Source organism: Poecile atricapillus, chromosome 37 (genome assembly GCF_030490865.1).
Source record: "Poecile atricapillus isolate bPoeAtr1 chromosome 37, bPoeAtr1.hap1, whole genome shotgun sequence".
NCBI lineage: Eukaryota > Metazoa > Chordata > Aves > Passeriformes > Paridae > Poecile > Poecile atricapillus.
This window is the reverse complement of record NC_081285.1, coordinates 2,242,324-2,305,420: the sequence shown is the minus strand read 5'-3', so window position 1 is coordinate 2,305,420 and position 63,097 is coordinate 2,242,324. Positions and strand designations below refer to the sequence as shown.

The 63,097-nt window shown below is 62.9% G+C and overlaps 1 protein-coding gene across 1 annotated transcript; it reads left to right on the top strand.

Annotated features, from left to right (window-relative positions):
• Window positions 1-2,820: 2,820 nt before the first annotated feature.
• On the top strand, window positions 2,821-40,403 carry AHNAK (AHNAK nucleoprotein). Its single transcript, XM_058861539.1, has 5 exons — window positions 2,821-2,912; window positions 11,208-11,317; window positions 12,618-12,777; window positions 19,466-19,833; window positions 22,625-40,403. Exons 3-5 carry the CDS (start codon window positions 12,618-12,620, stop codon window positions 38,831-38,833), a joined length of 16,737 nt encoding a protein of 5,578 aa, XP_058717522.1. The 5' UTR covers window positions 2,821-2,912; window positions 11,208-11,317; the 3' UTR covers window positions 38,834-40,403.
• Window positions 40,404-63,097: the final 22,694 nt, after the last annotated feature.

Sequence of the window (63,097 nt, the reverse complement as noted above, 5' to 3'; positions counted from 1 at the left end):
TAAAGTCCCGGATTTTGGGGGGATTGGGGCTCCCAGTACGGGACTGGGCCAAACTGGGAGCAGCGCCTGAGGGTCCCGACCCCCCGCGGTGCCCCCCCAGTGCCCCCCAAGCCCCCCCAGTGCCCCCCCAAGCCCCCAGTGTCCCCCCAGTGCCCTCCAGTGCCCCCCCACTGTTCCCCCAGTGCCCCCCAACTCCCCCCAGTGCCCCCAAACCCCCCAGTGCCCTCCAGTGCCCTCCCAGTGCCCCCCCAGTTCACACCCAGTGCCCCCCAACCCCCCCCAAGTGCCCCCCAGTACCCACCAGTGCTCCCAGTGTTCCCCCCAGTTCCCTCCCCAGTGCCCCCAACCCCTCCCAGTGCCCCCCCACTGTCTCTCCAGTGCCCCCCCAGCACCCCCAGTGCCCCCCAAACCCCCAAACCTTCCCCAGTGCCCCCCCAGTGCCCCCCAGTGCCCCCCAAACCTCCAAACCTTCCCCAGTGCCCCCCCAGTGCCCCCCAGTGCCCCCCCAAACCTTCCCCAGTGCCCCCCAAACCCCCAAACCTTCCCCAGTGCCCCCCCAGTTCCCCCAGTACCCCCCCAGTTCCCCCCCCAGTGCCCCCCAAACCTTCCCCAGTGCCTCCCAGTGCCCCCAGTTCCCCCAGTGCCCCCCCACTGTCTCTCCAGTTTCCCCCCAGTTCCTCCCAGTACCCCCCCAGTTCCCCCCCAGTGCCCCCCAACTCCTCCAGTTCCCCCCCAGTTCCCCCCCAGTGCCCCCCAAACTTCCCCCAGTGCCCCCAGTGCCCCCCCAGTGCCCCCAGTGCCCCCAACCCCCCCCAGTTCCCCCAGTCCCCCCCAGTTCCCGGTTCTGGGGTTTTTGGGGGGTCTGGGGTCATTTTTGGGGTTTTTTTGGGGGGTCTGGGGGTCCCCGGGGGGATTTGGGGTCACCTGGGGGGGGGCGGGGCTCGGGACTCACCTGGGGGGGGAGGGGGAGGGGGAGGGGGGGGGGAGGGCTGCCCTCGGTTTGGGGGGGGCAAAGAACCGGGGGGGGGAGGGGAGGGGAGGGGGGGGCCCGTTCTGGGATCGTTCAATGGAACCGAACCGGGACCGGGATTGGATCAGAACCGGGACCGGGATTGGAACCGGGCCAGGATTGGATCGGAACCGGGACCGGATTGATCAGAACCGGGACCGGGATTGGAACCGGGACCAGGATTGGATCGGAACCGGGACCAGGATTGGATCAGAACCGGGACCGGGATTGGAACCGGGGCTGGATCAGAACCGGGACCGGGATTGGATCGGAACCGGGATCGGGATTGGAATCGGAACCGGGACGGGATTGGAACCGGGACCAGGATTGGATCGGAACCGGGACCGGGATTGAACCGGACCGGGACCGGGATTGGAACCGGACCAGGATTGGATCGAACCGGGACCGGGATTGGAACCGGAACCGGGACCGGGATTGGAACCGGGACCAGGATTGGATCGGAACCGGGACCGGGATTGGAACCGGGACCGGGACCGGGATTGGAACCGGGACCAGGATTGGATCGGAACCGGGACCGGGATTGGAACGGACCGGGACCGGGATTGGAACCGGGCCCAGGATTGGATCGGGATTGGATCGGAACCGGGACCGGGGCTGGAACCGGGACCAGGATTGGATCGGGATTGGATCGGAACCGGACCGGGATTGGATCGGAACCGGGACCGGGGCTGGAACCCGGACCAGGATTGGATCGGGATTGGATCGGACCGGGACCGGGATTGGAACCGGGGCTGGATCGAGATTGGATCGGGACCGGGATTGGATCGGAACCGGATCGGGATTGGATCGGACCGGGACCGGGACCAGCTCGGGAACAGGAGCAGAACCGGGACTGAAACTGGACCGGGACTGGGATCGGAACTGGACCTGGAACTGGATCGAGATCAGAACCAGGACCAGGATCAGAACCGGGACTGGATCAGAACCGCACCGCATCAGATTTAGGAGCGGGGACCGGATCGGGACCAGGACCGGAATTGGACCAGGAGCGGGATCAGAACCGACCCGGGATCAGAACCGGGACGGGATTAGAACCGACCCGGGATCAGAACCGGGATCGGATCAGAACCGACCCGGATCAGAACCGGGGCCGGGATCAGAACCGGGATCGGGTCAGAACCGGGACCGGGAGTGAAACCGGGACTGAGCGGGATCAGAACCGCCCCGGCTCGGAGCCGGGACCAGGATCGGGATCAGAACCGAGCGGGATCAGAACCGGGACCGGGATCAGAACCGGGATCGGGATCAGAACCGAGCCGGGATCAGAACCGGGACCGGGATCAGAACCGGGATCGGGATCAGAACCGAGCCGGGATCAGAACCCGGGATCGGGATCAGAACCGGGATCGGGATCAGAACCGGGACCGGGATCGGGATCAGGATCAGAAGCGGTACCGGGATCAGAAGCGGTACCGGATCAGAACCGGTACCGGGGTCAGAACCGGTACCGGGGTCAGAAGCGGTACCGGGATCAGAACCGGGACCGGGATCAGAACGGACCCGGGATCAGAACGGACCCGGGATCAGAACCGGTACCGGGGTCAGAAACCGGTACCGGGGTCAGAACCGGTACCGGGGTCAGAACCGTTGCCGTTTCCCGGCTCCGTGTTCGGAGCTGGTCCGGGCGCGGTCCCGGCGCTGGGACCGGGCCCCGAACCGGGCCGGCTCCTGGCGGGGCCGCTCCCGCTGCCGCTCCGGGGCTGTCCCGGGCCGCTCCCTGTCCCGGGGCCGGGCCGGGCCGGGCCCTCCCGCGGGGCGGGGGAGGCTCCGCCGCCCTACAAGAGCCGGGAGCCGCCCGGGCGCGGCCACTCCGCACGGACCCGCTCCGGGACCGCCAGGAACCGGCACCGGGCATGGCCCGGCCCGGCAGCTGAGCCCGCAGGTACCGCCGGGGACACAACCGGGACGGAACCGGGACGGAACCGGGACGGGCGGAGGCTCCGGGAGGGGTCCCGGGGCTGTTTTGGGGGGTTCTGGGGGGGTTCTGGTGCTCCCGGGAGTCGCCTGGGGGGGTTCGGGAAGTGTCCGAAGGCGTCCCGGGGGGCTCCGGTAACTCCGGGAGTGCAGGGGGCGTCCCGGTGGTCCCGGGAGTGGCCCGGGGGGGTCCCGGGGGGTTCCGGTGGTCCCGGGACCGCCGTGGGGGTGCAGGGGGGGGTCCCGTGACTGTCTGGGGGGGCTCCGGTGCCGCCGGGGGTTCGGGGGGGGTTTCGTTCGTCTCGGGGGTCTCCGGTGCCGCCGAGGGGGTCCCGGGGGGGCTCCGGGAGCGCCGTGAACTCCCCGGGGGGGTGGGGGGGGGTGGGGGGGGGGCCACGCGTGTCCCGCGCTGGTCCCGGGAGGGGCTCCGGGATCTCCGGGGGGGGGGTCCCGAACCGTTCGGGGCAACCCTCGGGGGGTCCCGGGGGGGTCCCGGGGGTCTCGGGGGGGTCCCGGGGGGGTTCTCGGGGTGTCCCGGCCGCGCTCAGGGCGTGGCCCCCCCCCTTCCCCCCCCCCCCCCCCTCCGGCCGCGCCCGGGGGAGTCCCCGGTGGGGGGGCGGGGGCCGCGGTTCCCCCCCCCCCCCCTCCCCCCCCCCCGGGCCCCCTCCCCGCCGCTCCCGCCCCGCCCGGAACCGGGGGGGACCCCGGGGGGGGGGGGTCCCGGTGCCGCTTTTGGGGCGGGGGGGGGGGGATCCCCGGGATCCCGCGAGGGCGCGGCCCGCGCGTGGGCGCTCGGGGTTAATGAAGGTTCGGGTAATTAACGCTCATCAGCGCCGGTTTCAGCGCGGGGGGTGGCGAGAGCGCCGAGCTTTTATTTTTTTTTTTTTTTGGGGGGGGGGGGGTCGCGTTAATTTTGGGGTTCCCAAACCCCACCCGAGGGGTTCGGGGGCGATTTTGGATTTTTGGGTCCGGGTTTCTCCCCCCCCCCCTTCCCCCCCCTCTGCGGTTTTTGGGGCGCGGCCGCTCCCGGGCGCCACTTCCCCCCCCCTTGGGGACCCCCCCCACCCAAATCAGGGGGCCCAACCCCCCCCTTGGGGACCCCCCCCCACCCCAATCCGGTCACCGAACCCCTTCTTGGGGACCCCCCCACCCAAATCCGGGGGCCGAACCCCCCCCTTGGGGACCCCCCCCACCCATTTCGGGGGTCCGAACCCCCCTGGGGGACCCCCCCCCACCCCTTCTTGGGGTTCGAACCACCCCTCTCGAGGGTCCGAACCCCCTCTTGGGGACCCCCCCCACCCATTTCGGGGGGCCCAACCCCCCTTGGGGACCCCCCCCACCCCAATCCGGGGGCCCGAACCCCCCCCTGGGGACCCCCCCACCCCTCTCAGGGGTCCGAGCCCCCCCTTGGGGACCCCCCCACCCCAATCCGGGGGACCCAAACCCCCCCTTGGGGACCCCCCCCCACCCCCAATCTGGGGACCCAACCCCCCCCCCCGGGGACCCCCCCCACCCCAATCCGGGGACCCAAACCCCCTCTTGGGACCCCCCCCCACCCCAATCCGGGGTTCCAACCCCCCCTTGGGGACCCCCCCACCCCAATCCGGGGGCCGAACCCCCCCTTGGGGACCCCCCCCACCCATTTCGGGGGGCCCAACCCCCCCCCTTGGGGACCCCCCCACCCCAATCCGGTCACCGAACCCCCCCTGGGGACCCCCCCACCCCTCTCAGGGGTCCGAACCCCCCCCCTTGGGGCCCCCCCCCACCCATTTCGGGGGGCCCAACCCCCCCTGGGGACCCCCCCACCCATTTCGGGGGCCCCAACCCCCCTGGGGACCCCCCCCACCCCTTCTTGGGGTTCGAACCCCCCCCTTGGGGACCCCCCCCACCCCAATCTGGGGGACCCAAACCCCCCTTGGGGCCCCCCCCCCCCACCCCTCTCCGGTCACCGAACCCCCCCTTGGGGACCCCCCGAATTTATTTGGGGTGGGGTCCATTCCCCCCCCCGCCCCCCCCGGAACATTTCGGGGGTTCCCAAGGGGGGCTCTCGGTTTTGGGGGGGGGAGGGGAGGGGGTGATTTTTTTGGGGAGGGGGCGGGGCTGGGGACACCCCCGGAGTGTCCCGGCGCCACCGCGTGTGGCCGCGGGCAGAGTCCGGGCAGGACCCGGTGGAACCGGTCCGGGACCCTCCCGGATCCCCGCGGTCCCCGCCGCCCGCGGGACTCTCGCTCCAGCCGGTCCGACCGGTACCGGCCGCGGGGCCCCGCCCGCCGCTCCTCCTCCTCCTCCTCCTCCTCCTCCTCCTCCTCCTCCTGGGGTTCTTTCCCCCCATTTTTCCATTTTTTCCCATTTTTTCCCATTTTTTTCCCATTTTTTTCCCATTTTTCCCCCATTTTTTTCCCCATTTTTTCCCCATTTTTTCCCCATTTTTCCCCATTTTTTCCCCATTTTCCCCCCATTTTTCCCCCATTTTTTCCCCCATTTTTTCCCCATTTTTTCCCCATTTTTTCCCCATTTTTTCCCCATTTTTTCCCCCTTTTTTTTCCCATTTTTTTCCCATTTTTTCCCCACTTTCCCCCATTTTCCCCTTTTTTCCCCATTTTCCCCCATTTTTTCCCCATTTTCCCCCCATTTCCCCCCATTTTCCCCCCATTTTCCCCCCATTTTCCCCCCATTTTCCCCCACTTTTCCCCCACTTTTCCCCACTTTTCCCCACTTTTCCCCACTTTTCCCCACTTTTCCCCACTTTTCTCCCACTTTTCCCCACTTTTCCCCACTTTTCCCCACTTTTCCCCACTTTTCCCCACTTTTCTCCACTTTTCCCCACCTTTTCCCACTTTTCCCCACTTTTCCCCACTTTTCCCCACTTTTCCCCCATTTTTTCCCCATTTTCCCCCATTTTTCCCCCATTTTTCCCCCCATTTTTTCCCCCATTTTCCCCCCATTTTCCCCCCATTTTCCCCCATTTTCCCCCATTTTTCCCCCTTTTCCCCACTTTTCCCCACTTTTCCCCACTTTTCCCCCACTTTTCCCCCATTTTCCCCCATTTTTCCCCCATTTTTCCCCATTTTCCCCCCATTTCCCCCATTTTTCCCCCATTTTCCCCCATTTTCCCCCATTTTTCCCCATTTTTCCCCATTTTTCCCCATTTTTCCCATTTTTCCCCGTTTTTTTTGGATGTTTTTCCGGGATTTGGCGTTTCCTGGGAGGATCCCGGGCCGAGCGTCACCGGCCCCGCCCGGACCCGCGGCCCTGGGGGGGTCACAACTCCCGGGGACCCCCGAATTTGGGGTCAAAGCCCCCCCAAATCCGGCTCTGGAGGGGGGTGGGGGGTCCTGGAGCGGTGACAAAGGGGGGGGCGACACCGGGGGGACCTCGGGGACCTCGGGGGTGGCACCGGGGGGACCTCGGGGGTGACACCGGGGGGTCCCGGGGGGTGGCACCGGGGGGGTCCCGGGGGCTCCCAAGGGACAACGTGGGGTCCCAAAAGAGCGCCCAGGGACCCCAAAACAGGGTCAGGGGACCCCAAACAGCGTCTGGGGACCCCAAAATAGCACCTGGGGACCCCAAAACAGCGCTCGGGGGTCCCAAAAGAGCCCCCGGGGGTCCCAAAACAGGGTCAGGGGACCCCCAAAATAGCACCTGGGGACCCCAAAACAGGGTCAGGGGACCCCAAAACAGGGTCAGGGGGTCCTGAAACAGCGCTCGGGGGTCCCAAAACAGCGCTCGGGGGTCCCAAAACAGGGTCTGGGGACCCCAAAACAGCTCTTGGGGGTCCCAAAACAGCGCCAGGGGACCCCAAAACGGCTCCAGGGGACCCCAAAACAGGGTCAGGGGGTCCTGAAACAGCGCTCGGGGTCCCAAAAGAGCGCCCAGGGACCCCAAAACAGCGCCAGGGGACCCCAAAACAGCACCCGGGGTTCCCAAAAGAGCTCCAGGGGACCCCAAAACAGGGTCAGGGACCCCAAACAACACCCAGGGGACCCCCAAACAACACCCGGGGGTCCCGAAAGAGCCCCCGGGGACCCCAAAACAGCGCCAGGGGACCCCAAAACGGCTCCAGGGGACCCCGAAATAGTGCCTGGGACCCTAAAACAGCGTCTGGGGACCCCAAAACAGCGCCTGGGGGTCCCAAAACAGCGCTCGGGGACCCCAAGACAGGGTCAGGGGACCCCCAAAACAGCGCCTGGGGGTCCCAAAACAGCGCCCAGGGACCCCAAGACAGGGTCAGGGGACCCCCAAACAGCGCCTGGGGGTCCCAAAAGAGCCCCCGGGGGTCCCCAAACAGGGTCAGGGGACCCCAAAACAGCGTCTGGGGACCCCAAAACAGCGCCTGGGGGTCCCAAAAGAGCCCCCGGGGGTCCAAAACAGGGTCAGGGGACCCCAAAACAGCTCTCGGGGGTCCCAAAACAGGGTCAGGGGACCCCCAAACAACACCCAGGGGTCCCAAAACAGCACCTGGGGACCCCAAGACAGCAACCGGGGACCCCAAAACAGCGCCAGGGGACCCCAAAACAGCGCCTGGGGGTCCCAAACAGCGCCCGGGGGCCCCAAAACAGCGCCCAGGGACCCCAAGACAGGGTCAGGGGACCCCAAAACAGCGCCTGGGGACCCCAAACAACACCCCGCGCGTCCCCCGCTGTCCCCGTGTCCCCCCCAGCCGTCACCCAGGGGTGGTGGCCGGGTCCCTTTGGGGACCCCGGTGCCACCGGCCAGGGTGACACGGGTGACATCTCATCCCTGTGTCCCTCTGCGGCTTTTTGGGGGCGGGGGGGGGGGGGGACACTAAAAATACCGGGCGGGGGCCACACGTGGCTTTCACCCCAAAAATAGCGCGGTGGGGCCGGCGGGGGGGTGACACCGCCACCTTTGGGGGGGGGGACACTCGGAGGTGTCCCCTGGGCTCGAGTCACCTCGGGAATGGGAGGAAAAACGCTGGAAAATCCTGGAAAAGGGCTGGAAAATCCTGGAAAAAAGGGGCTGGAAAATCCTGGAAAAGGCGGATTTTTGGCTCATTTCTGAGCGCGGGGAAGCGGCCGCGGGGCCCCGGCCCCTCCCAGCGCTCGGGGCCGCTCTGAGTCACCCCCGGTCCCCCCCCCCCGGGTCCCCCCGCCCCGCTCTGAGTCACCAACCAGTTTGGCCGCCACCGAGCGGAGCCTTCCAGAGCCTTCCGAGCCCGGATTGTCCCTCCTGGGGACACCCCCGGAGCCGGGGGGGACACCCCCAGACCCCCCCCCGAAGGTGTCACCGCCCGCCGGGGACGCTCCGCGGGTCCCCCCGGTGTGTGTCGCCCCCTCCCGGTTTTGCAGGGGGGGTTTGGAGGGAGAGGAGGATAAAAAAAAAAATCGGCACGGAATTGTGTGGAAAGGGAGAAAATCACTCAAAATTCAGGGGCGGAGCTGGGGGAGCGGGACGGGGGCGGGGAGGGGAGCGGGACGGGGACAGGGGGACAGGGGGACAGAGGGACAGGGGGACAGAGGGACAGGGGGACACGGACAGAGGGACAGGGGGACACGGACAGGGGGATGGGGACAGAGGGACACGGACAGGGGGACACGGACAGGGGGACATGGGGGACACGGACAGGGGGACACGGACAGGGGGACACGGACAGGGGGACAGGGGACAGGGACAGGGGGACAGGGGACACGGACAGGGGGACAGAGGGACACGGACAGGGGGACAGGGGACAGGGATGGTGACAGGGGATGGGGACAGGGGGACACGGACAGGGGGACAGGGGACACGGACAGGGGGACAGAGAGACAGGGACGGGGGACAGGGGATGGGGACAGGGGGACAGAGGGACAGGGGGACACGGACAGGGGGACAGGGGACACGGACAGGGGGACAGGAGACAGGGACAGGGGACAGGGGGACAGGGGGACAGGGGACAGGGACAGAAGGACAGGGGACAGGGGGACACGGACAGGGGGACAGGGGACACGGACAGGGGGGACAGGGGACAGGGATGGTGACAGGGGATGGGGACAGGGGGACACGGACAGGGGGACAGAGGGACAGGGGGACACGGACAGAGGGACAGGGGGACAGAGGGACAGGGGGACACGGACAGAGGGACAGGGGGACAGAGGGACAGGGGGACAGAGGGACAGGGGGACACGGACAGGGGGACAAAGGGACACGGACAGGGGGACAGGGGGACACGGACAGGGGACAGGGACAGGGATGGCGACAGGGGATGGGACAGAGGGACACGGACAGGGACAGAAGGACAGGGGACAGAGGGACAGGGGGACACGGACAGGGGGACACGGACAGGGGGCCAGGGGGATAGGGACAGAGGGACACGGACCGGGGGACACGGACAGGGGGGACAGAGGGCCAGGGGGACACGGACAGGGGGACAGGGGACACGGACAGGGGGACAGAGAGACAGGGACAGGGGACAGGGGGACAGGGGATGGGGACAGGGGGACAGAGGGACAGGGGGACACGGACAGGGGACAGGGACAGGGATGGTGACAGGGGATGGGGACAGAGGGACAGGGGGACACGGACAGGGACAGAAGGACAGGGGACAGGGGGACACGACACGGGGTCAGGGGACAGGGGGACACGGACCAGGGGGATAGGGGGACAGGGGGACAGAGGGACAGGGGCACACGGACAGGGGGACAGAGGGACAGGGGGACACGGACAGGGGGAGGTGACGGACAGGGACAGGGGGACAGGGGACAGGATGGTGACAGGGGATGGGGACAGAGCGACACGGACAGGGGACAGAGGGACAGGGACAGGGGATGGGGACAGAGCGACACGGACAGGGCGACAGAGGGACACGGACAGGGGACGGGGACAGAGGGACCAGGGGGAGGTGACGGGACAGGGGGACACGGACAGGGGGACAGGGGGATGGGGACAGGGGACGTGGACAGAGGGACAGGGACAGGGGATGGGACAGCGGGACACGGACAGGGATGGTGACAGGGAACAGAGGGACAGGTGACAGGGGGAAGAGGGACAGGGGATGGGGACAGAGGGACAGGGGGACAGGGACAGGGGGACACGGCCAGGGGGACAGGGGATGGGGACAGGGGGACAGGGACAGGGGACAGGGACAGAGAGACAGGGGCAGGGATGGGGACAGGGGACAGAGGGACACGGACAGGGACAGAGGGACAGGGATGGTGACAGGGACAGGTGACAGCGACAGGGGACAGGGACAGGGATGGGGACAGAGGGACAGGGACAGAGAGACAGGGGCAGGGACGGTGACAGGGATGGGGACAGAGGAACAGGGGACAGAGGGACACGGACAGGGACAGAGGGACACGGACAGGGCCAGGGATGGTGACAGGGACAGGTGACAGGGACAGGGGGACAGGGACAGGGATGGGGACAGGTGACAGGGACAGGGCCAGGGATGGGTACAGGTGACAGGAACAGGGACAAGGGGACAGAGGGGACAGGGGATGGTGACAGGAGCAGGTGACAGGTGACATTCCCCACTCTGCCCCGCCCTTCCCGACCCTCCCCCAATTCCGCGGGCTCGGAGCCCTTCGGGGCCACCCGGCCCTGGGGACATCGCGGGTGTCCCCAAAGTGTCCCCGAGCCGGGGCCGGGGCCCGGTGGGGGGAGGGAGGGAGGGACGGAGCTCCCCGGTGTCCCCCGATGTCCCGGGGGTGTCCCCGATGTCCCGGGGGTGTCCCCGTGTCCCACCGTGTCCCCGGTGTCCCCGATGTCGCGGGGGTGTCCCCGGTGTCGCGGGGGTGTCCCCGATGTCGCGGGGGTGTCCCCGTGTCCCACCGTGTCTCCGGTGTCCCAGGGGTGTCCCCGGTGTCCCCGATGTCGCGGGGGTGTCCCCGATGTCCCGGGGGTGTCCCCGTGTCCCGGGGGTGTCCCGATGTCCCAGGGGTGTCCCCGGTGTCCCCGATGTCCCGGGGGTGTCCCCGGTGTCCCCGGGGGTGTCCCCGATGTCGCGGGGGTGTCCCCGGTGTCCCGGGGGTGTCCCCGGTGTCCCCGGGTGTCCCGGGGGTGTCCCCGATGTCCCGGGGGTGTCCCCGATGTCGCGGGGGTGTCCCCGGTGTCGCGGGGGTGTCCCCGTGTCCCCGATGTCCCGGGGATGTTCCCGATGTCCCGGGGGTGTCCCGGTGTCCCGGGGGTGTCCCCGATGTCCCGGGGGTGTCCCCGATGTCCCGGGGGTGTCCCCGTGTCCCACCGTGTCCCCGATGTCGCGGGGGTGTCCCCGATGTCCCGGGGGTGTCCCCGTGTCCCACCGTGTCCCCGATGTCCCCTCCAGGCTGGGAGGTGACACCGGAGCCGCCGCGAGGTTCCCGAGCGAGGGCCGAGGATTCCTGGGCGGATCCGGCCGGGACCGGGACCGGGACCGGGACCGGGGACCCCACCAAGGTCAGCGGGGCCGGTTCGGCTCCTCCTGAGCCCCGGCCCGACCCCAGACCCAGTGTCCGGTCCCGACCCCAGACCCAGTGTCCGGCCCTTCCCCCCGACCCCAGACCCAGTGTCCGGTCACTGCCCCGACCCCAGACCCAGCGTCCGGTCCCGACCCCCGACCCCAGACCCAATGTCCGACCCCAGACCCAGCGTCCGGCCCCGACCCCCGACCCCAGACCCAGCGTCCGGCCCCGACCCCCGACCCAGCGCCCACCCCCGACCCCAGACCCGATGTCCGACCCCGACCCCAGACCCGATGTCCGACCCAGACCCCAGACCCAGCGTCCGGTCACTGCCCCGACCCCAGACCCAGCGTCCGGTCACTGCCCCGACCCCAGACCCAGCGTCCGGTCACTGCCCCGACCCCAGACCCAGTGTCCGGTCACTGCCCCGACCCCAGACCCAGCGTCCGGCCCCTGTCCCCGACCCAGACCCAGCGCCCCCCCCCCCCCCTGACCCCCAGCCCACTCCCTGACCCCCAGCCCCCTGCCCAGCCCCCCGACCCCAGTCCCTGACCCCCAACCATTCCAGCCCCCCACCCCCAGCCCCTGCCCAGCCCCCCTGACCCCAACCCCTGCCCCCAAACCCCTCCCCTCCAGCCCCCCCCGACCCCCAGCCCCTGCCCAGCCCCCCTGACCCCAACCCCTGCCCCCAACCCCTCCCCCCCAGCCCCCCCATCCCCATCCCCAGGCCCCCCCGACCCCCGGCCGTGTCCAGCCCCTCCCCCCCAGCCCCTTCCCCCACCCCCGACCCCAATCCTTGACCCCCAGTCATGTCCAGCCCCTCCCCCCCAGCCCCCCCAGCCCACCCCCAGCCCCCCCTGACCCCCGGCCGTGCCCAGCCCCCCCAGCCCCATTCCCAGCCCCCCCACCCCCAGCCCCCCAGCCCCTCCCCCAGCCCCCCCAGCCCCATCCCCAGTTCCCCCCCGACCCCCGGCCATGTCCAGCCCCTCCCCCCCAGCCCCCCAGCCCCATCCCCAGCCCCCCCCGACCCCCGGCCGTGTCCTGCCCCCCCAGCCCCCCAGCCCCCCAGCCCCACCCCAGCACCCCCCGACCCCAACCCCCGACCCCCAACCATGTCCAGCCCCCCAGCCCCATCCCCAGCCCCCCCCCGACCCCCGCCGTGTCCTGCCCTCCCCCCAGCCCCCCCAGCCCCCCCATCCCAGCCCCCCCCGACCCCTGGCCGTGTCCTGCCCCTCCCCCCAGCCCCCCAGCCCCCTCCCCAGCCCCCCCCGACCCCCGGCCGTGTCCCGGCGCAGATGGAGCGCGAGGAGGAGGAGGAGACGCGGGAGATCCTCCTGCCCAGCTGGGAGGGCAGCGGCTCCCACGGCATCACCATCGACCAGACCGAGCACGGCGTCTTCGTGCGCCGCGTCCAGCAGAACTCGCCCGCCGCCCGCATGGGCGTCGTCAAGGAAGGTGGGGACATCCCCGGGGGGGCTTTGGGGACATCCTGGTGGCATCTCGGGGGCTTCTGCTCCATCCCTGTGGGTGGTGACCCCACGGTTCGAGTGCTGGGGATCCAAATCTTGCCCAAAACTGAGAGGATTTGGGGTTAAAATTTGAGTTTTGGGGTCTTTGGGACGTCCTGGTGGCATCTCAGGAGCTTCTGCTCCATTCCCGTGGGTGGTGACCCCGTGGTTGAAGTGCTGGGGATCCAAATCTTGCCCAAACCTGGAGGAATTGGGGTTAAAATCGGAGTTTTGGGGATCTTTGGGACGTCCTGGTGGCATCTCAGGAGCTTCTGCTCCATCCCTGTGGGTGCTGACCCCACGGTTGAAGTGCTGGGGATCCAAATCTTGCCCAAACCTGGAGGAATTTGGGTTAAAATCAGAGTTTTGGGATCTTTGGGACATCCTGGTGGCATCTCAGGAGCTTCTGCTCCATCCCCGTGGGTGGTGACCCCATGGTTGAAGTGCTGGGGATCCAAATCTTGCCCAAACTTGAGAGGATTTGGGTTAAAATCAGAGTTTTGGGGATCTTTGGGACATCCTGGTGGCATCTCAGGAGCTTCTGGTGCACCTCCTGTGGGTGGTGGCCCCGTGGTTGAAGTGCTGGGGATCCAAATCTTGCCCAAACCTGGAGGAATTTGGGTTAAAATTGGAGTTTTGGGGTCTTTGGGATGTCCTGGTGGCATCTCAGGAGCTTCTGCTGCACCCCCTGTGGGTGGTGACCCCACGGTTCGAGTGCTGGGGATCCAAATCTTGCCCAAACCTGGAGGAATTGGGTTAAAATCAGAGTTTTGGGGTCTTTGGGACATCCTGGTGGCATCTCGGGGGCTTCTGCTGCACCCTCTGTGGGTGGTGACCCCATGGTTGAAGTGCTGGGGATCCAAATCTTGCCCAAACCTGGAGGAATTGGGGTTAAAATCAGAGTTTTGGGGTCTTTGGGATGTCCTGGTGGCATCTCGGGGGCTTCTGCTCCATCCCCGTGGGTGGTGGCCCCGTGGTTGAAGTGCTGGGGATCCAAATCTTGCCCAAAACTGAGAGGATTTGGGTTAAAATCGGAGTTTTGGGGATCTTTGGGACATCCTGGTGGCATCTCAGGAGCTTCTGCTCCATCCCCATGGGTGGTGACCCCATGGTTGAAGTGCTGGGGATCCAAATCTTGCCCAAACCTGGAGGAATTTGGGTTAAAATCAGAGTTTTGGGGATCTTTGGGACATCCTGGTGATCCTGGTGGCATCTCAGGAGCTTCTGCTGCACCTTCTGTGGGTGGTGACCCCATGGTTGAAGTGCTGAGGATCCAAATCTTGCCCAAACCTGGAGGAATTGGGGTTAAAATCAGAGTTTTGGGGATCTTTGGGGACATCCTGGTGGCATCTCGGGGCTTCTGCTGCATCCCCGTGGGTGGTGACCCCGTGGTCAGTCACGATGGGGATCCAAATCTTGCCCAAACCTGGAGGAATTTGGGTTAAAATTGGAGTTTTGGGGATCTTTGGGACATCCTGGTGGCATCTCAGGAGCTTCTGCTCCATCCCCGTGGGTGGTGACCCCATGGTTGAAGTGCTGGGGATCCAAATCTTGCCCAAACTTGGAGGAATTGGGGTTAAAATCAGAGTTTTGGGGTCTTTGGGACGTCCTGGTGGCATCTCAGGAGGTTCTGCTCCATCCCCGTGGGTGGTGACCCCGTGGTTGAAGTGCTGGGGATCCAAATCTTGCCCAAAACTGAGGGGATTTGGGTTAAAATCAGAGTTTTGGGGTCTTTGGGACATCCTGGTGGCATCTCAGGAGCTTCTGCTCCATCCCTGTGGGTGGTGACCCCGTGGTTGAAGTGCTGGGGATCCAAATCTTGCCCAAACCTGAGAGGATTTGGGTTAAAATCAGAGTTTTGGGGATCTTTGGGACATCCTGGTGGCATCTCAGGAGCTTCTGCTCCACCTCCTGTGGGTGGTGACCCCATGGTTCGAGTGCTGGGGATCCAAATCTTGCCCAAAACTGAGAGGATTTGGGTTAAAATTGGAGTTTTGGGGTCTTGGGACGTCCTGGTGGCATCTCAGGAGCTTCTGCTCCATCCCTGTGGGTGGTGACCCCGTGGTTGAAGTGCTGGGGATCCAAATCTTGCCCAAACCTGGAGGAATTGGGGTTAAAATCAGAGTTTTGGGATCTTTGGGACATCCTGGTGGCATCTCAGGGCTTCTGCTCCATCCCATGGGTGGTGACCCCATGGTTGAAGTGCTGGGGATCCAAATCTTGCCCAAAACTGAAGGGATTGGGGTTAAAATCAGAGTTTTTGGGTCTTTGGGACATCCTGGTGGCATCTCGGGGGCTTCTGCTCCGTCCCCATGGGTGGTGGCCCCGCGGTTCGAGTGCTGGGGATCCAAATCTTGCCCAAACCTGGAGGAATTGGGTTAAATTGGAGTTTTAGGGAACTTTGGGACATCCTGGTGGCATCTCAGGAGCTTCTGCTCCATCCCCGTGGGTGGTGACCCCATGGTTGAAGTGCTGGGGATCCAAATCTTGCCCAAACCTGGAGGAATTGGGGTTAAAATTGGAGTTTTGGGGTCATTGGGACATCCTGGTGGCATCTCAGGAGCTTCTGCTCCATCCCATGGGTGGTGACCCGTGGTTGAAGTGCTGGGGATCCAAATCTTGCCCAAACCTGGAGGAATTTGGGTAAAAATTGGAGTTTTGGGGATCTTTGGGACGTCCTGGTGGCATCTCAGGAGCTTCTGCTCCATCCCGTGGGTGGTGACCCCATGGTTGAAGTGCTGGGGATCCAAATCTTGCCCAAAACTGGAGGAATTTGGGTTAAAATCGGAGTTTTGGGGTCTTTGGACATCCTGGTGGCATCTCAGGAGCTTCTGCTCCATCCCTGTGGGTGGTGACCCCACGGTTCAAGTGCTGGGGATCCAAATCTTGCCCAAAACTGAAAGAATTTGGGTTAAAATCGAGTTTTGGGGATCTTTGGACATCCTGGTGGCATCTCAGGAGCTTCTGCTCCATCCCCGTGGGTGGTGACCCCGTGGTTGAAGTGCTGGGGATCCAAATCTTGCCCAAACCTGGAGGAATTTGGGTTAAAATTGGAGTTTTAGGGAACTTTGGGACATCCTGGTGGCATCTCAGGAGCTTCTGCTCCATCCCCTTGGGTGGTGACCCCGCGGTTCGAGTGCTGGGGATCCAAATCTTGCCCAAACCTGGAGGGATTTGGGTTAAAATCAGAGTTTTGGGGTCTTTGGGACATCCTGGTGGCATCTCAGGAGCTTCTGCTCCGTCCCCATGGGTGGTGACCCCATGGTTGAAGTGCTGGGGATCCAAATCTTGCCGAAACCTGGAGGAATTGGGGTTAAAATCGGAGTTTTGGGGATCTTTGGGACACCCTGGTGGCATCTCGGGGGCTTCTGCTGCACCCTCTGTGGGTGGTGACCCCGTGGTTGAAGTGCTGGGGATCCAAATCTTGCCCAAAACTGAAGGGATTGGGGTTAAAATCGGAGTTTTGGGGATCTTCGGCACATCCTGGTGGCATCTCGGGGGCTTCTGCTCCATCCCTGTGGGTGGTGACCCCGTGGTTGAAGTGCTGGGGATCCAAATCTTGCCCAAACCTGGAGGAATTGGGGTTAAAATCGGAGTTTTGGGGTCTTTGGGACATCCTGGTGGCATCTCAGGGGCTTCTGCTGCACCTCCTGTGGGTGGTGACCCCATGGTTGAAATGCTGAGGATCCAAATCTTGCCCAAACCTGGAGGAATTTGGGTTAAAATCAGAGTTTTGGGATCTTCGGCACATCCTGGTGGCATCTCAGGAGCTTCTGCTGCACCCTCTGTGGGTGCTGGCCCCATGGTTGAAGTGCTGGGGATCCAAATCTTGCCCAAACCTGAAAGGATTTGGGTTAAAATCAGAGTTTTGGGATCTTCGGCACATCCTGGTGGCATCTCGGGGGCTTCTGCTCCATCCCCGTGGGTGGTGGCCCCGCGGTTCGAGTGCTGGAGATCCAAATCTTGCCCAAAACTGAAAGAATTTGGGTTAAAATTGGAGTTTTGGGGATCTTTGGGACATCCTGGTGGCATCTCAGGAGCTTCTGCTCCATCCCCATGGGTGGTGACCCCGTGGTTGAAGTGCTGGGGATCCAAATCTTGCCCAAACCTGGAGGAATTGGGGTTAAAATCAGAGTTTTGGGGATCTTTGGGACATCCTGGTGGCATCTCAGGAGCTTCTGCTCCATCCCCATGGGTGGTGACCCCGCGGTTTGAGTGCTGGGGATCCAAATCTTGCCCAAAACTGAAGGGATTGGGGTTAAAATCAGAGTTTTGGGGATCTTTGGGACATCCTGGTGGCATCTCAGGAGCTTCTGCTCCATCCCCATGGGTGGTGACCCCGTGGTTGAAGTGCTGGGGATCCAAATCTTGCCCAAAACTGAGGGGATTTGGGTTAAAATTGGAGTTTTGGGGATCTTTGGGACGTCCTGGTGGCATCTCAGGAGCTTCTGCTCCATCCCCATGGGTGGTGGCCCCGTGGTTGAAGTGCTGGGGATCCAAATCTTGCCCAAACCTGGAGGAATTTGGGTTAAAATCAGAGTTTTGGGGTCTTCGGGATGTCCTGGTGGCATCTCAGGAGCTTCTGCTCCATCCCTGTGGGTGGTGGCCCCGTGGTTGAAGTGCTGGGGATCCAAATCTTGCCCAAACCTGGAGGAATTGGGGTTAAAATCAGAGTTTTGGGGATCTTTGGGACGTCCTGGTGGCATCTCGGGGGCTTCTGCTCCGTCCCTGTGGGTGGTGGCCCCGTGGTCACTCACGATGGGGACAGGATGGGTCCCCAAAGCCCTGACATGTCCCTCCCATGTGTCCCCCGTGTGTCCCCCGTGTGTCCCCTGTGTGTCCCCACATGTCCCCACATGTCCCCACATGTCCCCACGTGTCCCTGTGTGTCCCCACCTGTCCCCACATGTCCCCACATGTCCCTGTGTGTCCCCCGTGTGTCCTCTGCGTGTCCCCGTGTTTGTCCCCACATGTCCCCACATGTCCCCTGTGTGTCCCCACGTGTCCCCACATGTCCCCACGTGTCCCCACATGTCCCCACGTGTCCCCGTGTGTCCCCACATGTCCCCACATGTCCCCACATGTCTCCACGTGTCCCCACATGTCCCCACATGTCCCCACATGTCCCACATGTCCCCACATGTCCCCACATGTCCCTACATGTCCCCACATGTCCCCACATGTCCCCTGTGTGTCCCCACGTGTCCCCACGTGTCCCCACATGTCCCCACATGTCCCCACGTGTCCCCCGCGTGTCCCCACATGTCCCTACATATCCCCACATGTCCCCACATGTCCCTGTGTGTCCCCCGTGTGTCCTCTGCGTGTCCCCGTGTTTGTCCCCACATGTCCCCCACATGTCCCTGTGTGTCCCCCGTGTGTCCTCTGCGTGTCCCCGTGTTTGTCCCCACGTGTCCCCATGTGTCCCCGTGTGTCCCCACGTGTCCCTACATGTCCCCACATGTCCCCACATGTCCCCACATGTCCCCACATGTCCCCGTGTGTCCCCACGTGTCCCCACGTGTCCCCACATGTCCCCACATGTCCCCACGTGTCCCCACATGTCCCCACATGTCCCCACGTGTCCCCACATGTCCCCACATGTCCCCGTGTGTCCCCACATGTCCCCACATGTCCCCACATGTCCCCACATGTCCCCACATGTCCCCACATGTCCCTGTGTGTCCCCCGTGTGTCCTCTACGTGTCCCCGTGTTTGTCCCCACATGTCCCCACATGTCCCCACATGTCCCCACGTGTCCCCGTGTGTCCCCCACATGTCCCCCACATGTCCCTGTGTGTCCCCCGTGTGTCCTCTGCGTGTCCCTGTGTTTGTCCCCATGTGTCCCCATGTGTCCCCACGTGTCCCCACATGTCCCTACATGTCCCCAAATGTCCCCACATGTCCCCACGTGTCCCCACATGTCCCCACATGTCCCCACATGTCCCCACATGTCCCCACGTGTCCCCACATGTCCCCACATGTCCCCCGTGTGTCCCCTGTGTGTCCCCACATGTCCCCACGTGTCCCCCGTGTGTCCCCCGTGTGTCCCCACGTGTCCCCACGTGTCCCCACATGTCCCCACATGTCCCCCTCATGTCCCCACATGTCCCCTGGTGTCCCCACATGTCCCCACATGTCCCCACGTGTCCCCCATGTGTCCCCACGTGTCCCCCGTGTGTCCCCTGTGTGTCCCCACATGTCCCTGTGTGTCCCCCGTGTGTCCCCCACGTGTCCCCACATGTCCCCACGTGTCCCCTGTGTGTCCCCTGTGTGTCCCCACATGTCCCCACATGTCCCCACATGTCCCCACATGTCCCACATGTCCCCGTGTGTCCCCACGTGTCCCCACATGTCCCCACATGTCCCCACGTGTCCCCGCATGTCCCCACATGTCCCCACGTGTCCCCACATGTCCCCACATGTCCTCACGTGTCCCCACATGTCCCCTGTGTGTCCCCACATGTCCCCACATGTCCCCGTGTGTCCCCACATGTCCCCACATGTCCCCACATGTCCCCCACGTGTCCCCATGTGTCCCCACATGTCCCCACATGTCCCCACATGTCCCCACATGTCCCCACGTGTCCCACATGTCCCCACATGTCCCCACATGTCCCCACGTGTCCCCACAGGGGATCAGATCGTCAGTGCCACCGTCTACTTTGCGCACCTGCAGTCGGGGGAGGTGGCGCAGCTGCTGCAGAGCGTGGGCCAGCACCCGCTGGGGCTGCGGCTGCAGCGCCGCGGTGACCGCCCGGACACGGCCGGACACGGCTGCGGCCACCGGGACACGGCCGGACACGGCTGCGGCCACTGGGACCCCGCCGGACACGGCTGCGGCCACTGGGACCCGGCCGGACACGGCTGCGGCCACTGGGACCCCGCCGGACACGGCTGCGGCCACTGGGACCCCGCCGGACACGGCTGCGGCCACTGGGACCCCTCCGGACACGGCTGCGGCCACCGGGACCCCGCGCCCGGCAGCCCCGAGGTTGTGCTGGTGAGTGCGGGGCAGGGGGAGGATGAGGATGAGGATGAAGATGAGAAGGATGAGGATGAGGAGGATGAAGATGAGGAGGAAGATGTGGGGAGGATGAGGATGAAGATGAGGAGGATGAGGATGAGGAGGAAGATGTGGGGAGGATGAGGATGAAGATGAGGAGGATGAAGATGAGGAGGGAGATGTGGGGAGGATGAGGATGAGGATGGAGATGGAGGAGGATGAGGATGAGGAGGGAGATGTGGGGAGGATGAGGATGAAGATGAGGATGAAGATGAGGATGGAGATGTGGGGAGGATGAGGATGAAGATGAGGAGGATGAGGATGGAGATGTGGGGAGGATGAGGATGAAGATGAGGAGGATGAAGATGAGGATGGAGATGTGAGGAGGATGAGGATGAAGATGAGGAGGATGAGGATGAGGATGAGGATGAGGAGGGAGATGTGGGGAGGATGAGGATGAGGAGGGAGATGTGGGGAGGATGAGGATGAGGATGGGGATGGGGAGGAAGATGTGGGGAGGATGAGGATGGAGTACAAGAACAGCGGGGAGGATGAGATGAGGATGAAGATGAGGAGGATGAAGATGAGGAGGGAGATGTGGGGAGGATGAGGATGAGGAGGATGAGAACGGTGGGGAGGGTGAGGATGAAGATGAGGATGAGATGAGGGGGAGGATGAGGATGAGGATGAAGATGAGGAGGATGAAGATGAGGAGGGAGATGTGGGGAGGATGAGATGAGGATGAAGATGAGGAGGATGAGGATGAGGAGGATGAGAATGGTGGGGAGGATGAGATGAGGATGAGATGAAGATGAGGATGAGATAAGGATGAGGAAGATGAGGATGAGATGAGGATGAGGAGGAGGAGGAGGAGGAGGATGAAGAGGAGTATGAGAATGGCAGGAAGGATGTGGATGAGGATGAGATGAAGATGAGGACAGGGAGGATGAGGAGGGAGATGTGGGGAGGATGAGGATGAGATGAGGATGAAGATGAGGAGGATGAGGATGGAGATGAGGATGAGGATGGAGATGAGGATGAGATGAGGATGAAGATGAGATGAGAATGAGATGAGGATAAGGATGATAAGAGGATGAGGATGAAGATGGGATGAGGATGAGGATGGAGATGAGGATGGAGATGGGATGAGGATGAGATGAGGATGAGGATGAAGAGGAGTATGAGAATGGCAGGAAGGATGTGGATGAGGATAAGATGAGGATGAGGACAGGGAGGATGAGGAGGGAGATGTGGGGAGGATGAGGATGAGATGAGGATGAGATGAGGATGAAGATGAAGATGAGATGAGGATGGAGATGAGGATGGAGATGAAGATGAGATGAGGTTGAGGATGAGGATGGAGATGAGGATGGAGATGAGCATGAGATGAGGTTGAGGATGAGGATGGAGATGAGGATGAGATGAGGATGAAGATGAGATGAGGGTGAGATGAGGATGGAGATGACATGAAGATGGTGAGGATGAGATGAGGATGATGAGGATGAGATGAGGATGAAGATGAGGATGAAGATGAGGATGAGATGAGGATGGAGATCAGGATGAAGATGAGATGAGGATGAGATGAGGATAAGGATGATAAGAGGATGAGGATGAAGATGGGATGAGGATGGAGATGAGGATGGAGATGGGATGAGGATGAGATGAGGATGAGGATGGAGATGAGGATGAGGATGGAGATGAGGATGAGATGAGGATGATGAGGATGAGATGAGGATCATGAGGATGAGGATGATGAGAATGAGATGAAAATGAGGATAAGATGAGGATGAGATGAGGATGATGAGGATGAGAATGGAGATGAGGATGAGGATGATGAGGATGAGAATGGAGATGAGATGAGGATGAGGATGATGAGGATGAGAATGGAGATGAGATGAGGATGAGGATGATGAGGATGAGATGAAAATGAGGATAAGATGATGATGACGACGGGGAGGATGAGGAGGGAGATGTGGGGAGGATGAGGATGATGAGAATGAGATGAAAATGAGGATGAGGATGAGATGAGGATGATGAGGATGAGAATGGAGATGAGGATGAGGATGGAGATGAGGATGAGATGAGGATGATGAGGATGAGAATGGAGATGAGGATGGAATGAGGATGAGGATGGAGATGAGGATGAGATGAGGATGATGAGGATGAGGATGGAGATGAGGATGAGGATGATGAGAATGAGATGAAAATGAGGATAAGATGATGATGACGACGGGGAGGATGAGAATGGAGATGAGGATGAGGATGAGGATGATGAGAATGAGATGAAAATGAGGATAAGATGAGGATGAGGACGGGGAGGATGAGGATGGAGATGAGGATGAGGATGAGGATGATGAGAATGAGATGAAAATGAGGATAAGATGATGATGACGATGGGGAGGATGAGGAGGGAGATGTGGGGAGGATGAGGATGAGGACGATGAGAATGAGATGAAAATGAGGATAAGATGATGATGAGATGAGGATGAGGATGATGAGGATGGAGATGAGGATGAGGATGATGAGAATGAGATGAAAATGAGGATAAGATGATGATGACGACGGGGAGGATGAGGAGGGAGATGTGGGGAGGATGAGGATGATGAGAATGAGATGAAAATGAGGATAAGATGATGATGATGATGACGGGGAGGATGAGGAGGGAGATGTGGGGAGGATGAGGATGAGGATGATGAGAATGAGATGAAAATGAGGATAAGACGATGATGACGATGACGGGGAGGAAGCAGCATCCCGGCTCTCACCATCACCATCTCCTGCCCCGCAGAGCGGCGATGACGAAGAGTACCGGCGCATCTACACCACCAAAATCAAACCGCGGCTCCGCTCCGAGGAGATCCCGGACGCCGAGGCCGGGGGGACGCAGAGCAGAACCATCACCGTCACCCGCAAGGTCACCGCCTACACCGTGGACGTCACCGGCCACGACGGCGACCTCGGCGTCATCGGCGGCCCCGAATTCCACGCCCGCGTCCCCGGGGTGACACCCGAGGGGCTTCACCTGCGGACGGAGCCCCAGAGCCAAATTCCTGCTGGAGAAACTGGAAAATCCCTCCCGGGCTGGAAGGGCTCCGCTGCCTTCCCGGGGTCTCCCCGGATCGAGGCCAACGGACAGTTCGGAGATCTGGACGGGCGATTCCACGCTCCGTGTCCGCAGGGAGAGCTCGTGGGCTCCTCCTCCTCCTCCTCACCGCCGCCGGATGTGGGGAAAATCAAAATCCCGGCGTTAAAAATCCCCAAATTCGGGTTCCAGGCTGGCGGAGAAGCTCCGGCCCCGCAGGCGGGCGGCGGGATGGACGTCACCCGCCCATCCCCACCGGACATTCCACGGGTGGACGTGGCGGTCAAAGGCGTCACCGAGGCTCCACCGGACGTCCCCGGCCTGGAGCTCCCGGACGGCGCCAAAGGGAAAATCCAAATCCCGCACTTGACCTTCCCCAAATTCACCGCCCAGGGCGCCGGCGCTGCCGCGGAGGTCCCCAAGGGGGTGGCCGTCCCCGAGGTGGCCCTGGAAGGAGAATGGAAAGGCCCCACCTTCAAGAAGGTGGAAACGCCCCAGATTTCGCTGTCGGACGTGAACCTGAACCTGAAGGGACCCAGGGTGGAAGGGGACCTGAAAGGACCCGGCCCCAAGGGGCTCCAGGTGGACGTGAAGGGTCCGGAGGTGGCAGTGGCCGGTCCGGGGGGTGGCCTGAAGGGCGTGGAGATGGACGTTGGCGTGAAGGGAGGAGTGGACGTGTCCCTGCCGACCGTGGGCGGTGAATTGAGGGGTCCCCAGCTGGACCTCAAAGGGCCCCAGATTGGGGTGGAGGTGCCTGGAGTGGACATCAAAGGCCCCGCGGTGAAGATGCCCGAGATGAGCATCAAGACCCCCCAGATCTCCGTGCCCGGTGTGGACCTCAAAGGACCCAAAGTCAAGGCAGATTTGGATGTTTCCGCCCCAAAACTGGAAGGGGAGCTGAAGACCCCAGGACTGGACATCAAAGGCCCCAAAGTCGAGGTGGAAACGCCGGATTTGGAGCTCCAAGGACCCGAGGGGAAGCTGAAGTTCCCCAAGCTGAAAATGCCCAAATTTGGGGTGAAAGGAGAGACCCCCAGCGTGGACGTGACCCTTCCCAAAGCGGGGGTGGACATCTCCGGCCCCAAGGTGGACGTCAGCATCCCCAACGTGGACATCAAAGGCCCCAAAGTGGACATTGAAGCACCTGAAATGGACATTCAGGGCCCCGAGGGAAAATTCAAGATGCCCAAGTTCAAGATGCCCAAATTTGGGATGCCCGGGGTGAAAGCAGAAGGTCCCGAGGTGGACGTGAACCTCCCGAAAGGCGGCGTGGAGGTGTCCGGCCCCAAGGTGGACGTTGAGGCGCCGAATTTGGACATCCAGGGGCCCGAAATGAACCTCAAGGCCCCCAAAATCTCTGTGCCGGACGTTGACCTGACCCTGAACGGCACCAAGGCCAGCGGCGACCTGGACGTGTCCGTGCCGGGGTTGAAGGGCCCAGGACTGGACATCAAAGGCCCCAAAGTCGAGGTGGAAACGCCGGATTTGGATCTCCAAGGACCTGAGGGGAAGCTGAAGTTCCCCAAGCTGAAAATGCCCAAATTTGGGGTGAAGGGAGAGAGCCCCGACCTCGAGGTGGCCCTTCCCAAGGGCAGAGTGGACGTTTCGGGTCCCGGCGTCGCCGTCGAGGTGCCTGGTGTGGACCTGAAGGGCCCCAAGGTGAAGGTGCCCGAGGTGAGCATCAAAACCCCCCAGATCTCCATGCCTGACATCGACCTGAACCTCAAAGGACCCAAAGTCAAGGCAGATTTGGATGTTTCCGCCCCAAAACTGGAAGGGGAGCTGAAGACCCCCGGGCTGGACATCAAAAGCCCCAAAGTCGAGGTGGAAACGCCGGATTTGGACCTCCAAGGACCCGAGGGGAAGCTGAAGTTCCCCAAGCTGAAAATGCCCAAATTTGGGGTGAAGGGAGAGAGCCCCGACCTGGAGGTGACGCTCCCGAAGGGGGAGATGGACATCTCCGGCCCCAGGGTGGACGTGAATGTCCCGAGCGTGGATGTGGAAGGGCCGGAGGTGAAAGGGAAAGGCCTCAAGTTCAAAATGCCCGAACTCAACGTCCAGACCCCAAAACTCTCCATGCCAGACGTGGATCTGGGCTTGAAGGGCCCAAAACTGAAAGGAGATGTTGGAATTTCTGGGCTGAAGGGCCCCAAAATTGAGGTGAAAGGCCCCAAGATGGACGTGGAAGGTGCCAAGATCGACGTGGAAGGTGCCAAAATCAACGTGAAAGGTCCCAAGTTGGACGTGGAAGGTCCCAAGTTGGACGTGGAAGGTCCCAAGTTGGACGTGGAAGGTCCCAAGTTGGACGTGGACGTGCCAGAGGTGGATTTGGAATGTCCCGAGGGGAAGGTGAAAGGTCCCAAGTTCAAGATGCCCAAACTCAACATCAAATCCCCCAAAATCTCGATGCCGGACGTGGATCTGAACCTGAAGGGACACAAAGTGAAGGGAGAGGTGGACGTGTCCCTCCCCAAGGTGGAAGGGGACATCAAGGGGCCGAAGGTGGACGTGGAGGTCCCGGATGTCCACCTGGAGGGTCCAGAGGCCAAACTGAAAATGCCCAAAATGAAATTACCTCATTTCAACGTGTCCGGCCCCAAACTGGAGGGGCCTGAGGTGGACGTGACCCTGCCCAAAGGAGAGGTGGACATCTCTGGGCCGGAGGTGGACATTGAGGGACCGGAGGTGGACGTTGGAGGAGCGGAAGGGAAATGGAAAGGTCCCAAATTCCGGATGCCAAAACTCAACATCAAATCCCCCAAGATCTCCATGCCGGACGTGGACCTGAACCTGAAGGGCCCCAAGGTCAAGGGGGACATCGATGTCTCTGCTCCAAAGCTGGAAGGTGACCTGAAGGCTCCTGAACTGGACATCAAAGGGCCAAAAGTGGACGTTGAGGTGCCCGAGGTGGATTTGGAGTGTCCAGAGGGGAAGATCAAAGGCCCCAAGTTCAAGATGCCCGAGATGCACATCAAGACCCAGAAGATCTCCATGCCTGATGTGGACATCAACCTGAAGGGTCCAAAGGTCAAAGATGACGTGGACGTGTCCCTTCCAAAGCTGGAGGGTGACCTGAAGGGTCCTGAACTGGACATCAAAGTCCCCAAAGTGGACATTGAGGCACCTGACGTCGACATCCACGGCCCTGAGGGAAAATTCAAGATGCCCAAGTTCAAGATGCCCAAATTTGGGTTGAAGGGAGAAGGTCCCGAGGTGGACGTGAACCTCCCAACAGGAAACCTGGATGTGTCCGGCCCCAAGGTGGACGTGGAGATGCCGAGTGTGGACATTGAGGGTCCCGAGGGGAAGATCAAAGGCCCCAAGTTCAAGATGCCCGAGATGAACATCAAGGCACCCAAGATCTCCATGCCCGACATCGATTTGAATCTAAAGGGCCCCAAAGTGAAAGGAGATGTTGATGTCTCTGTCCCAAAGCTGGAGGGTGACCTGAAAGGTCCCAAAATTGACCTCAAGGGCCCCAAAGTGGACATTGAGGCACCCGATGTCGACATCCACGGCCCCGAGGGAAAATTCAAGATGCCCAAGTTCAAGATGCCCAAATTTGGGATGAAGGGAGAAGGTCCCGAGGTGGACGTGAACCTCCCAAAAGGAGACCTGGATGTGTCCGGCCCCAAGGTGGACATTGAAGGTCCAGAGCTGGACATTGAGGGTCCTGAAGGAAAACTGAAAGGCCCCAAGTTCAAGATGCCCGAGATGAACATCAAAGCCCCCAAGATCTCCATGCCCGACGTCGACTTCAACCTCAAAGGCCCCAAATTGAAGGGGGACATCGATGTCTCTGCTCCAAAGCTCGAGGGTGACCTGAAGGGTCCTGAACTGGACATCAAAGGGCCAAAAGTGGACATTGATGTGCCAGATGTCGACATCCACGGTCCTGAGGGAAAATTCAAGATGCCCAAGTTCAAGATGCCCAAATTTGGGATGCCCGGGGTCAAGGCAGAAGGTCCCGAGGTGGACGTGAACCTCCCAAAAGGAGACCTGGATGTGTCCGGCCCCAAGGTGGACGTGGAGATGCCGAGTGTGGACATTGAGGGTCCCGAGGGGAAGATCAAAGGCCCCAAGTTCAAGATGCCCGAGATGCATTTTAAGACCCCCAAGATCTCCATGCCCGACATCGACCTGAACCTCAAAGGTCCCAAGGTCAAGGGGGACATTGATGTCTCTGTCCCCAAGCTGGAAGGTGACCTGAAGGGTCCTGAACTGGACATCAAAGGTCCCAAAGTGGACATTGAGGCACCCGATGTCGACATCCACGGCCCCGAGGGAAAATTCAAGATGCCCAAGTTCAAGATGCCCAAATTTGGGATGAAGGGAGAAGGTCCCGAGGTGGACGTGAACCTCCCAACAGGAAACCTGGATGTGTCCGGCCCCAAGGTGGACATTGAAGGTCCAGAGGTGGACATTGAAGGTCCAGAAGGGAAGATCAAAGGCCCCAAGTTCAAGATGCCCGAGATGAACATCAAAGCCCCCAAGATCTCCATGCCCGACATCGACCTGAACCTGAAAGGCCCCAAGGTCAAGGGAGGTGTGGACGTCTCCGTCCCACAATTGGAGGGCGATCTGAAATGTCCGGATGTGAACATTAAAGGTCCGAAGGTGGATGTGGACGTTCCTGACGTGGACGTTGAAGGTCCTGAGGGAAAGTGGAAGGGACCCAAGATCAAGATGCCAGAGATGAACATCAAGGCGCCGAAATTTTCTCTGCCTGATGTCGACCTGAACCTGAAAGGTCCCAAACTGAAGGGAGACGTGGCTGTGTCCGCCCCAAAAGTAGAAGGAGACGTGAAAGTGCCGGATCTGGAGTTGAAAGGACCCAAAGTGGACGTGGACGCCCCCGACCTCCAACTGGAGGGCCCCGAGGGGAAGATCAAAGGCCCCAAGTTCAAGATGCCCGAGATGCACATCAAGGCCCCCAAGATCTCCATGCCCGACTTTGACCTGAACCTGAAAGGCCCCAAAGTGAAGGGAGACGTGGACGTGGCCGTCCCGAAAATCGAGGGAGATTTTAAAGCCCCAGACGTCGATGTCAAAGGCCCCAAAGTCAACGTGGAGCTCCCCGACGTTGAGCTGGAGTGCCCCGAAGCGAAGCTGAAGGGCCCCAAGTTCAAGATGCCCGAGATGCACTTCAAAACCCCCAAGATCTCCATGCCCGACATCGACCTGAACCTCAGAGGCCCAAAACTGAAGGGGGACGTGGACATTTCCACCCCCAAACTGGAAGGTGACCTGAGGGGCCCAGAGGTGGACATCAAAGGTCCCAAACTGGACATCAAAGCACCTGAGGTGGACATTGACCTCCCGGAGGGGAAGATCAAGGGTCCCAAGTTCAAGATGCCCGAGATGAACATCAAGGCCCCCAAGATCTCCATGCCCGACTTTGATCTGAACCTGAAAGGCCCCAAAGTGAAGGGTGACGTCGATGTGTCCCTGCCCAAGCTCGAAGGGGACCTGAAAGGGCCAGAGGTGTCACTGAAAGGACCAAAAGTGGACGTAGAAGTTCCTGACGTGGAGCTGGAATGTCCCGAGGGGAAGATCAAAGGCCCCAAGTTCAAGATGCCCGAGATGCACATCAAGGCCCCCAAGATCTCCATGCCTGATTTCGATCTCAACCTGAAGGGCCCCAAATTGAAGGGGGACATCGATGTCTCTGTCCCCAAGGTGGAAGGTGACCTGAAGGGTCCTGAACTGGACATCAAAGGCCCCAAAGTCGATGTTGACCTTCCTGACGTGGAGCTGGAGTGTCCTGAGGCGAAACTGAAGGGCCCCAAGTTCAAGATGCCTGAGATGCACATCAAGGCCCCCAAGATCTCCATGCCTGACATTGACCTGAACCTGAAAGGTCCCAAATTGAAGGGAGACATCGATGTCTCTGCTCCAAAGCTCGAGGGTGACCTCAAAGCCCCAGACATCGACATCAAAGGCCCCAAAGTCAATGTGGACATCCCCGACCTTGAGTTGGAAGGTCCCGAGGGGAAGATCAAAGGCCCCAAGTTCAAGATGCCCGAGATGCACATCAAGGCCCCCAAGTTCTCCATGCCCGACGTCGACTTCGGCCTGAAGGGCCCCAAGGTGAAGGGGGACATCGATGTCTCTGCTCCAAAGCTGGAGGGTGACCTGAAGGGTCCTGAACTGGACATCAAAGGTCCCAAAGTGGACATTGAGGCACCTGACGTCGACATCCACGGCCCTGAGGGAAAATTCAAGATGCCCAAGTTCAAGATGCCCAAATTTGGGATGAAGGGAGAAGGTCCCGAGGTGGACGTGAACCTCCCAACAGGAAACCTGGATGTGTCCGGCCCCAAGGTGGACATTGAAGGTCCAGAGGTGGACATTGAGGGTCCAGAGGGGAAGATCAAAGGCCCCAAGTTCAAGATGCCCGAGATGCATTTTAAGACCCCCAAGATCTCCATGCCCGACATCGACCTGAACCTGAGAGGACCCAAGGTCAAGGGAGATGTTGATGTCTCTGTCCCCAAGCTGGAAGGTGACCTGAAGGGACCTGAACTGGACATCAAAGGCCCCAAAGTCAATGTGGACCTTCCTGATGTGGACATTGAAGGTCCCGAGGGGAAGATCAAAGGCCCCAAGTTCAAGATGCCCGAGATGCACATCAAGGCCCCCAAGATCTCCATGCCCGATGTCGACTTCAACCTAAAGGGCCCCAAGTTGAAGGGTGACGTGGACGTGTCCCTTCCAAAGCTGGAAGGTGACCTGAAGGGTCCTGAACTGGACATCAAAGGCCCCAAAGTGGACATTGAGGCACCTGACGTTGACATTCATGGCCCAGAAGGGAAAATAAAGTTCCCCAAGTTCAAGATGCCCAAATTTGGGTTGAAGGGAGAAGGTCCCGAGGTGGACGTGAACCTCCCAACAGGAAACCTGGATGTGTCCGGCCCCAAGGTGGACATTGAAGGTCCAGAGGTGGACGTGGAGCTGCCAGAGGGGAAGATCAAAGGCCCCAAGTTCAAGATGCCCGAGATGAACATCAAAGCCCCCAAGATCTCCATGCCCGACATTGACCTGAACCTGAAAGGTCCCAAATTGAAGGGAGACATCGATGTCTCTGCTCCAAAGCTCGAGGGTGACCTCAAAGCCCCAGATATTGACATCAAAGGTCCCAAAGTCAATGTTGACCTCCCCGACCTTGAGTTGGAAGGTCCCGAGGGGAAGATCAAAGGCCCCAAGTTCAAGATGCCCGAGATGCACATCAAGGCTCCCAAGTTCTCCATGCCCGATGTCGACTTCGGCCTGAAGGGCCCCAAGGTGAAGGGGGACATCGATGTCTCTGTCCCCAAGCTGGAAGGTGACCTGAAGGGTCCTGAACTGGACATCAAAGGCCCCAAAGTGGACATTGAGGCACCTGACGTCGACATCCACGGCCCAGAAGGGAAAATAAAATTCCCCAAGTTCAAGATGCCCAAATTTGGGATGCCCGGGGTCAAGGCAGAAGGTCCCGAGGTGGACGTGAACCTCCCGACAGGAAACCTGGATGTGTCCGGCCCCAAGGTGGACGTTGAGATGCCGAGTGTGGACATTGAGGGTCCCGAGGGGAAGATCAAAGGCCCCAAGTTCAAGATGCCCGAGATGAACATCAAAGCCCCCAAGATCTCCATGCCCGACGTCGACTTCAACCTCAAAGGTCCCAAATTGAAGGGAGATGTTGATGTCTCTGCTCCAAAGCTCGAGGGTGACCTGAAAGCCCCAGACATCGACATCAAAGGCCCCAAAGTCAGTGTGGACCTTCCTGATGTGGAGCTGGAAGGTCCTGAGGGGAAGATCAAGGGCCCCAAATTCAAGATGCCCGAGATGCACATCAAGGCCCCCAAGATCTCCATGCCCGACGTTGACTTCAACCTGAAGGGCCCCAAGGTGAAGGGGGACATCGATGTCTCTGTCCCCAAGCTGGAGGGTGACCTGAAGGGTCCTGAACTGGACATCAAAGGCCCCAAAGTGGACATTGAGGCACCTGATGTCGACATCCACGGCCCGGAAGGGAAAATTAAAATGCCCAAGTTCAAGATGCCCAAATTTGGGTTTTCTGGGCCCAAAGTTGAAGGCCCCGAGGTGGACCTGAATCTTCCAGAGGCTGAGGTCGACATTTCAGGTCCAAAGGTCGACGTTTCCGTCCCTGACCTGGACATCGAAGGCCCCGATGGGAAACTGAAGGGTCCCAAGTTCAAGAAGCCGGAGCTGCAGTTCAACGTCCCCAAGATCTCCATGCCCGACATCGACCTCAACCTGAAAGGCCCCAAACTCAAAGGTGACCTCGACGCTTCTCTTCCCAAGGTCGAGGGCGAGCTGAAAGGCCCCAAACTGGACATCAAGGGGCCAGAGCTGGAGCTGGAGGGGCCAAAAGTTGACCTTGAAGGAAAAGCTAAAAAATCCAGGTTTAAACTTCCCAAGTTTGGCTTTTCTGGCCCAAAAGTTCAAAGCCCTGAGGTGGACGTGAAGCTTAAAAAACCCGAGGTGGAAGTGTCCGGCCCCAAAGTTGAGGTCCAGGCTCCGGATTTGGACATCCAGGGAAAATCCAAGGGCTCCAAATTCAAAATGCCTTTTCTGAACATTTCTTCACCCAAAGTCTCGATGCCGGACGTGGAGCTGAACCTGAAGGGACACAAAATGAAAGGGGAGTTTGACCTGTCCACCCCCAAGCTGGAAGGGGAACTGAAAGGTCCTGAGGTGGACATCAAGGGCCCCAAGGTCAACATCGAGGCCCCAGACGTGGACGTTCACGGCCCGGAGGGGAAAATCAAAATGCCCAAGTTCAAAATGCCCAAATTTGGTGTTTCTGGGTTTAAAGGGGAGGGGCCAGAGGTGGACGTGAACCTGCCGACAGCAGAACTGGACGTGTCAGGTCCTAAGGTGGACATTGAAGGTCCAGAGGTGGACATTGAAGGTCCAGAAGGGAAGATCAAAGGCCCCAAGTTCAAGATGCCCGAGATGAACATCAAAGCCCCCAAGATCTCCATGCCCGACATCGACCTGAACCTGAAAGGTCCCAAAGTGAAGGGAGACGTGGACGTGTCCTTGCCCCAGGTGGACCTGAAAGGACCCAAGGTGGAGGTGGAAGCTCCCGAACTCAACGTGGAAGGTCCGAAAGGGAAAATCAAGGGCCCCAAATTTAAAATGCCCGAAATGAACATCAAAGCTCCCAACATCTCCATGCCGGAGCTGGACCTCAACCTGAAAGGTCCCAAGGTCAAAGGGGGGGTGGACGTCGATCTGTCTGCACCAAAAATCGAAGGGGACGTGAGCTTGCCGGACATCGACGTCAAAGGCCCCAAGGTGGACATTGAAGGTCCAGAGCTGGACATTGAAGGTCCAGAAGGGAAGATCAAAGGCCCCAAGTTCAAGATGCCCGAGATGCACATCAAGGCCCCCAAGATCTCCATGCCCGACGTTGACTTCAACCTGAAGGGCCCGAAATTGAAGGGGGACATCGATGTCTCTGTCCCCAAGCTGGAAGGTGACCTGAAGGGTCCTGAACTGGACATCAAAGGTCCCAAAGTGGACATTGAGGCACCCGATGTCGACATCCACGGCCCTGAGGGAAAATTCAAGATGCCCAAGTTCAAGATGCCCAAATTTGGGATGAAGGGAGAAGGTCCCGAGGTGGACGTGAACCTCCCAAAAGGAGACCTGGATGTGTCCGGCCCCAAGGTGGACGTGGAGATGCCGAGTGTGGACATTGAGGGTCCCGAGGGGAAGATCAAAGGCCCCAAGTTCAAGATGCCCGAGATGCACATCAAGGCCCCCAAGATCTCCATGCCCGACATTGACCTGAACCTGAAAGGTCCCAAATTGAAGGGGGACATCGATGTCTCTGCTCCAAAGCTCGAGGGTGACCTCAAAGCCCCAGACATCGACATCAAAGGCCCCAAAGTCAATGTCGACCTTCCTGATGTGGACATTGAAGGTCCCGAGGGGAAGATCAAAGGTCCCAAGTTCAAGATGCCCGAGATGAACATCAAGGCCCCCAAGATCTCCATGCCCGACTTTGATCTGAACCTGAAGGGCCCCAAATTGAAGGGCGATGTCGATGTGTCCCTGCCGAGTGTGGAAGGGGACCTGAAAGGGCCAAAGGTGGACGTGAAAGGCCCCGAATTTGATGTTTCTGCCCCAGATGTTCAAATTGAGGGCCCTGAAGGGAAGATCAAAGGCCCCAAGTTCAAGATGCCCGAGATGAACATCAAGGCCCCCAAGATCTCCATGCCCGATTTCGATCTCAACCTCAAAGGTCCCAAATTGAAGGGGGACATCGATGTCTCTGTCCCCAAGCTGGAAGGTGACCTGAAGGGTCCTGAACTGGACATCAAAGGCCCCAAAGTCAATGTTGACCTTCCTGATGTGGACATTGAAGGTCCAGAAGGGAAGATCAAAGGCCCCAAGTTCAAGATGCCCGAGATGAACATCAAGGCCCCCAAGATCTCCATGCCCGACATCGACCTGAACCTCAAAGGTCCCAAGGTGAAGGGGGACATCGATGTCTCTGTCCCCAAGCTCGAGGGTGACCTGAAGGGTCCTGAACTGGACATCAAAGGTCCCAAAGTGGACATTGAGGCACCTGATGTCGACATCCACGGCCCTGAGGGAAAATTCAAGATGCCCAAGTTCAAGATGCCCAAATTTGGGTTGAAGGCAGAAGGTCCCGAGGTGGACGTGAACCTCCCAAAAGGAAACCTGGATGTGTCCGGCCCCAAGGTGGACATTGAAGGTCCAGAGGTGTACGTGGAGCTGCCAGAGGGGAAGATCAAAGGCCCCAAGTTCAAGATGCCCGAGATGCATTTTAAGACCCCCAAGATCTCCATGCCCGACATCGACCTGAACCTCAAAGGCCCCAAATTGAAGGGGGACATCGATGTCTCTGTCCCCAAGCTGGAAGGTGACCTAAAGGGTCCTGAACTGGACATCAAAGGCCCCAAAGTCGATGTGGACCTCCCTGATGTGGAGCTGGAAGGTCCCGAGGGGAAGATCAAAGGTCCCAAGTTCAAGATGCCCGAGATGCACATCAAGGCCCCCAAGATCTCCATGCCCGACGTCGATCTCAACCTGAAGGGTCCAAAGGTCAAGGGTGACGTGGACGTGTCCCTTCCAAAGCTGGAGGGTGACCTGAAGGGTCCTGAACTGGACATCAAAGGTCCCAAAGTGGACATTGAGGCACCCGACGTTGACATCCACGGCCCTGAGGGAAAATTCAAGATGCCCAAGTTCAAGATGCCCAAATTTGGGATGAAGGGAGAAGGTCCCGAGGTGGACGTGAACCTCCCAAAAGGAGACCTGGATGTGTCCGGCCCCAAGGTGGACATTGAAGGTCCAGAGGTGGACGTGGAGCTGCCAGAGGGGAAAGTGAAAGGCCCCAAGTTCAAGATGCCCGAGATGCATTTTAAAACCCCCAAGATCTCCATGCCCGACATCGACCTGAACCTCAAAGGCCCCAAATTGAAGGGAGATGTCGATGTCTCTGTCCCCAAGCTGGAAGGTGACCTGAAGGGTCCTGAACTGGACATCAAAGGCCCCAAAGTCAATGTGGACCTTCCTGATGTGGAGCTGGAAGGTCCCGAGGGGAAGATCAAAGGCCCCAAGTTCAAGATGCCCGAGATGCACATCAAGGCCCCCAAGATCTCCATGCCTGATTTCGATCTCAACCTGAAGGGCCCCAAGGTGAAGGGTGACGTGGACGTGTCCCTTCCAAAGCTCGAGGGTGACCTGAAGGGTCCTGAACTGGACATCAAAGGCCCCAAAGTGGACATTGAGGCACCCGACGTCGACATCCACGGCCCTGAGGGAAAATTCAAGATGCCCAAGTTCAAGATGCCCAAATTTGGGATGAAGGGAGAAGGTCCCGAGGTGGACGTGAACCTCCCAAAAGGAGACCTGGATGTGTCCGGCCCCAAGGTGGACATTGAAGGTCCAGAGGTGGACATTGAGGGTCCTGAAGGAAAACTGAAAGGCCCCAAGTTCAAGATGCCCGAGATGCACATCAAAGCCCCCAAGATCTCCATGCCCGACCTCGACCTGAACCTGAAAGGCCCCAAGGTCAAAGGTGACGTGGACGTGTCCCTGCCCAGCGTGGAAGGAGAGCTGAAAGGTCCCGAGGTCAACGTCGCCGTCCCCGACGTCACCATCGACAGCCCTGAGGGCAAATTCAAACTGCCCAAGTTCAAGATGCCCAAATTCTCCATGCCTGGCTTCAAAGGGGATGGGGTGGACGTGGACCTGACCCTCCCCAAGGGTGACGTGTCCATTTCGGGCCCCAGCGTGGACGTGGAGGCTCCTGAGCTGAGCGTGGACGGGAAAGTCAAAGGTCCCAAATTCTCCATGCCCGAGATGAACATCAAAGCCCCCAAGATCTCCATGCCCGACGTCGACTTCAACCTCAAAGGCCCCAAATTGAAGGGGGACATCGATGTCTCTGCTCCAAAGCTCGAGGGTGACCTCAAAGCCCCAGACATCGACATCAAAGGCCCCAAAGTCAGTGTGGACCTTCCTGATGTGGACATTGAAGGTCCCGAGGGGAAGATCAAGGGCCCCAAGTTCAAGATGCCCGAGATGCACATCAAGGCCCCCAAGATCTCCATGCCCGACGTCGACTTCAACCTCAAAGGTCCCAAATTGAAGGGGGACATCGATGTCTCTGTCCCCAAGCTGGAGGGTGACCTGAAGGGTCCTGAACTGGACATCAAAGGTCCCAAAGTGGACATTGAGGCACCTGACGTCGACATCCACGGCCCTGAGGGAAAATTCAAGATGCCCAAGTTCAAGATGCCCAAATTTGGGATGAAGGGAGAAGGTCCCGAGGTGGACGTGAACCTCCCGACAGGAAACCTGGATGTGTCCGGCCCCAAGGTGGACGTGGAGATGCCGAGTGTGGACATTGAGGGTCCCGAGGGGAAGATCAAAGGCCCCAAGTTCAAGATGCCCGAGATGAACATCAAAGCCCCCAAGATCTCCATGCCCGACGTCGACTTCAACCTGAAGGGCCCCAAGGTGAAGGGGGACATCGATGTCTCTGTCCCCAAGCTGGAGGGGAACCTGCAGTGCCCAGATGTCGACCTCAAGGGCCCCAGAGTGGACATTCAGGCGCCGGACGTGACCCTGGAGGGCCCCAAGGTGAAGATGCCTGAAGTTCACATCAAGACCCCCCAGATCTCCATGCCCGACATTGACCTCAACCTGAAGGGCCTGAAGGTCAAAGGTGACGCCGACCTGCAGGGCCCCAAGCTCGAGGGGGGTCTGAAGGGCCCCGAGGTCGATATCAAAGGCCCCAAAGTGGACATCGAGTGCCCGGCGGTCAACGTCGATGGTCCCGAGGGGAAAGTGAAGCTGCCCAAAATGAAAATGCCCAAATTTGACTTTAAAGGAGAAGGTCCCGACGTGGATGTGAACTTGCCGAAGGCTGAGGTGGATCTTTCCGGCCCCAAGGTTGATCTTGGCCTGCCAGAGGTCAACGTTGAAGGTCTGGAGGGCAAAGTCAAAGGTCCTAAATTGAAAATGCCCGAAATGCACGTGAACGTCCCCAAAATCTCCATGCCCGAGATAGACCTGAACTTGAAAGGCCACAAAACCAAGGGCGGATTCGACGTTTCCACCCCGAAGGTCGAAGGTCACCTGAAAGGGCCCGAGGTTGACCTCAAAGGCCCAGAATTCGGCGTCAAAGCTCCCGAAGTCGACGTCGAATGTCCCGACCTGAGCATCGAGGGCCCGGAGGCCAACGTCAAAGTTCCCAAGTTTAAAAAGTCCAAATTTGGGTTCGGGATGAAAAGCCCCAAGGCCGAGGTGGATTTACCTGAGGGGGAGCTGAACGTGGAGTCACCCGAGGCCCACCTGTCCGGGAAAGGGAAGAAAAGCAAGTTCAAGATGCCCAAAATCCACATGAGCGGCCCCAAAGTGAAGGGGAAGAAGGGGGCGTTCGACGTCAACGCGGCGGGGGCCGAGCTGGACGCCGAGCTCAACGTCACCGGCCCCGACGTCACCGTCAGGGGCGACGCCGCCGTGAAGTCCCCCAAAGGCAGGAAACCCATGTTTGGGAAGATCTCCTTCCCGGACGTCGAATTCGACCTCAAATCGCACAAATTCCGCGGCGAGGCCTCGGCGGGGGTCCCCAAAGTGGAGGGCGAGCTGGAGGTCAAGGGCCCGAGTCTCAACGTGGAGGTGGAAGGTCCCGATGCCAACCTGAAAAGCCCAAAATTCAAACTCCCCGGGCTCCAGGTGGGCGCGGGGGACCTGAAGGTCGGGGGTGACCTGAAGGGCCCCGGCATCGACGTCGCCGTCCCCTCGCTGGCGGCGCCCGACGTCGACGTCGGCGTGAAAGGACCAAAAGTGAAAGGCGAAGTCGGCGCCGCCGCCGCCGGAGCACAACTGGAAGGTCCCGAGGGGAAACTGGGATGGCCCAAGGGGGGTAAAATGGGTTTGGGGCTGGAGATGCCGGACGTGAGCTCGGACGTGGATGTGAAGCTCAAAGGGCCCCAAATATCCGGGCCTGAGTTGGAGGGGAAGCTGCAAGGACCAAAATTAAAGGGAGATTTGGACATTTCGGGCTCCCTGGAAGGGCCCGGTGTTACCCTGGACGCGCCCGGCCTGGACCTCGGTGGCCTGGGGGGGAAGGTGAAGCTGCCCGCGGTGAAATCCCCAACGCTGGAGGTCAAAGGGGGCGTCCCCTGCTCCGTCCAGTCCCCGGGGGCCACCCTGGACCTCAAGGGGCCCTCACTGGACGTCTCCGGGCCGGATTTGGATGTCAACCTGAAAGGACCAAAGTTGAAAGGAGACGTCGGCGTCAAATCCCCGCAAGGGTCGGCAGACGACGGCGGCTTCGAAATTTTGGGGGGCACCATCAAACTCCCGTCCCTGAAGCTGCCCCAGTTCAGCATCTCCGGCCCCAGCGTGGACGGAGGGGACGCGGGGGTCACTCTGGAAGGTCCCCAGGTCAAGGCGGGGCTGAAGGGCTCCGGTTTGGGGCTGGAAGGTGCCGAGGTGGAAGTGAAAGGGCCGAAATTCTCCGCGCCGGACGTTGAGCTGAGGCGGAAAGGACCAAACGTCGACGTGGCCGGTGACATCAAAGGGTCAAAGGTCAGCGTGGAAGCCCCTCACGGAGGGCTGGGCGTCCACCTGGAGGCTCCGGCTCTGGAAGCGTCCGGCTCGGGGTTGAACGTCAACGTGAAAGGGCCAAAGGTCAAAGGCGCCGCCGAGGCGACGCCGCCGTCGGTCGGCGCCGGTTCCGGAACCTTCCACGCCTCCTGCCCCAAGGTGGGCACCGAGGGCGGCCAGGTCAAAGTGTCCTTCCCCAAGCTGCGGATGCCCAAATTCGTCTTCTCCGAGCCCGAGGCCAAGGGCCGCGAGGTCGGGGTGGACGTCGACTTCCCCGGCGCCGACGCGGCCGAGCCGGAGCCGGACGAGGCCGAGGCGAGGCTGAAGAAATCCAAGCTGAAGATGCCCAAATTCAACTTCTCCAAGCAGAAGGGACGCGGCGGCGGCGGCGGCGGCACCGCCCCGGGGTCCCCCGAGGCTTCGGGCTCCATGTCCGGCTCCAAGGGCGACCTGAAGAGCTCCAAGGTGAGTCTGGGCTCGGCCGAGGGCGAGCTGGAGGCCGAGGCGCCGGCGGCCAAGGGCAAATTCTCGCTGTTCCGCGGCAAGAAACCGCGGCCGCGCTCGTCGTCCTTCAGCGACGAGCACTCGGCCGAGCCGGACGCCGCCAGGCAGCCCAAGAGCAAATTCGGGACCTTCGGGGGCATCGGCTCCAAGGCCAAGGGGTGCTACGAGGTGACGGCCGAGGACGGGGGGCGGGCGCCGGGGTCCCCCAAATCTCGCCTGTCCTCGTCCTCGTCCTGCGAGGGGGTGGCCCGGGGCGGGCTCCGCGTGCCCGGCCTGGAGCTGGCGGTGGCCAAAGGCAAGGAGTGACCGCGGGGGAGGGGTTGTACATAGGCCTGGAGCGAGGGACACCCCCCCAATGTGTACAGAGAGGGGGAGGGGCCCCCCCTCCCCACCAAAGATTTTTGGGGTCCTCCCCCTTTGTGCTGAGAGCTTCGGGTTTTTTTTTTTCCCCTCCCAATTTATCCTTTTTTTTTGGATATTTTTATTGGGGTTTGTTTTTTGTCCCATTTTTTTTTCTTTTTATTTTTTCTTTTCCTCCCTTCTCCGCCCCTCCCCCTCAAAAAAAAAAAGATATTTTCAGTGTTTGGTTCGTGGAAATGAATTTTTTTTTTTTTTTTTTTGTATTTTTCCTTCATTTTAACTTTTTTTTTTTTTGGCTTTTTTTTTTTTTTTTTTTTTTTTGCGGGGCTGAAGGTTCTGTTGGTTCGGTGGATTTATTCCAAAGTTTGGCTTTTTTGGGGTTTGTGAAAGAAATGAAAACCAAATCCGTGGATCTTTTATTATTTTTTTTAAAAAAATTAAATATTATTAAAGAAATATTTTTTTTAAAAATTAAATATTATTTAAAAAAAAATTAAAATTAAATATTATTTTAAAAAAATTTAAAAATTTAAATATTATTAAAAAAAAAAGACCAAAACTGTGGATTTCTAAAAAAAAAACCTACCCAAAACCGTGGATGTATTTGATAAATTGGATATATTAAAATATAAAGAAAAAAAAATATGGATTAACTAAAAAAATTAAATGAAAAATATGGAATTATTAGAAAAACTCAGAGTAAAAATGTGGATCTATTAAAAAAAATATCAAAGAAATGAACACAACAATAAATTAAATGAAGGAAATAACAACGACAAAATTGGATCAATTAAGAAAATAAACCAAAACTAAAAGGGGATTTATTAAAAAAACAAAATTAAATGGATTTATCCAAAGAAACCAAAAAATTACGGATTTACTGAGCAGAACAAACCAAAAATACGAATTAATTACATAAAATAAACCAAAAACACGGATTTACCAATAAAACCAAACCAAACCCGTGGCTTTATTAATCAAAATAAACCAAAACCCGTGGATTTATTAATCCAAACAATCCAAAAGCCACAACCCTGACCTCTGAAACTGAGAAGTGTCCCCAGAGCTTGGAAGATTTTAATCCGTGGCACAAGACCCGGAGATCGAATGACTCCGGGGAGGACGGAACGAGCCCAGAGCCACTCCCGAGGTTTTCCCTGCAGCTTTATTTTCATTTTTTTTTTTGTTGTTTTTTGGCTGTTTTATGGCTGTTTTTTTGTCGTATTTGTTACATTCTTTGTATTATAATTTGATAAAAACACCCGTTTCCGTCTTGTTTAGCCCCAAAATTCAAAAAAAAAAAAAAAAAAAAAGTGCGTCCGGCATCCGGGATGAAGTTTTGTTTTATGAGGATTTTGGGGAAGTTTAAATAAATTAAATTTTTAAGGAATTCCTCCCCCCCCTCCCTCTCCCAGAAAATATAAACCTGTTCCCTTTGCAGCACTTTAACGGCGAATTAACGGGAGAAAAAACGGTGGAAAACGCAAATAAAACCAAAAATGTTTATTAACCGCGACTTTGCTTCGTTTGGGGTCTTTTTTAAAGGTCAAATTTGGGGTTTGAGGGATTTTGGGGGGGAGGGGAGGGGAGGGGTCACTCCAAAACAAATCCGGGCTCCCGTCCCCTCCCCCCACCTCAAATTCCAGCTCCCCACCCCCCACCAGGGCCCCTCCCCCCCCTCGGATTTGGTGTCACGGCCCCTCCCCCCCATATTTGGGATTCCCTCGTCCTCTCATTGCCCCTCCCCCCCCTCTCCCCAGGCCCTTTCTGCCCCTCCCCCCCCCAAAATAAAGCACTTTGGTCCTCCCGCCCGCCAGGGGGCGCTGCACCTCTGGAATAACGCACAGGAAGTCGGCCATCTTGCCCTGGTGCACGCTGGGAGCTGTAGTCCCGTGCAACCACTGAACTTCCGGTCACCTGTTTCTGAAGCATGACGGGAACTGTAGTTCTAAACTAGCGGCCATACCGGAAGTGGCTCGGCGGATGTTTCCCGATGCATTCTGGGAGCTGTGGTTTGTTAATAAAGGGGCGGGGGCTCGGCCATGTTGGCGCGCGGTGCATGCTGGGAGCTGTAGTTCGCCGCGATGCCCCAGTTGCAGTCTCTGCCTCACGGCCTGGGCGTTACTGGTCCGTACTGGGCGTTACTGGTCCGTACTGGAGGCAGCTGCTCGCCCCGCCCTGCCGCACCGCCGTGACGTCACCCGCACCGAGGCATCATGGGTAGGCGGCCATCTTTACTGAGGGCACTGGGGGACGGTCACCGCCGTGTCCGGGGGGCACCCAGGTGTCCATGGAGGGTCCCCAGGTGTCCTCAAAGGTCCATTGGAGGCTCCTCAGGTGTCCCAGGTGTGTCCCCAGGTGTCCCTGGTGTCCCCAGGTGTTCACAGCAGGTCCTTCAAGTGTCCCCAGACGTGTCCCAGGTGTCCCCAGGTGTGTCCCAGGTGTCCCCAGGTATTCACCGCAGGTCCTTCAGGTGTCTCCAGGCGTGTCCCAGCTGTCCCAGGTGTGTCCCCAGGTGTTCATGGCAGGTCCTTCAGGTGTCCCCAGGCGTGTCCCAGCTGTCCCAGGTGTGTCCCCAGCTGTGTCAGGTGGGTCCCAGCAGTGCCAGGTGTCCCCAGGTGTTCACAGCAGGTCCTTCAGGTGTCTCCAGGCGTGTCCCAGCTGTCCCAGGTGTGTCCCCAGCTGTGTCAGGTGGGTCCCAGCAGTGCCAGGTGTCCCCAGGTGTTCACAGCACGTCCTTCAGGTGTCCCAGGTGTCCCCAGGTGTGTCCCAGGTGTTCCAGGTGGGTCCCAGCTGTCCACCACAGGTCCTTCAGGTGTCCCCAGGCATGTCCCAGCTGTCCCAGGCGTGTCCCAGGTGTGTCCCCAGCTGTCCCTGGTGGGCCCCAGCTGCGTCAGGTGTCCCCAGGTGTTCACGGCAGGTCCTTCAAGTGTCCCCAGGCGTGTCCCAGGTGTGTCCGAGGAGTGACCCAGGCATGTCCCAGCTGTCCCCAGGTGTGTCCCAGCTGTCTCCAGGTGTCCCGAGTGTGTCCCAGGTGTCCCCAGGTGTTCATGGCAGGTCCTTCAAGTGTCCCTGGGTGTGTCCCAGCTGTCCCCAGGTGTTCACAGCAGGTCCTTCAGGTGTCCCCAGGCGTGTCCCAGCTGTCCCCAGGTGTGTCCCCAGCTGTGTCAGGTGGGTCCCAGCTGTCCCAGATGTCCCCAGGTGTTCACGGCAGGTCCTTCAAGTGTCCCCAGGCGTGTCCCAGGCGTGTCCCAGGCGTGTCCCAGGCGTGTCCCAGGTGTCCCCAGGTGTGTCCCAGCTGTCCCCAGCTGTGTCCCAGGCGTGTCCCAGGTGTCCCCAGGTGTCCCAGGTGTGTCCCAGCTGTCCCCAGCTGTGTCTGAGGAGTGTCCCAGGAGTGTCCCAGCTGTCCCCAGGTGTCCCAGGAGTGTCCCAGCTGTCTCCAGACATGTCCCAGCTGTCCCAGGAGTGTCCCAGGTGTGTCCCAGCTGTCCCCAGGTGTGTCCGAGGCGTGTCCCAGGTGTGTCCCAGGTGTCCCCAGCTGTGTCCCAGGAGTGTCCCAGGCATGTCCCAGGCGTGTCCCCAGGTGTCCCCAGGTGCTCAGCAGCGCCGGGGGGATCCGGGGTAGCGCCTCCTCAGCTCCTCACGGAATCCACGGAAGAGGCGCCGGTTGTGGCCCAGCTCGGCCTCGCGGCCCCCGTGGAACCCCCCGGGCTCCTTGAACCCCCGGTGGGTGACGAAGGCCCCGTCCAGCACCGCGAAGCGGAACCCGGCCACGTGCAGCTCGCAGGCCTGGGAAGGGTTAAAATGTCACCCCCAGACCCCCAGGGACCCCCCCAGAGCCCCCCCCAGCCCCCTCCTCACCTGGCTGATGCGGTTGAAGCCGTACTGGAGGAACCTCTCGTCGAAGGGGGGGACGCCGTGGGCGGGGGCCACGAAGAAGGGCTCCCAGGGGTCCCTCCAGGGCGCCTCGTAGGCCACGCGCGGCCGCGGCGCCGGCGGCAGCGTCCGCCAGCGGCCGAAATCGGTGGGGGCCTGGCAGCGGGGGCAGAGCGTCCCGTAGAACGGCCGCGCGTCCCCCGCGCCCCACAGCCGCAGCAGCTCCGGCTTGGACGCCGGCGGCCGCAGCCCCGCGCGCACCTCGAAGGCCGGCAGCACGAAAAGGACCCGCGCCCAGGGCGGCTCCGCCGAGTGGGGGTCACTCGGGGTGTTGGGGTCACTCAGGGTGTTGGGGTCACTCAGAGCTCGGGGGTCACTCAGAGCTCGGGGGTCACTTGGGGTGTTGGGGTCACTCAGGGTGTTGGGGTCACTCAGAGCTCGGGGGTCAATCAGAGCATTGGGGTCACTCAGGACGTGGCGGTCACTCAGAGCATTGGGGTCACTCAGGATGTGGCGGTCACTCAGAGCGTTGGGGTCACTCAGGGTGTTGGGGTCACTCAGAGCTCGGGGGTCACTCAGGGCATGGGGGTCACTCAGAGCTTGGGGGTCACTCAGAGCTCGGGGGTCACTCAGGGTGTTGGGGTCACTGAGAGCTTGGGGGTCACTCAGGGCATGGGGGTCACTCGCGGTTTTGGGGTCACTCAGAGCTCGGGGGTCACTCGCGGTGTTGGGGTCACTCAGAGCTCGGGGGTCACTCAGAGCTCGGGGGTCACTCGCGGTGTTGGGGTCACTCAGAGCTCGGGGGTCACTCAGAGCTCGGGGGTCACTCACGGTGTTGGGGTCACTCGGAGCACGGGGGTCACTCAGAGTGTTGGGGTCACTCAGGGCACGGGGGTCACTCAGGACGTGGTGGTCACCCAGAGCTCGGGGGTCACCCAGAGCTCGGGGGTCACCCAGAGCTCGGGGGTCACTCGCGGTGTTGGGGTCACTCAGAGCTCGGGGGTCACTCAGGGTGTTGGGGTCACTCAGAGCTCGGGGGTCACTCAGGGTGTTGGGGTCACTCAGAGCTCGAGGGTCACTCGCGGTGTTGGGGTCACTCAGGGCATGGGGGTCACTTGGGGCCTTGGGGTCACTTGCGGTGTTGGGGTCACTCAGAGCTCGGGGGTCACTCGCAGCATTGGGGTCACTCAGGGCATGGGGGTCACTCGCGGTGTTGGGGTCACTCACAGTGTTGGGGTCACTCAGGGCATGGGGGTCACCTGGGGCCTTGGGGTCACTCGCGGTGTTGGGGTCACTCAGAGTGTTGGGGTCACTCAGGCCATTGAGGGTCTCCACAGCCTCGTGGTCACTCAGTTCATGAGGAACAGGGGGGTCCCGGAGACCCCCGGGGACCTCCAGGCTGTTGGGGACCCCCGGAGCTCGGGAACTCTTGGGATCTTCCCGGCCACCGGGGCCCAACCAAGTCTTGGGGTTCTTTGGGATTTTGGGGACCCCGAGGTCCTGGAGACCCTCGGGGGCCACCACGGCCTTGGGGACCCCAGGGCCACCAGGAGCCCCCAAAGCTTTTGGGTTCCCCAAATCCCCCCGAAACCCCAAACTCCCCTGAGTGACCCAAGTTTTGGGGTTCCCCGAATCCCCCTGAACCCCCAAACTCCCCTGAGCCCCCCAAGCTTTGGGGTTCCCTGAATCCCCCCGAAACCCCAAACTCCCCTGAGTGACCCAAGATTTGGGGTTCCCCGAATCCCCCCGAAACCCCAAACTCCCTTGAGCCCCCAAAGCTTTCGGGTTCCCCGAATCCCCCCGAAACCCCAAACTCCCCTGAGTGACCCAAGATTTGGGGTTCCCCGAATCCCCCCGAACCCCCAAACTCCCCTGAACCGCCCAAGATTTGAGGTTCCCCGAATCCCCCTGAGCCCCCAAAGCTTTTGGGTTCCCCGAATCCCCCTGAAACCCCAAACTCCCCTGAGTGACCCAAGTTTTGGGGTTCCCCGAATCCCCCCAAAACCCCAAACTCCCCTGAACCGCCCAAGATTTGGGGTTCCCCGAATCCCCCTGAGCCCCCCGAGCTTTGGGGTCCCCCCGTCCCCCCCAGTTTTTGGGGTCCAGGCCCCCGTCCCGCAGCATCTCCAGGAACCCCTCGCGCAGCCCCGGGCTGGGCACCACGTCGGCGTCCACCATGAGCACGAAACGCTCCCCCAATTTGGGTGGGGGTCCCCCCACGGGGCCCCCCCCGGCCGCCCCCTCCCAGGCCAGGTTCCTCAGCAGATTCCCGGGGTACGGCACCCCCAAACTGTAACTGGGGGGGTCGGCGGCCGCCAGCCTCGCCAGGGCCCCCCGGCACCCCCCGGCGCTTCGGGGGGCTCGCGGCGCCTCGGGGATTTTGGGGGGGGGTCCCGCCGCCCCCAGCACCACGTGAAGCCTCAAGCGGCTCCTCAAACTCCGGCAGGGACCCCCCAAAATCGCCAGCAGCTCCTCCAGACCCTCCCGGGGCACCCCAAACACGGCCAGGGCCAGGGGACCCCCCCAGGACCCCCCCAGCGCCGCCGCCGCTCGCCCGGGGGTGCCGTGGGTGGCCAGGACCAGCTCGGGGTGGGGGGCGCGGGCCCAGCCCGGGGGGGCTCCCAGGAGGTCCCGGAACACCCGGAACCCCCCCGAGGCGTCCAGGACCCCCCGGGGGGCTCGGCGGGGTGGGGGGCGCGGGGTGGGGGGGGGCACAGATCGCAGGTAGAGGGTCTGGAGCAGAGCCAGAGCCCCCAGGAACCACACACAGCCCCCCAAAACACGGCCCCGGGGCATGGCTGCACTGGGGGCACTGGGAAACGGGACTGGGGGGACTGGGAGAGGGGACTGGGGGGACTGGGGAGACTGGGAAACGGGACTGGGGGGACTGGGGAGACTGGGAAAGGGGATTGGGGGGACTGGGGGGACTGGGAAAGGGGACTGGGGGGACTGGGAGAGGGGACTGGGGGGACTGGGAGAGAGGATTGGGGGGACTGGGGGGACTGGGAAACGGGACTGGGGGGACTGGGGGGACTGGGAGAGGGGACTGGGGGGACTGGGGGGACTGGGAAACGGGACTGGGGGGACTGGGGGGACTGGGAAACGGGACTGGGGGGACTGGGGGCACTGGGAAACGGGACTGGGGGGACTGGGAGAGGGGACTGGGGAGACTGGGGAGACTGGGAGAGGGGATTGGGGGAACTGGGGGGACTGGGGAGACTGGGAAAGGGGATGGGGGGACTGGGAGAGGGGACTGGGGGGACTGGGAGAGAGGATTGGGGGGACTGGGGGGACTGGCAGAGAGGATTGGGGGGGACTGGGGGGACTGGGGGGACTGGGAAACGGGACTGGGGGGACTGGGGGGACTGGGAGAGGGGACTGGGGGGGACTGGGGGGACTGGGAAACGGGACTGGGGGGACTGGGGGGACTGGGAGAGGGGACTGGGGGGACTGGGAGAGGGGATTGGGGGGACTGGGAGAGGGGACTGGGGGGACTGGGGTGACTGGGAGAGGGGATTGGGGGACTGGGAGAGGGGACTGGGGGGACTGGGGGGACTGGGAGAGGGGACTGGGGGGACTGGGGGGACTGGGGGGACTGGGGAGACTGGGGGGATTGGGGGGACTGGGAGAGGGGATTGGGGGGACTGGGGAGACTGGGAAAGGGGACTGGGGGGACTGGGGGGACTGGGAGAGAGGATTGGGGGGACTGGGGGGACTGGGAAAGGGGACTGGGGGGACTGGGGAGACTGGGAGAGGGGACTGGGGGGACTGGGGAGACTGGGAGAGGGGACTGGGGGGGACTGGGAGGGACTGGGGGGGACTGGGGGCACTGGGAGAGAGGATTGGGGGCACTGGGGGGGACTGGGGGGACTGGGAGCAGTGGGGGGACTGGGGGGACTGGGGGGACTGGGGGAACTGGGGAGACTGGGAGAGGGGATTGGGGGTACTGGGGGGACTGGGAGAGGGGACTGGGGGGACTGGGGGAACTGGGAGGGGACTGGGAGGGACTGGGGGTAGCGGGAGAGGGGATTGGGGGTACTGGGAGCTACTGGGGGGCACTGGGAGGGGTCAGGAGGGTGCACTGGCCGGGTACTGGGGGATACTGGGGGTTACTGGGAGGATTCTGGGGGTCTCTGGGGCCGGCGCGGAGCCAGGACCAGTCCGGCATCCTGGAACCAGTAGGGGGCTACTGGGACCAGTACGGGGCTACTGGGACCAGTACGGGGCTACTGGGACCAGTACGGGGCTACTGGGACCAGTACGGGCGTGCTGCGACCAGTTTGGGGTCACTGGTCCCAGTTTGGGGTCACTGGTCCCAGTTTAGGGGGTACAGGGGCGAGGCTGGGTCCAGTTCCGGGGGTGTCGGGACCAGTTTGGGGTCACCGGTCCCAGTTTGGGGTGACCGGTCCCAGTTTGGGGTGACCGGTCCCAGTTTGGGGTCACTGGGACCAGTTTGGGGGCAGGGGGGGAGGGGGCTGGGTCCAGTTCCGGGGGGATCGGTCCCAGTTTGGGGTCACCGGTCCCAGTTTGGGGTCACTGGTCCCAGTTTGGGGGCAGGGGGGGAGGGGCTGGGTCCAGTTCCGGGGGGATCGGTCCCAGTTTGGGGTCACCGGTCCCAGTTTGGGGTCACTGGTCCCAGTTTGGGGGCTGGGGGGGAGGGGCTGGGTCCAGTTCCGGGGGGATCGGTCCCAGTTTGGGGTCACTGGTCCCAGTTTGGGGTCACTGGGACCAGTTTGGGGGCTGGGGGGGAGGGGCTGGGTCCAGTTCCGGGGGTGTCGGGACCAGTTTGGGGTCACTGGTCCCAGTTTGGGGTCACTGGGACCAGTTTAGGGGGTACAGGGGCGAGGCTGGGTCCAGTTCAGGGGGGATCGGTCCCAGTTTGGGGTCACTGGTCCCAGTTTGGGGTCACTGGGACCAGTCCGGAACTCACCGCGCTGCGTCGGCGCCGGGAGGAGCTGCGCATGCGCGGGGAGGAAGGGGCGTGGCCCCACATGCAAATGGGGCGTGGTTATGCAAATTTAACATGGTCACGTGAAAGGGCGCGAATTCACCGCTTGGGGGCGTGGCCTGAGCGTTGTGGGCGTGGCCTGAGCGTTGTGGGCGTGGCCTGAGCCTTGTGGGCGTGGTTTCGACCCCCAGGACCCTCAAATTCCTGGATCCCCCACCCCAAAATTCCTGATTTGTCCCCAAATTCCTGATTTGTCCCCAATTCCTGTCCCCACCCCAAAATTCCTGATTTGTCCCCAATTCCTGGATCCCCCAAAAATTCCCGATTTGTCCCCAAATTCCCGGGTCCCCCAAAATTCCTGATTTGTCCCCAAATTCCTGATTTGTCCCCAATTCCTGGATCCCCCCAAAAATCCTGATTTGTCCCCAAATTCCTGATTTGTCCCCAATTCCTGGATCCACCCCCAAAATTCCTGTTTTGTCCCCAAATTCCCGGGTCCCCCAAAATTCTTGATTTGTCCCCAAAATTCCTGATTTGTCCCCAATTCCTGGATCCTCCCAAAATTCCCGATTTGTCCCCAAATTCCCGATTTGTCCCCAATTCCCGGCTCCCCCAAAAGAAGCCACCACAGGCACGGGGACCATGGGGGACACTTTTATTGTGTCGGGGCCACGGGGACATCATCGGGGACATCACCGGGGACATCACCGGGGACATTGGGGACATCACCGGGGACATTGGGGACATCACCGGGGACAGCACCGGGGACACGGCGGGGCTCGGTCCCTCGGGCAGGGACGGTGGCAGTGTCCCCCCTCCTTTGGGGACATCGGGTGGTGACAATCGCGGGGTTGGGGACACGGGGGACACTGAGGGACATCGTGGGGGGGTCTCAGTCTTTGATGCGGGGACACGAGCGGGTCCCACATCCCTTGGGGACATTGGGGACATCAAGCCACGGGTTGTGTCAGGCGCCGAGGCAGTGACGAGGAGGGACATCGGGGACATCGGGGACATCGGGCTGCGACATCTCGCTCTGTCCAGGTGGCGTCCGCGGGGGTGGCAGCGGTGACGAGGCGCCCGTGTCCCCTCGGGGACCTTGGGGACACCGAGTTGTGACGGTCTCGGTGCCTTCGGGCTCGGTGACATCGCGCTGTCTCGGGGGTTGGGGACACCGGGGACATTGGGGGGTGTTGGGGACATTGGGGGGTGTTGGGGACACTGAGTCACGGCGCGTCTCAGTCTCGGGTTGGGGACATTGGGGACGTTGGGGACATCAGGCCAGGATGTCCCTTGGAGGACGGCGTTGGGGACATGGGGACACCGAGGCGTGACCTGGCCTGGCCCGGTGGCTCGGGGGAAGCGGTGGCCACGTCCCCCGGGCCTGGGGACAAAGAGGGGGACATCAGGTCCCGGCTCGGCTTGGGACAATGGGGACACCGAGCCACATTGTGCCTCTGCCCCACGGCTCGGGGGACACGGGGGACATCGTGGGGACATCGTGGGGACATCGTGGGGACATCACGGGGACATCGTGGGGACATCGTGGGGACATCGTGGGGACATCACGGGGACATCGCGGGGACATCGTGGGGACATCGTGGGGACATCGCGGGGACGTCGTGGGGACATCACGGGGACATCGTGGGGACATCACGGGGACATCAAGCCACATCGTGCCTCGGTCCCCCGCGCTGGGGACATTCGGGGTGACACCCACGGGTGGGGGGGGGGGGTGGGGGGAGGGGACGCGATTTTCGGGGTGACTCTGCCCAAAACGCAGACCCCGAGGTGGCGGCGGGGGTGACAGGACGAGGCGGGTGACAAGGGACAAGAAGGACACTCGCTCTGGGGGGGGGGGGGGGGGGGGGGAGGGCACAGGTGGGTCCAAACCCCCCCCCCCCCCCTTCCAGAGACCCCCAAAAAATTTTGGCGACGGGTCTGGGGTGGGGGGAGGGGGACGGGGACAGGGGGAGGGGACAAGGGGGGGGGAGGGGACACGAGGGACGGTCCCCAGGCCGTCGGGGCTGGGGAGGGGGGGGCCACCAGCCCCCCCCCAATTACCTTAGAGACTCGTTACGAGTTAAATTAGCACGAGCGGCGGGGGGCGGCGGGCGGGGGCGGCGGGGCCGGGGGGACGCTGGCCCGGCCGGGGTGACAATGACAATATGCCATACTGGGGGCAAGTCGCGTCACAGACTTAGTTCAGAACGACGGGGCGCGCTGGCTTCCGGCTGTGGGGACAAAGCAGGACACGTCACCCAAAAAGCCACCCCGAATTGTCCCCCCAATAGCCGGGTCCTGGGGTCGCCCCTGTCCCCAGTTGGGGTTGTCCATTGGGGTTGTCCCTTGTCGCCAGAACTGGGAGCTGGGGGGCTCCGGTACCACCCCCACCCATCCAAACGCCCCCCAAAGAGGGGACCCGGCTGTGGGGGTCCCGCGGTGCCTGTGTCCCCCTGTCCCTCCTGTCCCTCCGTCCCTGTCCCTCCCTGTCCCTCCCTGTCACCCCCTGTCATCCCCTGTCCCCCCATCCCTGTTCCCCCTGTCCCTCCTGTCACCTCCTGTCCCTCCGTCCCTGTCCCTTCTGTCCCTGTCCCTCCTGTCATCCCCTGTCCCCCCATCCCTGTCCCTTCTGTCCCCCCTGTCCCTCCCTGTCCCTCCTGTCACCTCCTGTTCCGTCATCCCTGTCCCCCCTGTCCCTGTCCCTTCTGTCCCTCCTGTCCCCCCTGTCACCTCCTGTCCCCCCTGTTCCCCCTGTTCCCCCATCCCCGTCCCATTTCCGTCCCTCCATCCCTGTCCCTCCATCCCTGTCCCTTCTGTCATCCCTGTCCCTCCATCCCTGTCCCTTCTGTCATCCCTGTCCCCCCATCCCTGTCCCTCCATCCCTGTCCCTCCATCCCTGTCCCTCCTTGTCATCCCTGTCCCTCCCTGTCATCCCTGTCCCCCCATCCCTGTCCCCCATCCTGTCCCCCCATCCCTGTCCCTCCATCCCTGTCCCTCCATCCCTGTCCCCCCCTGTCATCCCTGTCCCTCCATCCCTGTCCCTCCATCCCTGTCCCTTCTGTCATCCCTGTCCCCACATCCCTGTCATCCCTGTCCCTCCATCCCTGTCCCTCCCTCCATCCCTGTCCCTTCTGTCATCCCTGTCCCTCCATCCCTGTCCCCCCATCCCTGTCATCCCTGTCGCCCCATCCCTGTCCCTCCATCCCTGTCCCTCCATCCCTGTCCCTCCATCCCTGTCCCTTTTGTCCCCCCATCCCCGTTCCCCCGTCACCCCCTGTCCCCCCTGTCACCCCCCTGTCCCCCCTGTCCCCCCTGTCCCCCTGTCACCCCCCCAGCCCCCCACCTTTGCGGAAGGCGTCCTGGAGGCGGCTCTGGGGGAGTTGATACAACTCAGCGAAGGGGTCGCGGGGCGACCGGGGCGGGGGGACCGGCCGAGCTCCGGGGGTCCCCCCCGAGGGGCGCCGGGCTCCGCCGCGGGTGGCGATGGCAGCGAGCCCCTGCAGCAGCCGGCGCAGGGCGGGTCCGGCGGGGGCGGCGGGGGGCGGCGGAGACGTCTCGGGGGTCAGCAGAGCCCCGGGGGGACCCCCCGAGACCCCCCCCGGGCTCTCGGGGCTGGGCGGCAGCTTCTCCGCGGCGGGCTCGGGGGGCTCGGGGGGTCCGAAGGCGAAGGGGGGCGCCTGCCGGGGGGTGTAGGGAGGCGTCCAGGTCTCGGTGCCCGTCCCGGGGGTCTCGGGGACCCCCAGCCCCGGGGCCAGGCGCACCAGCCCGAGCGGGGGGCCCAGCGGGCGGAGGGACCGAGCCCCAGACCGAGCTCGGGGTCGTGGCCGATGTCCGGCCCCAGGCCGGGGCAGCCGCCGGCCCCGAGCGCGGCTCCCACGGCGAAGCCCAGCGCGGATCCCAGCCCGGGGGCTCCGGCCGCTCCGGCCGCTCCGGCCGCTCCGGCCGCCAGCCCGGCACCGATGTCCGAGCCGAGTCCGGCGGTGGGGCCGACGTCCGGAGCGAGAGCGGCGCCGACTCCCAGGCCAATGTCCATCTCGGGCCCGAGGGCGGCTCCGACCGCCAGCCCAACGCCGGAGCCCACGGCGAGTCCGGCGTTGTGTCCAGAGGCCGGGGCCGGACGGGAGAGTCGAGCCCACGTTGGCTCCGAGGGCGGCTCCGAGGCCGAGTCCAACCCCGGCTGCGGCTCCCACGTCGGGGCCAAGGCCGAGGCCGGCGGTCACTCCGGCCCCGACGGTCACTCCGGCCCCGACGGTCACTCCGGCCCCGACGGTCACTCCCATGTCCGGGGGCAGCGCGGCGGTGCCGATGCCCAGCCCGATGCCGCGGGCCAGGCCGGGCCCGATGCCGAGGGCCACCCCCGGCCCGATGCCGGCGGTCACTTCGGCCGCTCCGGCCGCTCCCATGTCCTGGCCGAGCTCAGTCCCGAGCGCGGGGCCCACGTCGGCTCCGGCGCCAGGCCCAGGCCAACGTCCACTCTGATGCCGCTTGCCACGGCGAGGCCGACGCCGGCGTCCGAGCCCAGCCCGTGGCCGACGGCGTCTCCGAGAGCGTGCCGACGTTGGGGGCGACGCCGGCCCCGAGGCTGCGGTCAGCGGTGGCCGTGGGGCCGTGTCCGAGGCCGTGTCCGATGGTGGCTCCCAGGCTGCGGTCAGCGGTGGCCGCAGGGCCGTGTCCGAGGCCGTGTCCGATGGTGGCTCCCAGGCCGGGGTCAGCGGTGGCCGCGGGGCCGTGTCCGAGGCCGTGTCCGATGGTGGCTCCCAGGCTGCGGTCAGCGGTGGCCGCAGGGCCGTGTCCGAGGCCGTGTCCGATGGTGGCTCCCAGGCCGGGGTCAGCGGTGGCCGCAGGGCCGTGTCCGAGGCCGTGTCCGATGGTGGCTCCCAGGCCGGGTCGGTGCTGGCCACGGTGTTGGCTCCCAGTCCGTGTCCGATGGTGGCCCCGAGTCCAGGGTCAATGGTGGCCGCAGTGTTGGCTCCCAGGCCGTGTCCAATGCCAGTCCCGAGGCCGTGGTCAGCGGTGGCCGCAGCGCCGTGTCCGAGGCCGTGTCCGATGGTGGCCCCAAGGCCGGGCTCCACGCCGCTGCCCAGGGCGGCTCCCAGGCTGTGTCCGATGGTTGCCCCAGGCCGGGGTCAGCAGTGGCCGCGGTGCCGTGTCCGAGGCCGTGTCCAATGGTGGCTCCCAGGCCGTGGTCAGCGGTGGCCGCAGCGTTTCCTCCCAGGCCGTGTCCAATGGTGGCTCCCAGGCCGTGGTCAGCGGTGGCCGCAGCGTTTCCTCCCAGGCCGTGTCCAATGGTGGCTCCCAGGCCGTGGTCAGCGGTGGCCGCAGCGTTTCCTCCCAGGCCGTGTCCAATGGTGGCTCCAGGCCGTGGTCAGCGGTGGCCGCAGCGTTTCCTCCCAGGCCGTGTCCGACGTCGGCTCCGAGGGCCGCAGCCGGCGCTGACCGCGAGGCCGAGGCCGTGTCCGGCGCCGTCGCCCAGGCCGGGCCCCACGCCGAGCTCGATGCCGGGGCCGAGGTCGCCTCCGGCTCCGACGGCGGCGCCGGGGAAGTCGAGGCCGGGCCCGAGGGCTCCGGGGGTCCCGGGGGGGCTTCGGCCGCCAGCTGCTGCCGCAGGCACCAGGCCTCGGCCTCACTGCGGGGGGAACGCGGCGGTCAGGGGGGTCTGTGGCCAGCTGGGTGTCCAGAGGGGCTGCTGTGGCCAGCTGGGTGTCCCCAGGGTGTCTGTGGTCAGCTGGGTGTCCCCAGGGGTGTCTGTGGCCAGCTGGGTGTCCCCAGGGACTGCTGTGGCCAGCTGGGTGTCCCCAGGGGCTGCTGTGGCCAGCTGGGTGTCCCCAGGGGGGTCTGTGGCCAGCTGGGTGTCCCCAGGGGCTGCTGTGGCCAGCCGGGTGTCCCCAGGGGCTTCTGTGGTCAGCTGGGTGTCCCCAGGGGCGTCTGTGGTCAGCTGGGTGTCCCCAGGGGTGTCTGTGGCCAGCTGGGTGTCCCCAGGGGTGTCTGTGGCCAGCTGGGTGTCCCCAGGGTGTCTGTGGCCAGCTGGGTGTCCCCAGGGGTGTCTGTGGCCAGCCGGGTGTCCCCAGGGGTGTCTGTGGCCAGCTGGGTGTCCCCAGGGTGTCTGTGGCCAGCTGGGTGTCCCCAGGGCTGCTGTGGCCAGCTGGGTGTCCCCAGGGGCTGCTGTGGCCAGCTGGGTGTCCCCAGGGGCTGCTGTGGCCAGCTTGGTGTCCCCAGGGCTGCTGTGGCCAGCTGGGTGTCCCCAGGGGCTGCTGTGGCCAGCCGGGTGTCCAGAGGGGCTGCTGTGGCCAGCTGGGTGTCCCCAGGGGCTGCTGTGGCCAGCTGGGTGTCCCCAGGGTGTCTGTGGCCAGCTGGGTGTCCCCAGGGGCTGCTGTGGCCAGCTGGGTTGTCCCCAGGGTGTCTGTGGCCAGCTGGGTGTCCAGAGGGGCTGCTGTGGCCAGCTGGGTGTCCCCAGGGGCTGCTGTGGCCAGCTGGGTGTCCCCAGGGGCGTCTGTGGCCAGCTGGGTGTCCCCAGGGGGGTCTGTGGCCAGCTGGGTGTCCCCAGGGGTGTCTGTGGCCAGCTGGGTGTCCCCAGGGGTGTCTGTGGCCAGCTGGGTGTCCCCAGGGGTGTCTGTTGGTCAGCTGGGTGTCCCCAGGGGTGTCTGTGGCCAGCTGGGTGTCCCCAGGGGCTCCTGTGGCCAGCTGGGTGTCCCCAGGGCTGCTGTGGCCAGCTGGGTGTCCCCAGGGGTGTCTGTGGCCAGCTGGGTGTCCAGAGGGACTGCTGTGGCAGCTGGGTGTCCCCAGGGGTGTCTGTGGCCAGCTGGGTGTCCCCAGGGGTGTCTGTGGCCAGCTGGGTGTCCCAGAGGGACTGCTGTGGCCAGCTGGGTGTCCCCAGGGGCGTCTGTGGCCAGCTGGGTGTCCAGAAGGACTGCTGTGGCCAGCCGGGCGTCCCCAGGGGCTGCTGTGGCCAGCTGGGTGTCCCAGGGGCTGCTGTGGCCAGCCGGGTGTCCCCAGGGGCTGCTGTGGCCAGCTGGGTGTCCCCAGGGGTGTCTGTGGCCAGCTGGGTGTCCCCAGGGGTGTCTGTGGCCAGGCTGGGTGTCCAGAGGGGTGTCTGTGGTCAGCTGGGTGTCCCCAGGGCTGCTGTGGCCAGCTGGGTGTCCCCAGGGGTGTCTGTGGTCAGCTGGGTGTCCCCAGGGGCTGCTGTGGCCAGCTGGGTGTCCCCAGGGGCTGCTGTGGCCAGCTGGGTGTCCCCAGGGGCTTCTGTGACCACTGACTGCTGACCATTGACCACTGAGCACTGACCACTGAGCATTGACCACTGACTGCTGACCATTGACCACTGAGCACTGACCACTGAGCATTGACCACTGACCCCTGGGCCCTGACCACTGACCAGTGACCACTGACTGCTGACTATTGCCCACTGACCGCTGAGCTCTGGGCACTGACCACTGATCATTGACCACTGACCACTGAGCATTGACCACTGAGCATTGACCACTGACCCCTGGGCCCTGACCACTGACCAGTGACCACTGACCACTGACCCCTGACCACCGACCACCGACCACTGACCACTATTGACCCCTGGGTGATGACCACTGACTGCTGACCACTGGCCAGTGACCCCTGACCACCGACCATTGACCACTGAGCACTGACCACTGAGCATTGACCACTGACTGCTGACCATTGACCACTGACCGCTGAGCTCTGGGCACTGACCACTGAGCATTGACCACTGGCCATTGATCATTGACAACTGATCATTGACCACTGACCACTGAGCATTGACCACTGAGCATTGACCACTGACCCCTGGGCCCTGACCACTGACCAGTGACCACTGACCACTGACCATTGACCACTGACCCCTGACCACCGACCACCGACCACTGACCACTATTGACCCCTGGGCGATGACCACTGACTGCTGACCACTGACCAGTGACCCCTGACCACCGACCATTGACCACTGACCATTGACCACTGACCCCTGACCACCAACCACCGACCACTGAGCACTGAGCACTGACCCCTGACCACCAACCACTGACCACTGACCACTGGCCACCGACCACTGACCACTGAGCACCGACCACTGACCACTGACCACCGACCACCAACCACTGACCACTGACCACCAACCACTGACCACTGACCACTGGCCCCACCGACCGCTGACCGCTGAGCTCCGGGCACTGACCTGATGACGAAGTTGTGGGCGAGCAGGGCCGGCCCCTCCGGCCGCAGGCGGGCGTAGACCCACGTCCAGCCCAGGGCCGTCCTTGCGCTGCAGCCGCGTCACAACTCGCCACGAGCCTCCGGCCCCGCGCCGGCTGTGGGGACACGGCGATGGTCAGCGGGATGGACAGTGGGGACACGGTGATGGTCAGCGGGGATGGACAGTGGGGACAGGGCCATGGTCAGCGGGGATGGACAGTGGGGACACGGCCATGGTCAGTGGGGATGGACAGTGGGGATGGACAGGGGTGTGGGGACACTGTGATGGTCAGCGGGGATGGACAGTGGGGATGGACAGGGGTGTGGGGACACGGTGATGGTCAGTGGGACAGGCAGGGGTGTGGGGACACGGTGATGGTCAGCGGGGATGGACAGGGGCGTGGGGACATGGCGATGGTCAGTGGGGATGGACAGTGGGGACACGGCGATGGTCAGCGGGGATGGACAGTGGGGATGGTCAGTGGGGATGGTCAGCGGGGATGGACAGGGGTGTGGGGACACTGTGATGGTCAGTGGGGATGGTCAGCGGGGATGGACAGGGGTGTGGGGACACGGCGATGGTCAGTGGGGATGGACAGTGGGGACACGGCGATGGTCAGCGGGGATGGACAGTGGTGTGGGGACACGGCGATGGTCAGCGGGGATGGACAGTGGGGACATGGCGATGGTCAGTGGGGATGGACAGTGGGGATGGTCAGGGGTGTGGGGACACGGCGATGGTCAGCGGGGATGGACAGTGGGGATGGACAGTGGGGATGGACAGTGGGGATGGACAGGGGTGTGGGGACACAGTGATGGTCAGTGGGATGGACAGTGGGGATGGACAGGGCTGTGGGGACACAGTGATGGTCAGCGGGGATGGGACAGGGGTGTGGGGACACGGGATGGTCAGTGGGGATGGACAGTGGGGACACGGGGATGGACAGCGGGGATGGACAGTGGGGATGGACAGGGGTGTGGGGACACTGTGGTGGTCAGCAGGGATGGACAGTGGGGACACGGGGATGGTCAGTGGGGATGGACAGTGGGGACACGGCGATGGTCAGTGGGGATGGACAGTGGGGATGGTCAGTGAGGATGGACAGGGGTGTGGGGACACGGCGATGGTCAGCGGGCATGGACAGTGGGGATGGTCAGTGAGGATGGACAGGGGTGTGGGGACACGGCGATGGTCAGTGGGATGGACAGTGGGGACACGGGGATGGACAGGGGTGTGGGGACACCGTGATGGTCAGTGAGGATGGACAGGGGGGACACGGCGATGGTCAGCGGGGATGGACAGGGTGTGGGGACACGGCGATGGGTCAGTGGGGATGGACAGTGGGGATGGTCAGGGGTGTGGGACACCGCGATGGTCAGCAGGGATGGACAGTGGGGATGGACAGTGGGGATGGTCAGTGGGGATGGACAGGGTGTGGGACACGGCGATGGTCAGTGGGGATGGACAGTGGGGACACGGGGATGGACAGTGGGATGGACAGTGGGGATGGACAGGGGTGTGGGGACACTGTGGTGGTCAGTGGGGATGGACAGTGGGGATGGACAGTGGGGATGGTCAGTAGGGATGGACAGGGGTGTGGGGACACGACGATGGTCAGTGGGGATGGACAGTGGGGATGGACAAGGGTGTGGGGACACCGCGATGGACAGTGGGGATGGACAGGGGTGTGGGACATGGCGATGGTCAGCGGGGATGGACAGCGGGGACACGGCGATGGTCAGCGGGGATGGACAGTGGGGACACGGCGATGGTCAGCGGGGATGGACAGCGGGGACACGGCGATGGTCAGCGGGGATGGACAGTGGGGACACGGCGATGGTCAGCGGGGATGGACAGTGGGGATGGACAGTGGGGACACGGTGATGGACAGTGGGGATGGACAGGGGTGTGGGGACACCGCGATGGTCAGTGGGGATGGACAGGGGTGTGGGGACACGACGATGGTCAGTGGGGACGGTCAGGGGACATCGCTGGGGACAGCGCTGGGGACAGGGGACATCGGCTGGGATGACGGAGAGGTTTGGGGACACAGGGACACCGACAAGGACGGGGCAGCCCCAGGGCCACGCAGGGGACACGTGGGGACACCGAGGGGACACAGCCAGGGCCATGTGGGGGACACGGGACAGGAGGGGAGGGGACAGGGACACCCAGGGGACCCTGGGGACACCGAGGGGACACAGCCAGGGCCATGTGGGGACATGGGGACCCCGGGGGCCGCAGGGACACGAGGGGAGAGGACAGGAACACCCAGGGGACCCGGGGGACACCGAGGGGACAAAGCCAGGACCATGTGGGGGACACGGGGACTCAGGGGACTGAGGGACAGGAGGGGAGGGGACAGGGACACCCAGGGGACTGAGGGGCACGAGGGGAGGGGACAGGGACACCCAGGGGACCCTGGGGACACCGAGGGGACACAGCCAGGGCCATGTGGGGACCCCGGGAGCCGCAGGGACAGGAGGGCAGGGGACAGGGACACCCAGGGGACCCTGGGGACACCGAGGGGACAAAGCCAGAGCCATGTGGGGACCCCGCTGGGGACACAGGGACAGGAGGGGAGGGGACAGGGCCACCCAGGGGACCCTGAGGACACCGAGGGGACACAGCCAGGGCCATGTGGGGACCCCTCTGGGGACACGGGGACAGGAGGGGAGGGGACAGGGACACCCAGGGGACCTTGGGGACACCGAGGGGACAAAGCCAGGACCATGTGGGGACCCCCCTGGGGACACGGGGACAGGAGGGGAGGGGACAGGGACACCCGTAGGGGACTGAGGGGCACGAGGGGAGGGGACAGGGACACCCAGGGGACCCTGGCGACACTGACCGAGGCGCAGGTGCTGGCGGGCGACGTGTCCGAGGTCCTCGGGGTGCAGCAGGCGGTACCAGGAGCGGCCCAGCAGCTCCGCCCGCCCGTAGCCCAGGTGCACCAGGACACTGCCGGACACCAGGTCGGGGTCACTCGACCACCCAGACGGGTCCCCTCCGGCCACCCACGGCCACCCCTGGTCCCCTCCTCACCTGTCGGAGATGTCCAGCAGGGCCAGGTCGCGGGCGTGGCGGCTCTGGAAGGCCGGCAGCAGGAGGCAGTCGGGGCAGGGCCAGGGTGGGGGGTCCAGGGGGGCGCAGAAAGCCACGAAGAGCGCGGGGGCGGCCCCGGGGGGCCCGGGGGGCTCCTGGAAGCGCCCCCGCAGCAGCACCAGCTTGCGGCCGGCGCTCGGCCGGCGGGAGGCGCGGGACGTGGTGAAACGGCAGCGGAAAAGGCGCTCTGGGGAGACCAGGGGGGGTGTGGGTCACTCCGTGTCCATCCCTCTGTCCATCCCTCCCTCCTCTCCATCCCTCCATCCCTCCCGGAGCCCCTCCCGGAGCCCCCAGACCCCCCCCCGGACCCCCACCCACCTGCCTGGGGGGCCCCGGGCAGGCTCAGCTGCTGCCGCACCAGGGGGTGATCGGCGGGGTCCAGCAGGTCGTAGATGCTGTCCCCTTGTGCCACCAGGTCCACCTGGGAGGGGCAGGGAGGGAGGCCGGGGTGAGCCCCCAGCGACCCCCGCGACCCTCGGCGCCCCCGGGACCCCCGCCCGCCCCCGGCCCGTCCGGCCGCTCACCATGGAGTGGCCCAGGTGCTGCGCCACGTTGTCAGTGACCCCGACCAGCTTCCCCTCGCGGGTCACGGCCAGCAGGAACCCGGGCAGCGAAGCCACCAGGTCGGCGAGCTCCGGACCCCCCAGCAGCTCCAGGGGCGCCCCCCGGCTCGGGCCTGGCGTGGGGACACGAGGGGACAGCGGTCAGCCACGGAGCCGCCGGAGCCTCTCCCGTGTGCGGCCAGCTCTGATCACCGTCCCTGTCCCTGTCCCTGTCCCTGTCCCTCTCCCTGTCCCTGTCCCTGTCCCTGTCCCTGTCCCGGTTCCTCCGTCCTAGCTGCGGTCCCTGTCACCGATCCCGGTCCCCGATCCCTATCCCGGTCCCCGATCCCAATCCCTGTCACCGATCCCAGTCCCTGACTCCAATCCCGGTCCCTGTCACCGACCCCGGTCCCGATCCCGATCCCTGTCACCGATCCCAGTCCCTGTCACCGACCCTGGTCCCGATCCCGATCCCTGTCACCGATCCCAGTCCCTGTCACCAATCCCTGTCCCTGTCACCGACGCCGGTCCCTGTCACCGGTCCTGATCCCGGTCCCGATCCCCGCCACCGATCCCGGTCCCTGACTCCAATCCCGGTCCCTGTCACCGATCCCGATCCCGATCCCGATCCCTGTCACCAGTCCCCGTCACCGATCCCGATCCCGGTCCCCGTCACCGATCCCGGTCCCAGTCCCTGTCACCGACCCCGGTCCCGATCCCGATCCCTGTCACCGATCCCGGTCCCGGTCCCAGTCCCTGTCACCGATCCCGGTCCCCGTCACCGATCCCGATCCCGATCCCTGTCACCGATCCCGGTCCCCGTCACCGATCCCGGTCCCAGTCCCTGCCACCGATCCCGATCCCTGTCACCGATCCCAGTCCCTGTCACCGATCCCAGTCCCTGTCACCGGTCCTGATCCCGGTCCCTGACTCCGATCCTGATCCCGATCCCTGTCACCGATCCCGGTCCCCGTCATCGATCCCGGTCCCCGTCATCGATCCCAGTCCCTGTCACCGATCCCGGTCCCGATCCCTGTCACCGACCCCGGTCCCCGTCACCGATCCCGGTCCCAGTCCCCGTCCCACCGCCCCCCCAGTCCCCGCCGCTCTCCGCGGTGCTGAACGGGAACCTCCCGCCGCTCTCCGCGGTGCTGCACCGGCCCCGGTCCCTGCCCGCGGTGCTGAACGGCTCCGGTCCCCATCCCGGTCCCATCCCGGTCCCCATCCGTGTCCCCATCCCGGTCCCCATCCCGGTCCCCATCCCGGTCCCCATCCCTGTCCCCATCCCGGTCCCTGCCCGGTCCCAGCCCCGTCCCCGCTCCCGAGAGCGGCTCCCGCCGCTGCCTGACGCCGGTGGCTGCTGCCAGCCCCGTGTCATTCCCGCTCCCTTCCCGGTGTCATTCCCGCTCCCTTCCCGGTGTCATTCCCGGTCTGTCCCCGGTCAATCCCCGCTCCCATCCCCACTCCCCGATCCCCTGGTGTGGGTCAATCCCTGGTCCCGGATCCCATCCCCGCTCCATCCTCGCTCCGGTCCTTCTCCATCCCCGGTCCTGCTCCATCCCCGGTCCCGCTCCATCCCCGATCCCTCTCCCTCCCCGGTCCTGCTCCATCCCCGGTCCCGCTCCATCCCCGATCCCTCTCCCTCCCCGGTCCCGCTCCGTCCCAGCTCCGTCCCCGCTCCGTCCCCGGTCCCTCTCCACCCCGGCTCCGTCCCCGCTCCCTTCCCGGTCCCGCTCCATCCCGGCTCCATCCCCGGTCCTGCTCCATCCCCGGTCCCGCTCCCTCCCGGCTCCGTCCCAGCTCCGTCCCCGGTCCCTCTCCACCCCGGCTCCGTCCCCGCTCCCTTCCCGGTCCCGCTCCGTCCCGGCTCCATCCCCGGTCCCTCTCCATCCCCGGTCCCGCTCCCTCCCGGCTCCGTCCCCGCTCCATCCCCGGTCCCTGCTCCATCCCCGCTCCCCGCTCCCTCCCGGCTCCCTCCCGGTCCCTCCCGGCTCCGTCCCCGCTCCATCCCCTCTCCATCCCCGGTCCCCGCTCCCTCCCGGCTCCGTCCCGGCTCCGTCCCCGCTCCATCCCCGCTCCGTCCCCGCTCCATCCCCGCTCCGTCCCGGCTCCATCCCCTCTCCATCCCCGCTCGGTCCCCGCTGCCGTCTCTCACCTGGCCGCAGGCAGGCTCCCTTGCGGGTGTAGATGCAGGCGAGGGCCATGACGTGCAGGTAGGAGAGGCGCGGCCGGTCGCCGTCGGGCAGCGGGAGGAGGTCGCGCAGGGCGCGGATCTGGGCGTTGATCTGGTCCCGGCGCGCCTTGGAGGCGCCTTTGGTGGAGCGGAGCATCCTCCGCCCGCGCCGCCGCCCGGCACCGCCGCTTTATGCGGCCCGAGCCCCCGCGTCACCGGCGGCGTCACCGGCGCCGCCCGCCCCCCGCCGGGGGGGGGGGCTCGGGGGGGACGCGGCGGGAGCGTCACCGCTGACGCTGACGCACGAACGGGGGGAGGCGGCGGGGAGGGGAGAGCGGGGGGATCGCACCGAAATTGGAGATGGAGCGGGGAGAGGGGCGGGGCTGGGGAGAGGGGAGGGAGGGAGGGAGGGAAGGAGGGAGGGAGGGGGGAGTCAATGGGGGGTCAGGGGGGAGATGGGGGGGGAGATGGAGGGGATAAGGAGGGGGGGGAAGGGGAGGGGTGGGGGGGGAGAGGGTGGGGAGGGGAGAGGGGTGGGATGGGTGGGGGGAGATGGAGGGGTTGGTGGGGGTGAGTGGGGAGATGGAGGAGTCAGTGATGGTCAGTGGGGAGATGGAGGGGTTAAAGGGGAGATGGAGGGGTCAGAGAGGGTCAGTAAGGATCAATGGGGAGATGGAGGAGTCAAAGGGGAGATGGAGGAGTCAAAGGGGAGATGGAGGAGTCAGTGAGGGTCAATGGGGACATGGAGAGGTCAGTGAGGATCAATGGGGAGATGGAGGAGTCGATGGGGAGATGGAGGAGTCAATGGGGAGATGGAGGGGTCAGTGAGGCTCAGTGAGGATCAATGGGGAGATGGAGGAGTCGATGGGGAGATGGAGGGGTCAGAGAGGGTCAGTGAGGGTCAGTGAGGATCAATGGGGAGATGGAGGAGTCAAAGGGGAGATGGAGGGGTCAGTGAGGGTCAGTGAGGATCAATGGGGAGATGGAGGAGTCAAAGGGGAGATGGAGGGGTTGGTGGGGGTCAGTGGGGAGATGGAGGAGTCAGTGATGGTCAGTGGGGAGATGGAGAGGTCAATGAGTATCAATGGTGAGATGGAGGGGTCACTGAGGATCAATGGGGAGATGGAGGAGTCAAAGGGGAGATGGAGGAGTCAAAGGGGAGATGGAGGGGTTAAAGGGGAGATGGAGGGGTTAAAGGGGAGATGGAGGGGTCAGAGAGGGTCAGTGAGGGTCACTGAGGATCAATGGGGAGATGGAGGAGTCAAAGGGGAGATGGAGGAGTCAAAGGGGAGATGGAGGGGTTAAAGGGGAGATGGAGGGGTCAGAGAGGGTCAGTGAGGGTCACTGAGGATCAATGGGG

Excerpts from the sequence above, each read along its gene's own strand:
- AHNAK (XM_058861539.1), top strand. The coding sequence starts at position 12,618 with ATGGAGCGCGAGGAGGAGGAGGAGACGCGGGAGATCCTCCTGCCCAGC. Across the intron at positions 12,778-19,465 it reads CATGGGCGTCGTCAAGGAAG|GGGATCAGATCGTCAGTGCC; the intron begins GTGGGGACATCC and ends GTGTCCCCACAG. Across the intron at positions 19,834-22,624 it reads GCAGCCCCGAGGTTGTGCTG|AGCGGCGATGACGAAGAGTA; the intron begins GTGAGTGCGGGG and ends CCTGCCCCGCAG.